The sequence below is a fragment of the Camarhynchus parvulus genome, chromosome 14 (assembly GCF_901933205.1).
Source record: "Camarhynchus parvulus chromosome 14, STF_HiC, whole genome shotgun sequence".
NCBI classification, from domain to species: Eukaryota; Metazoa; Chordata; class Aves; order Passeriformes; family Thraupidae; genus Camarhynchus; species Camarhynchus parvulus.
The window spans coordinates 4,665,205-4,730,559 of NC_044584.1; the positions used below are offsets into that span (position 1 = coordinate 4,665,205).

General features: G+C 61.1%; 7 protein-coding genes across 14 annotated transcripts in view; 5 read left to right on the forward strand and 2 right to left on the reverse strand.

Annotated features, from left to right (window-relative positions):
• Positions 1–376: 376 nt before the first annotated feature.
• On the forward strand, positions 377–9,362 carry ZDHHC4 (zinc finger DHHC-type containing 4). 2 transcript variants are annotated; one of them, XM_030958433.1, is made up of 7 exons: positions 377–594; positions 950–1,080; positions 3,874–3,947; positions 5,040–5,218; positions 5,305–5,430; positions 7,042–7,286; positions 8,470–9,362. In XM_030958433.1, exons 2-7 carry the CDS (start codon positions 958–960, stop codon positions 8,752–8,754), a joined length of 1,032 nt encoding a protein of 343 aa, XP_030814293.1. In that variant the 5' UTR covers positions 377–594; positions 950–957; the 3' UTR covers positions 8,755–9,362. The 2 variants fall into 2 exon arrangements, with proteins under 2 accessions (XP_030814293.1, XP_030814294.1); XM_030958434.1 differs by having other exon boundaries at positions 8,493–8,770.
• On the reverse strand, positions 9,282–18,312 carry E4F1 (E4F transcription factor 1). Of its 2 annotated transcripts, none has more exons than XM_030958432.1 (13): positions 17,932–18,312; positions 17,707–17,803; positions 16,906–17,072; positions 16,576–16,696; positions 16,150–16,302; positions 15,550–15,716; positions 15,016–15,231; positions 14,606–14,711; positions 13,850–14,067; positions 12,334–12,532; positions 11,329–11,489; positions 10,547–10,609; positions 9,282–10,408 (listed from the first exon to the last, which is right to left on the reverse strand). In XM_030958432.1, the coding sequence occupies exons 1-13, from the start codon at positions 18,211–18,213 to the stop codon at positions 10,064–10,066; spliced, it is 2,295 nt and encodes a 764-aa protein (XP_030814292.1). In that variant the 5' UTR covers positions 18,214–18,312; the 3' UTR covers positions 9,282–10,063. The 2 variants fall into 2 exon arrangements, with proteins under 2 accessions (XP_030814292.1, XP_030814290.1); XM_030958430.1 differs by having other exon boundaries at positions 14,606–14,714.
• A 701-nt stretch (positions 18,313–19,013) lies between these two features.
• On the forward strand, positions 19,014–22,435 carry PGP (phosphoglycolate phosphatase). Its single transcript, XM_030958062.1, has 2 exons — positions 19,014–19,689; positions 20,338–22,435. Exons 1-2 carry the CDS (start codon positions 19,062–19,064, stop codon positions 20,661–20,663), a joined length of 954 nt encoding a protein of 317 aa, XP_030813922.1. The 5' UTR covers positions 19,014–19,061; the 3' UTR covers positions 20,664–22,435.
• On the forward strand, positions 22,130–27,792 carry BRICD5 (BRICHOS domain containing 5). The gene is made up of 6 exons (XM_030958439.1): positions 22,130–22,165; positions 25,236–25,370; positions 25,725–25,877; positions 26,039–26,137; positions 26,984–27,137; positions 27,698–27,792. Exons 1-6 carry the CDS (start codon positions 22,130–22,132, stop codon positions 27,790–27,792), a joined length of 672 nt encoding a protein of 223 aa, XP_030814299.1.
• A 419-nt stretch (positions 27,793–28,211) lies between these two features.
• Positions 28,212–33,591, reverse strand: MLST8 (MTOR associated protein, LST8 homolog). Its single transcript, XM_030958065.1, has 8 exons — positions 33,319–33,591; positions 33,160–33,211; positions 32,923–33,085; positions 31,990–32,065; positions 29,960–30,112; positions 29,743–29,867; positions 29,141–29,304; positions 28,212–28,707 (listed from the first exon to the last, which is right to left on the reverse strand). Exons 1-8 carry the CDS (start codon positions 33,445–33,447, stop codon positions 28,589–28,591), a joined length of 981 nt encoding a protein of 326 aa, XP_030813925.1. The 5' UTR covers positions 33,448–33,591; the 3' UTR covers positions 28,212–28,588.
• A 902-nt stretch (positions 33,592–34,493) lies between these two features.
• Positions 34,494–41,023, forward strand: LOC115909234 (hexosaminidase D-like). Of its 6 annotated transcripts, none has more exons than XM_030958395.1 (15): positions 34,494–34,532; positions 37,164–37,479; positions 37,568–37,673; positions 37,795–38,026; positions 38,136–38,245; positions 38,525–38,612; positions 38,691–38,855; positions 38,948–39,131; positions 39,312–39,383; positions 39,475–39,679; positions 39,767–39,849; positions 40,058–40,136; positions 40,301–40,402; positions 40,531–40,620; positions 40,711–41,023. In XM_030958395.1, the coding sequence occupies exons 2-15, from the start codon at positions 37,395–37,397 to the stop codon at positions 40,892–40,894; spliced, it is 1,785 nt and encodes a 594-aa protein (XP_030814255.1). In that variant the 5' UTR covers positions 34,494–34,532; positions 37,164–37,394; the 3' UTR covers positions 40,895–41,023. The 6 variants fall into 6 exon arrangements, with proteins under 6 accessions (XP_030814255.1, XP_030814258.1, XP_030814261.1 ...); XM_030958398.1 differs by having other exon boundaries at positions 37,164–37,357; XM_030958401.1 differs by having other exon boundaries at positions 40,531–40,612; positions 40,711–40,879.
• A 2,449-nt stretch (positions 41,024–43,472) lies between these two features.
• Positions 43,473–65,355, forward strand: part of CASKIN1 (CASK interacting protein 1) — a 28,502-nt gene continuing 6,619 nt past the window's right edge. Inside the window, 13 exon segments of the mRNA XM_030958394.1 lie at positions 43,473–43,629; positions 57,373–57,424; positions 59,375–59,472; positions 59,574–59,719; positions 59,802–59,897; positions 60,201–60,331; positions 60,403–60,511; positions 60,836–60,944; positions 61,054–61,148; positions 61,229–61,346; positions 62,768–62,983; positions 64,850–64,957; positions 65,077–65,195. Coding sequence (XP_030814254.1) covers positions 43,536–43,629; positions 57,373–57,424; positions 59,375–59,472; positions 59,574–59,719; positions 59,802–59,897; positions 60,201–60,331; positions 60,403–60,511; positions 60,836–60,944; positions 61,054–61,148; positions 61,229–61,346; positions 62,768–62,983; positions 64,850–64,957; positions 65,077–65,195 — 1,491 coding nt within the window. The 5' untranslated portion in view covers positions 43,473–43,535.

A 65,355-nucleotide genomic window follows, 5' to 3' on the forward strand; every position in this document is an offset into this window, starting at 1 on the left:
GGGGCAGCGCAGCATCCGCGAGGGGCTCGCACGGTACCGATCTGCCGGGACCGCGGCAGCGCCGGCGTTCGCGGGCTGATTTCAGTGGTGGTTTTGCGGCTTTACCGCCGTGCCCCGTTCCCCGCCGGGCCGGAGGCGCTGCCGGGGCCGCCGGGGCGCCGGAGGGCGCTGGAAGCGCCGCGAACCCCGAGCGGCGCCGCTTCCGCCGGGCCGGCCCCGGTGACCCCCGGGGCTGCGGCACAGCCAGGGAAGGGAGCGGGGCCGGGGAGGGGCTGGAGAACTCCCGAGGGAGCTGGGAAGGGGCTGGAGAATCCCTGAGGGAGCTGGGAAGGGGCTCAGCCTGGAGCAAAGGGGGATCGGGGGAATTTCTGGCTCTGCACAGCTCCTGCCAGGAGGGCACAGCCGGCTCCAGGGAACGGGGACAGGAGCACAGGGAACGGCCTCAGGGAAGCCCAGGGTAGATATTTGGGAGAATTCCCCCATGGAAAGGGTGCTCAGGGATTGGAACCGCCCAGGGAGGGTTGGAGTCGCCGTCCCTGGAAGTGTCCCAGGAACTCCTGGAGGTGGCACTCAGAGCTCTGTGCTGGGGACAAGGTGGGCATCGGGCACAGCTGGGACTCCATGGGCTGGGAGGGCTTTTCCAGCCTTTGGGGATTTGGGGATTCTGTGTTTCTGCCCTCACAGGGATACATAAAGCACTGCCCTCAGTGCTGGCTGCTGCTGGAGGGGCTGCTCCATCCCTGGGCTCGGGGAATGCCAGGCTCTGCTGCAGGGCTGGCACCCAGGGGTCCAACAGCCTCTCCATCCCTGGGCTCAGGGAATGCCAGGCTCTGCTGCAGGGCTGGCACCCAGGGGTCCAACAGCCTCTCCATCCCTGGGCTCAGGGAATGCCAGGCTCTGCTGCAGGGCTGGCACCCAGGGGTCCAACAGCCTCTCCCCTCCATTCCAGGGCTCGGGATGGATTTCCTGACGCTGTTCCTGCTGTACCTGTGCTCCGTGCTGGCCGTCGCTGCCCTGCTGTGCCTCTGCTCGGGAAGGCAGGAGAGCTTCCTCGCCAGGAGTGTCGCCAGGGCCAGCCAGGTACAGCACTGCGCTGCCAGGCAGGGAATGAACTTCCAGGGGAACGAGCAGCTCCCCTGCTGGCACTCTGCCCTGCTTTGTTGCGCTGAAATTAGGGCAACTGCTCTATTTCTCAAAAAAAAAACCAACAAAAGCTGGTGTGTGTGGTCAGAGTGATAATGTATTTCGTCCTGCTTTAATGTCTGTTCTCAAGGAAGTGAGATAGGAAGTAGAAATACACTTCCTTTGAGATGGTTAAATCCTGCCCAAGCAGGCTGTAAAAGTCATTTGGGTCTCCCAGCTCCTGTCCCTGCCCGTGCCTGTCTGGGGTGAGGGTGGAGCTTCCCACCCTGCCAGAAGTGCCTTCCTCAGTAACACCACTACACAGCTCGGAAAAATTAAACAAGAATCGGGCCCCAGGAATTTGCAGTGTTGTGGTGTTGCTGCTGTCATCGAGAGGAAAAAGGTGGGGGAGGTTTGAGGATTAAAATAGGGAGAGAATTACAAGTGGTGGCAGATATTTGAGGGAAAGCTCTTTAATGTGGGTACTAATGCTGCAGGCTCTTGTTCACTAAGAAAGAAGCAGGAATGAAGAGCTTTAAAAGAGGATTAAGAATTGGCATTTTATTGTAAAAATGGGGAATTGGGAAAGCACCAGTTCATTTTTCTGTCTGTTGGGCTGTGTCTGAATGAAAAGGAAAAAAATGCTGTAATATTTCTGGAAGGTAAAGGATAGGAAAATTATCACTTAAATTGTAAATTATGTTTAATGCTGTTCACAGGAGTTCAGACAGACTGTTTTTATTACTGGTATTATACTTCCTTTTGGTTTATAGACACACTGTGCAGAGAAATTGATTTTTTTCCCCCATATCTTAATAGCTGCTGCTATGAGGTGTTTAAACAGCAGCAATTAAATTACTGCTGTGGTATGAAGCCACTGTCTGGAGGAATCCAATCAATACTTGTGCCTGGGAAATAAATACATGTGAATGTAATCAATATTCTACCTGGGATATAAATCCAGGCAATGCTAAATGTCAGGTCACAATAGAAGATAAATGATTATAAGATAAGGAGCAGTACAGTGCAAACCCCAGAGTGTCAGAAGGGCCTGAAGCTCTTAGAGAGCATCCAGGGGATGGACATGGGGGGGTGAAGGGCCTGGAGGGGCCATGGAGGAGCAGCTGAGGGCACTGGGCTGCAGAGTGCTGAGGTTTCCTGCAGGCTCTTTTCTACTGGATCGTGTTTCCTCTTACAGCACACTTGGAAAAAAAACCCTTCTTTTTGCAAACACTCATCCCTCAATCCGCCGAGCTGAGACGCACCACTTCACACCAAAATATTTAGCATCTTCTCAGCTCCACATATGCTTTTTGCCTCCTGGTCTTTCACATCTGAGGCAAGAAGCTCTCACTGCATATTTTCCCTCTGTGTCAGCTAGAAATAGGCGCAGCCTCTCTAATTGCTGCGTTGCTATAGAGATCTGACAGCTCAGAGCAGGCAATTCCTGCTACAGAGATCTGACAGCTCAGAGCAGGCAATTCCTGCTATGGAGATCAGTCAGCTCAGAGCAGGCAACTCCTGTTATAGATCTGACAGCTCAGAGCAGGCAATTCCTGCTACAGAGATCTGTCAGCTCAGAGCAGGCAACTCCTGTTATAGATCTGACAGCTCAGAGCAGGCAATTCCTGCTATAGAGATCTGTCAGAGCAGGCAATTCCTGCTATGGAGATCTGTCAGCTCAGAGCAGGCAACTCCTGCTACAGAGATCTGACAGCTCAGAGCAGGCAACTCCTGCTATGGAGATCTGACAGCTCAGAGCAGGCAACTCCTGTTATAGAGATCTGTCAGCTCAGAGCAGGCAACTCCTTCTATGGAGATCTGACAGCTCAGAGCAGGCAACTCCTGCTACAGAGATCTGTCAGCTCAGAGCAGGCAATTCCTGCTACAGAGATCTGACAGCTCAGAGCAGGCAATTCCTGCTATGGAGATCTGACAGCTCAGAGCAGGCAATTCCTGCTATGGAGATCTGTCAGAGCAGGCAACTCCTGCTACAGAGATCTGACAGCTCAGAGCAGGCAATTCTTGCTATAGAGACACAGAGCCACAGGCTGGAGCTGCACCAACTGCATTTTTGGGGGTTTGGCTAGCTCGTGGGGCTTTTTTCCCTCTCTTTTCTGGAGGCCACAAGCTTTATCCCTTTGCTTATCTCCCCCTGATCTGTCAGATGGGCTGATGGAGCATATTGTAGCTGGGGAATTGCTCAGTTCTATCCCCTGCTTAACCCAGCCCCACCCCACACCCGGCCTAAGCTCCTTAGAACTTTCACACATTAACCCAGATCTGTTTGTTTGGGCCTGGGGGGCTCCCAGGAGCACGGAACCTCAGCCCCCTGTGGAAAACCCCAGCAGCATTCCTGCCTCTCTTCCTCCTTCATGGAGAGGGGGCTCAGGCATGGGCACTGCCCAGGGGTGCCCATCCCTGGAGGTGTCCAAGGAACACCTGGAGGTGGCACTCAGAGCTCTGGGCTGGGACAAGGTGGGCATTTGGAGCAGGGTGGACTCCAGGAGCTTGAAGGGCTTGTGCAGCCTTCTGTGATTCTGTGTGCTATGGCTGGACTTCATGGTCTTGAAGGTGTCTCCCACCTTTGATTCTGTGGTGAGACGCTCCTGAAAAGGAGCCTCCTCCCCAGTGCTGGGGCTGTGCAGGTCCAGAGCTGAGGGACGAGGGACTTGGACTTCAATCTGAGCTTGCCCCGAGGCAGCAGGGATGGCCAGGTAGCATTTCCTGCCATTTCCTTCCTTTCCTCAGGTGCTGTCACTGGTGATCCCCAGCCAGCTGCAGAGGGTGGCACAGCGGGCACTGCACAGGCTCTTCCACACAAGGTACTGCACTTTTGTGCCTTTGGCACTCTTTTACTCTGATTTCTGGCTACTGTTGGGATCTCCTGCCGCCATCAGAGCTCTCAGTATTATCCTTGGGTATTCTGTCTCCATTTGGGATGCCTGTCAGCATTGCAGATTCCCTTTGAGGTTTGCCACGCTGCTGGCTCTGCCTTCCTTGCTCGTTGTTTGGAGGCTGGTGCCCTGAAATGCTGGAACATACTGACAAACGGAGATAATGTGGCTCAGTAACAGATGTTGGCCACGCTGCTGGGATCCTGCATCCCACAGGAATTACCACAGCTGCAGATGGAGCCAGACAGACTCTGTCTCCATCCTCCCCCTCAAATCCCATTAGTGTCAGCCCAGCAGCGCCGGGTGTCCAGGTGGCTGGGGGGGAAGCTGCACAGCAGCCTGCTGGACTCAGGTGCATTTTGTGTGTCTGTGAACTCTGGTGCCTCAGGAAGGATTCCAATACCTTTTCTCTGGGGACAGCAGCTCGCTGTGACAGTGACTTCAGGGCTGTAATCTGCAGCTGTGTTGGGAGTGCTGGGGTGGGTCTGTGCCTGTTCTGCTGATGCCCTGCTCCAGCACAGCCTGAGACAGAGAGGTGGCACTGCCAGAGGTGCAGGGGGCACTGGGAATCTCCACATCCTCTGGAACTGGTGCTCAGTGCCCACCTCCTGCCACTCTTGTTTCCTAACAGCTGGTTATATCACTGCAGAGTTTTAAAGGTTATTTTCTTTGCTTTCAGAGCAGCAAATGCCTTCTGGCAGAATGTTTTGTGGCCTATTGCTGTGGCATGTTTTGTCAGCAGCAAGTGATTATAGGACTTTGTACTGACAGGGAAAAAATCCAAAGTACACGTGAATAAAGCAGGGAATTTAGCTGACATATTTAAAGGAGCATATGTGGGAAGAAGAGAAGGAGAAGCCAGTGGATGGAGAAAACACTATTAATATGCAATCCAAGCTGGCCTGAAAACCTAAAAGAGGTGTCTCCTTGCATTTGGAAAGTCTTTGATCACCTCTGAGTGTACTTGACCTGTTAATCAGGATGCTGAGTATTAACCAGACTGTCCCCTTTGCTCGGCAGGAGCTGTTTGTTTGTGGTCCTGCACGTAGCCCTGCAGGCTGCAGTGTTTGGGGAGTACACCTGGGAGGTGTTTGTGTACTGCTGGGAGCTGCAGTTCCCCCTGCTCCTGCTGCTGCTGCCCTACCTGCTGCTGGCTGCCAACCTGGGCTGCTTCCTGCTCTGCTCCCGGGCCGACCCTGGTGAGATCACACCCCTGCTCTTTGAAAACAGAAACAAAAATGCTACAAATCCCATGGCTGAGTTCTTTTTCCCGTCTCTTTGGCAGGTACAGTGACGAAATCCAACGCTGCATCCCTGGCTAAGGTTTATGCCTATGATGGGGTGTTGTTCCAGAGAGGCCTTGTGTGTCCCACGTGCACCCTGGAGAAACCAGCCAGGTCCAAGCACTGCAGTAAGGATCTGAGATTCCTTGATTACCATGGCAGTAAGAGCTTCCCAGAGGAGCTCTCCCCCAGGAGCTGCAGTTCCCACTAGAGCTGTTCTGTTACCAGCTCAGTGCTCACAGGGCTGGGATTGTTCTCCTGGGCTCCCAGGTCACAGCTGCCTTTGCCCATCCCTGGAGCTGGTTGGGTGCTGTTTCTTCTCACAGAAATTACCAGTTCTGAGGGATAATTCAGGGTCGGGAACAGCTGCTAACAGAAATTGTCACCTGTCAGGACCTCAGATCAGGATTTTCTGTTTCACAGTCACAGAACCCTGCACTGGTTTGGGCTGGAGGGATCTTTAGAGCCCATTTTATGTCACCCCCTGCCAGGGCAGGGACACCTTCCGCTAGCCCAGGCTGCTCCAAGCCCTGCCAGCCTGACCTGGGACGCTGCCTGGGATGAGAAGTCCACAACCTCTGTTTATTATCTAAAATAAAGGTGGGAGCTCCAATCTCTGCCTTTCAGGTGCTTTGCCAGGCAGTACTGTCAGAGAAACCAAAGCCTTGGAGCTGCAGTCATGGTGAATATAAAGGGAAATGGAATATGTTGTTTTCCTTAGGATCCACAATTGAATTTATTTGCTTCAAAAGCTGCCAGCTAAACCCTGACTGCAACTCCCACATATTTCCAGCTTAAAAAACACCTAAAGATCCAACTGCTTACTTAAAAACCAAGTGCCAGGATCTCAGAATCTCTGCTGGTCACAGTGCCTCTGAGATATGTACAAGCCTCTTTGTCCCAGCCCAGCAGTTGAAGAAGGAGTGAGGATTCTTCTGTTCTCATTCTCGAGGTTGTTTATTATTTCTTATCTATAACATTCTTTCTCCAACCTGCCATAGGTCTGTCTGGCAGGTCGGGTTGAGGCACACTGGTGTTATCTTTTATCCTAAAAACTACGTGTTTGGGGCGGACTGCAGGGTTTGGGAACAGACTGCAGGGTTTGGGGACAGACTGCAGGGTTTGGGGACAGACTGCAGGGTTTGGGACAGACTGCAGGGTTTGGGACAGACTGCAGGGTTTGGGACAGACTGCAGGGTTTGGGAACAGACTGCAGGGTTTGGGGCGGACTGCAGGGTTTTGGAACAGACTGCAGGGTTTGGGGTGGACTGCAGGGTTTTAGCTGTTTTGTACATATAACTAGATGTAGAAAAACTATGTGTACATTATTTACCATAACCTCCCAATACCTATCACCTAGGTTAGACAGTGAGTTTCTACCTTAAACCAATCCAAAATCCAGCATCACCCAGAACACAGAGGCTAGGATGAAAAAAGAAGGACAGGGTACACCCAAATTCCTCCATCTTGGGACCCTGAGCCCCCATTCTAAAAACCCCAAAAATCTGTTTTTCACCCCATGACAAACTAACTATTTTTCTACTTAAACTCTCTTGACTTGTAATTCTTCATGTAAAGGTGGTAATTTGCTCCATGGGTCAAAATCAAAGTCACAGGAGTCCTGGGCCCTGTGCCAGGGTCTGTGAGCCCCCCAGGCAGGGGCTCGAGTCCTCCAGGGCAGCCAGAGGGATTTCTGGCTTCTGACACCAAGGCTCTTGTTTTGGCCCTGCCTCCTGGAGGCGTGTGCAGGACGTGTGTGCATCGCTTCGACCACCACTGCGTGTGGGTGAACAACTGCATCGGGGCGGGCAACGCGGGCGCGTTCCTGCTCTACCTGCTGTCCCTGACGGCCACCGCCGGCGCCGTGGCTGCTGTCACTGCTGCCCTCCTCATCCACGTGCTGCTGCTCTCCAACGCCGTGCACGGCACCTACCTGGATGCCCAGGGCCAGGAGCAGCCCGTGGGGATCCCCCTGCTCGTCCAGGTCAGTGCTGTACAACGTCCTGGTGGCACTGTGCTGTCAGGAACCACGTCCTGTTCCCCCAGCACGGGGACAGGCTGCAGGGTGTTGGGACAGGCTGCAGGGTGTTGGGACAGGCTGCAGGGTGTTGGGGACAGGCTGCAGGGTGTTGGGGACAGGCTGCAGGGTGTTGGGACAGACTGCAGGGTTTGGGACAGACTGCAGGGTTTGGGACAGACTGCAGGGTGTTGGGACAGGCTGCAGGGTGTTGGGACAGGCTGCAGGGTTTGGGACAGGCTGCAGGGTTTGGGACAGGCTGCAGGGTGTTGGGACAGACTGCAGGGTGTTGGGACAGACTGCAGGGTTTGGGACAGACTGCAGGGTGTTGGGACAGACTGCAGGGTGTTGGGGACAGGCTGCAGGGTTCTGGGGACAGGCTGCAGGGTGTTGGGGACAGGCTGCAGGGTGTTGGGGACAGGCTGCAGGGTTTGGGACAGACTGCAGGGTGTTGGGACAGACTGCAGGGTGCTGGGGACAGACTGCAGGGTTTGGGACAGGCTGCAGGGTGTTGGGGACAGGCTGCAGGGTGTTGGGGACAGGCTGCAGGGTGTTGGGGACAGGCTGCAGGGTGTTGGGACAGGCTGCAGGGTTTGGGACAGACTGCAGGGTTTGGGACAGACTGCAGGGTTTGGGGCGGACTGCAGGGTTTGGGACAGACTGCAGGGTGTTGGGACAGACTGCAGGGTTTGGGACAGACTGCAGGGTGTTGGGACAGGCTGCAGGGTTTGGGACAGACTGCAGGGTTTGGGACAGGCTGCAGGGTGTTGGGACAGACTGCAGGGTTTTAGCTGTTTTATACATCTATAACTAGATGTAGAAAACTGCCACTGCTGAATACTTTAGAAATGGGGGTTTTTCTCACAGCACTTCCCATCCTACAGGTTCCTGTCTCCAGGAGCTGTCACTCAGTTCATATCTGGTTCATAGAGAAGGAATTTCCATTCCAGTGACTAGCTGATGTAGTGGAGTTCAGGAAACAGCTGAGAGTCCCTGAGGTAGCTTTGTGGAGGTGTTAAAGCAGGACACACCACCCTGGAGTGCAGATGCAGTGCCACCTGCACATGGGTGTGCATTCCAGCTGGGGCTGTGCAGTGCCCGTGGGATTCAACCCTCCCACATTTTAACTTACTTTTCTCTTTCTCTGCAGCACCTTTTCTTGACTTTCCCCAGGATTGTCTTCATGCTGGGCTTTGTCATCCTGCTCACCCTGATCCTGGGGGGATATTGCTCCTTCAGTCTGTATTTGGCCCTCACCAACCAGACCACCAACGAATGGTGCAAATCCCGAAGATTTGGGAGCTCCCCCCATCTCCCCTCGCAGCCTCATGACAGACCCCTCGTCTACAAAAACATCTATTCCAAAGGGATCTGGAGGAATTTAAAGGAAATCTTTAACCCTCCTACCGTGCTGGAAAGGAAGAAGAAAACATGAAGATATTCTTGTTTCTCTGGGCGTTTTTAAATGTTTTCTAAGACTTCAGTTCAGCAGTGGGCTTGGCTGCCCCAGGCAGATTGTGGAACAAGATTACTGCAGAATTCACATCTTGGTGCCCCAGCAGAGCATCACTGGAGCTCCCTCCCTCAGTGAGACTCAGGGCCAGCTCAGGCCTGGCCCCTGAGCGCAGGGATTTGGTCCATCTTCCCAAAGTGAACCTTTCTCTCTGGGAAGGGCTAACACAGAGCTCCTGTGAGTTTTGAGGAAGCAGCACCTTTTTGTCTCTTTCTTTGGGAAACAATTAACCCATGACTATTAACAATGACCACAACAGGTTGTGTGTATTTAGCTGAAAGAATGATTTCTGGCAGGATCTTACCTGCAGAAACCATATCCTACTGCAGCTTTGGAGCACTAACTTCAGGAAGGAAATTAAAGTGTCCCTGTTTACCTCTCAGAAGTTCTTCTGTTTGAGTACAATAGAAGAGAAATTGGAAAAAAAATGTAGTAAGAACTTTAAATAATTTTATTTTTAAAAATGTATTTATTTACATGCCAAAACTGTACAATATGCAATCAAAAATCAACATATGGTTTAAAAAAAACCAAATTCCTGTACAATATGGCTTTCCAGCCCCCAGGCTGGAGCATTGCAGGGTACAATGATGCATTCACAGACCAGTACATAAGGCTACTTGTCCAGGATACCAAAGAAAAGAGAAATACTGCAGTACCGTGCCTTGGGAGGCCTGAAGGAGTGAGGTTAAAGGCATGAGAGTGTTTCAGTGGTGCTCAACACACACCACAACTCCTTAGGTTTGGTTTTCTCAACTTGTTTTAAATGCATATATTTAAATAATCCCTTGTGAGACCCCACACACTTGCTACACTTTCTGAATCCTTTTAAAAACCAGACCCCTGCTGTCCCAGTGGCAGGCAGAGGGGGCTGATTCCCAAAGGATCTTCCTTAATTCGAGGCTGCTGTACAGAATACTGAGTGCCACTTGTGACCTGTCAGTCTCCTCAGGGCGACCAGGCCAAGGGTTTAACTCCTGGAATTGGTTTTAGACTGAGAACACCTTGGACCTGCCCTGTCCTATCCTGTTTTAGACCTGCACTATCCCGTTTCAGACCTGTCCTATCCCATTTCAGGCCTATCCCATTTTAGACCTGCGCTATCCTGTTTCAGACCTGTCCTATCCCGTTTTAGACCTGCCCTCTCCCCTTTTGGGGGCCTGCACTGTCCCATGAGTGTTCCCCTGGCTCTGTGAGCAGCCCCAGTGGCCAGGTGTGCAGCTCCCACCCCTCACACGATCACAGTCTGCACCTCCACGTCTCCCTCCTGCGCGGCGATGACGAACTCCCCGGCGTGCTCCATGATCTCGATGTCCTCGGAGGCCACCATGGTGACGGTGGCCTCCTGCGCGGCCAGGCCGCCGTCGGTGGCCAGCACGGCGCCGTCGCCGATGGCCGAGGCCAGGGTCATGGCCACCTGCTCGGTGAGGCTCTCGGGGGTGGCGATGGTGATGGTGTCGGCGGCGTCGGCGGCCGCGCCGCCCTCGGCCACGGTGACGTTCTGCACGATGATCTGGTGGCCCGGGTTGGCCTGGTTCACGATCTGCTGCACCACCTTCATGATGTGGCTGTCCATCTGCCAGGGGACAGGGGCTGCGCTGATGCTGCTGCATTTGCTGGCAGAGGGGCCTGCCACCAGGAGCAGCTCAGCTGTTCACCCCAGGAACAGACTCTGCAATGTTTCACCCCTCCTGTCACCCAAGGACTGCCTTACCTCATGTCTTGTTCCCTCTATTATTTCAGTAGCTTCACTGGTCTCCATGTCTTCGGTAGAAGTCTGGAAGACAAAATAAGATTATTCTCTTTTTAGGTTCTTATCAAAAGAATTCTATCACCAATATATAATTCACTTTTACACAAGCCTTTCTGTTCCCCTCACATGCAGTAGCTGCTCCAAAGACAACCCCTTGACATTCCCTCCCAATCCCATTATCAGGAACTACTTAAAATGAATGCACAACGTTCACAAATAACTGAAAGAGAACGTCCTCCCTCAGCAGGATTTGGCCATGCAGCAGATTTTTCTCCTACTGGAGAAGAACTACGGCAGCACTCAATAACTGAGCTGTGTCACCCTGCTGGGATGAGAACTGGCTCTGTGTGACAGAGGGGACAAAGTGAAACGCAGAATTCATTGCTTTTGGCAGCCTCTGTTAGAAACAACAGAGATTATCTGGGACAAAGTAAGATAAATAGAAATGGGAGAAAACAGGAGGTAAAGCTGAAGCAAGCTTGTGAGGATGTAAAATCTGGTGTGGTCACAAGTTCTCAGGCTCGGCCTCCTGGCACACACAGCACTTTGGGAGGGTGGGGAAGCTCCAAGTGCTTTCCTTCCAAACAAGGCTGATCCCACTGACTCCTGGGGCCTGCAGGCAGGGCAGAGCCTGTTTTACCTTCTCCCAAAAGCCTGGAGCAGGAACATGAACAACTGCAGAGTTTTCCCTGACCAAAGCCTGTGCTCAGTTCCCAGTGAGCAGGCTGGCTGCCCCTTCTCACCTCGATGATGTACTCCTGGGTGTCTGCCACCACTGAGGAGAACTCCACCAGAACCGTGTGCGGATCCTCCGAAAGGACTGTGGCTGCCAAGTTGTCAGCAGACTGACTCTCCTCTGACACTATCACTTCTTCCACCTCCTTCATAGCAAGGAGGCAGCCACCTGCAGGGAAGTCCAGAAAAAGATCATTTTTTGCGTCCATCTCCAGTAGCAGCTGGAAGGTGCTATGCAGCACCAACAAGGGGATGCCATGGAGGAGTGACCAGCGCCACTTGAGGGGCTCTTGGCCCACCAGGACAAGCCAAGGAACAGCCCACGAGAGTCCCTGTGACACCAGGAGCAGAGCAGCTCTCCAGTGCAACTCCAAACACCACATGGGTAAATTCAGGTGGTAAAACCACTCAGGGTTTCCAAGCCTTGTGTGAAGAACATACAGGAAGAATTTGGGTATATTTTAAATCATTGATCTTTTCTGCTGATATATCTCAGTATCTCCTACAAAAGTCCATTTTTTCCTCCAGTAAACTTGCATTATTCCTTTGGAATAACACCGTCAGCACTACCTGAAGAAGTCTGGAAATCCCTGCTTAGGAGCTAAAGGAGCAGCAAGCTCAGTGCAACTAATCCCACCAAACCAGATTATTGGTGAGAACTTTACCCAGACATTTCCTTCCCAGAACATGCCCACTTCCATGTGGGTCATTAGATCCACGGAATAACCAGGTTGGAAGAGACCTTAAAGATCATGGAGTCCAACCCAGCATTAACAACTCAACTAAACCATGGCACTGAGTGCCACATCCAGGCTTGTTTTAAACACATCCAGGGATGGTGACTCCATCACCTCCCAGGCAGACCATTCCATTCCTTTCTGTAAAAATAATCTGATATCCAACCTGTATTTCCCTTGGTGCAGCTTGAGACTGTGTCCTGGGTTCTGTCAGTGGCTGAGATGCACCCTCAGCAGCATTCCCAGCCTGTCCAGCTGCAGCCCAGCCGTGCTCACCTTTGGTTCTGAGGTGCCTGTTGAGGGTGCCGTGCTCGGCGAAGCCGCGGCCGCACTTGTAGCACCTGAAGGGCTTCTCGCCGGTGTGGTGGCGGATGTGGCGCACCAGGGAGCCCTTCTCCCGGAACCCCCGGCTGCAGAACTGGCACACGTAGGGCTTGTCCTCCAGGTGGGTACGGAAATGCACCTGCTGGGCGTTCTGCACGCACAGGGAGGCAAGGCAAGGGCTCAGAAAGGACACGGCCAACTCACGGATGCAAGGTTTTAGCTCCCTGGGTGCAACTCAATGTCTTTTATAGGATGATTTTCTTGGGTGGTGGTTTAGCAATGGTACTTCCCAAGTCAGTGCTCACACTATGACTTTCCAAACCATGAGCCACTCACTTGTTCCCCCTCTCCCTCTCCCCTCACAGTGGGCTGGAAAGGAGAATTGGAGGCACAAAAGGTGAAGATCATGGACTGAGATAGGAACAACTTACCAGAAACAGAAATAAGATAAAAAACCACTACTGATAACAGAGGATACAAGAAAGAGGTGAGCAACTCACCTGCCCTGATAAGACAGAAGGAACCCCTTTCCCCCACACCAGAATATTCTGGCCATGCACCCTCCTGGCTACTGCAAAAATTAACCACGTCCTGGCCAGAATCAGGACACCGTTATTACATATTTGTTCCACACATGAAGGAACAGTTTCTTCAGAAATGTGATGGTTTTACAAAGACTGTCCTTCTTTTGCCCACTAAACCAAAACATCTTTCTGGAGTTTCAGCTCACAGAATCACTGAATGGTTTAGGTTGGAAAGAACCTTAAGGAACATCTTGTTCCACCCCCTTGCCATGGTCAGGGACACCTTCCACTGTTCCAGGTTGCTCCAAGCCCTGTCCAACCTGGTGTTGGACACTTGCAGGGATGGAGCAGCCACAGCTTCTCTGGGCTATAAGAGAAAGGTGAGCTCTTTGAAGAGCAAAGCCTCCTGCCCTACGCCAAAGCCTGGTGTCACAGACATATTTTATGGAAAATCCTTTCATTAGGATCTTTTCTCCCGATTAGCCTCAGAAATGAAATGTAAACAATAATTATCTGCTGCTCTGGAATGTAACAGGTGCATCTTTGATTGGTCTTATGTGGTTGTTTTTAATTAATGGCCAATCACAGTCCAGCTGTCTCAGACCCTCTGGTCAGTCACAAGATTTTATTATCACTCCTTTCTCTTCTATTCCTTGCTAGCCTTCTGATGAAATCCTTTCTTCTATTCTTTTAGTATAGTTTTAGTATATCATTTTCTTTTAATATAATATATATAATAAAATAAAAAATTAGCCTTCTGAACGTGGAGTCAAGATTCTCATCTATTCCCTCATCCTGGAACCCCTGCAAACCATCACAGAGGAGCAGCTACAGCTTCTCTGAGCTATAAGAGACGGGTGAGCTCTTTGAGGAGCAAAGCCTCCTGCCCCCTGCCACAGCCTGGCTGTGGGGAGGCCAGTGAGGAGGCTGGTGAGGGGGCTCACCTTTGTCTTGTAGCGCTTGCCACACTTGGGGCAGGCGTAGGGCCGCTCGTCCGAGTGCACGCGCCGGTGCCCCTTGACGTGGGCGATGGTCTTGTAGAGCTTGCCACACTCCCCGCAGCGGAACCGCCGCTCGTTCACGTGCACCTCCTGGTGCTTCTTCAGCAGGTAGCCCTTGGTGAACTCCTTGCCACACTCCTCACACTTGAAAGGTTTGTACTCTAGAGGGACAGAGAGAAAAACGTGTGGTTGATCCAGGGCATCCTGCAGCACAAGGATGTGGTACAGGTGTAACTGAATTGTCACAAAAAGCGACCTGGAGAAGGGGAGGAATTGTACTGTCAACCACGTGGGTGGGCTTTCACAGAACCCCAAAATGGCTGGGGTGCGAAGGGACCTCTGGGGATCATCTAGTGCAGTCCCCTGGCCAGGCAGGGTCACCTGGAGCAGGTGACACAGGAACGTGTCCAGGGCTCTGCCACCCTCATTGCAAAGAGGTTCTTCCTCATGTCAACATGGATTTTGTTGTGTTTTAATTTCTGGGCACTGCTCCTCATCCTGTCACTGAACAGAGTCTGGCACCATCCTCTGACACCTCTGGGAGGGATTTGTATGGATTGATGGGATCCCCTCTCAGCCTTCCCTTCTCCAGACTGACCAGGCCCAGCTCCTGTACTCTCTCCTCATCAGAGGAGCTGAACCCAGCTGAGGTCACTGAGCCACAGCTCGTGTCACACAGCAGCCCCAGCAGCCCTTTACCTGTGTGACTCTTGCTGTGAGATTCCAGGGCAGCAGCTTCACTGAAGGCTTCATTACAGTGAGAGCAAATGTAACGTTTGTACCCGTTGGTTCCTTCTGCAGGTGTCTGCTGGAGAGAAAATGGGAAAACTGCTTTTCTATTTTTGTACTGGTGTGTCCAGTTAGGATTGCTACCCAAATTCCCAATTAAACACTCCAGTTTAGACAGGAAAGAGATCTCTGTTGTGGAAAGAGACAGCACATGTGTGAAAGAACATTTCACTTAAATCATACCTGCACAATGTAACTCTAAAACCTGACACAAAGCCACAGGCACAGGCAGACATACATGAAGACAACAGTGCTGCCCACAACCAAATACAGACAAAGAAAGTTAAAAAAATTAATGTGTTGATGGAATACAAACATACAGACTCCACTCCTTCCACTTTAACACACGGCTCCTCGTCTACTTCCATCCCTTTGTTCTCCAGCTCTTCTGGAGCAGCTGCCACAGGTTCATCCGGCTTCTGCACCTCCTCCAGAGCCACTCTCTCGATGACAATCCCCGAATTCCTCATGGCCTGCCTCAGCAGGTTCTCACTGTTCACTTCCCCCTCGCAGGGCAGCTCCTCGGGATGCGGCTGCTGCAGGAACAAAGAGAAGTTGGGCACAGCAAACGCACAATGTTTTACAGCAACACTGCTGCAAGGGCCATTCTGTCTGGGGTGTCCAGTGCTATGAGGCTGAAAGGTCAGCCAGGGAATACCTTGGGCTGAGCAGGAGGATGAGGTGGACCTGTACTCTGACAACCCAAGGGATGACAAGCCCAGAAGGAAACCAACCAAAGGAACCCCTTCATTCCACACTCAGATTTACTGTCAGTACCCCAGACACCTCTGCTCTGAGGTGAAACATTCTTTGTGTACAACACACAGAGGGTGTTTGAGACAAACAGCACTCACGTCTGGATCCAGGGGCTTTGCATCCACCATGGGCAGTCCCTGCATCTGGACATGGACCTCATGGAGCACGTTGCCTTTTGCATCTGTCACGAGGTGGATGACAGGGGAGGCCTCCATGGATTCGCTCGCTATGGAGGACACTGTGTCTGTGGTGGAGCTGCAGGGTCCTGCAAGGGATGAACCACGTGGGGAAATGCACCCCTCAGCAACTCCCTGTGCCCTAAAAATCTGCCTTAGAGTACCAGGTGTCTGTTAACACCACCTTTGTACCAGATTCTCAAACATTCTTGAGATCACACCCAGCTTCGAGGTAATAACTTTGCTCTATAAATTACTTTTTTCTGGTATAAAAAATATGAATTCAAAACCATGGGATTATTTCTTATCATGGAATGGTTTGGGTTGGAAGGGATCTTACAGGTCATCCAGTTCCACCTCCTGCCATGGGCAGGGACACCTACCAATCTGACCTTGGGCACTGCCAGGGATGGGGCAGCCACAGCTGCTCTGGGCAACCTGTGCCAGAAGGAATTTCTATTCCAAGTGCTGTGAGGGTTTGGCTTTATCAGACAGGAGGTGGGTGCTGGCAGCATCACTGACCTGGTGGCAGATCATCTTTGTTGACAACTATTTCTTTGGTCATGTTGAAGCGGATTTTTTCAGTGCAAGGTGTCAGAGATTTAAGGTGCCGAGTCAAAGCTCCTGATTCTCGGAAGCTTTTCCCACAATTCTTGCATTTGTAAGGTCTTTCATCTGGAAATGATAACAATCAAAACAACCATGTTAGAGCCAGCATTGCCAGGATCAGCTCTGTGTGACAGACTGAAGAACATGTTCAGCTTTCTACAGCACACGACTGTGCCTATCCCAGAACCTTCCACTGCTGCCCAGCACCCCAAATGTTGGGGAGCTCAATGGTCTCAGCTCAGCAAAACATGGGAAGCAGGAAGGAATTCCACTGGAAGGCAAATGGATAACCACAGACAGCTCCAGTGACAAGGAGCTCTTATTTGGGAGAACTCTTACCCGTGTGCCGCCGATGGTGTCGGATCAGAGACCCCTTTGTCCTAAAGGAAGTCCCACAGAGTTTACACTCATAGTCCTTCCTGCTGCTGTGAGTGATCATGTGAGCTTTGAGGATGCTGGCCTAGGGAAAGAATTTCCTTTAAGAAACGTTTCAAATAGTTTAAAGACTTTACATTTTAGCTGTAAAGGACAACAAGGCTCCTTGTGAAGGCAGAACTTCCCTCTGGGAAGGGCAGGCAGTAAAGCACGCTGCTACTGAGTCTTGGGAGCTCTTAGTTCACAGCCAGCCTAAAAGACTCCCTAACCCACAGCAGCAGAGGGGATACTCACAGTTTTAAATGTCTTCTGGCACAGCTCACACACGTACCGCCCCTCCTTGTTCACCTGCAGCTTGACCTTGATGTCCTGCTCCTCACTGACCTCCCCATCCACGTGGCCATTCGGGTTCTCAAACACATGGTCTCCTGCTACAATGACCTCTTTGATGTGCCCACTGCCTGGGAAAAGGTGGGGACACAGTTGGCTTCTTTACAGGACAACAAACCACCTACTGTCTCAGCATGTCATACAGGAAGGAGAAAAGATATTTTAAACCTGCCACTCGAGTCTTTGCAACCTTCTCATTATGGCAGCATAAAATGGGCACTTCTGGAACGGAGTTTAACATCTAATTTGTATTAATTAGTTGTATTAATTAAGCTGAAGGAGGGTAGGTTTAGAATAGATATTGCAAAGGAATTGGTCCCTGTGAGGGTGGGCAGGCCCTGGCACAGGGTGCCCAGAGCAGCTGGGGCTGCCCCTGGATCCCTGGCAGTGCCCCAGGCCAGGCTGGACAGGGCTTGGAGCACCTGGGACAGTGGAAGGTGTCCCTGCCATGGCGGGGGTGGCACTGGATGGGCTTTGAGGTCCCTCCTAACCCAACCCATCCCATGACTGTTCCATGGCCCTGATGGGGGAGGATTGCAGAGCAGGCACAGGGCTGCCTCCCAGAGCTCTGTGGGAGCAGCCCCAAATCCCAGTGACACAGAGGTGTCACTCACCCAACCACAACCCAAAGCCATCAGAAGAGGTCACAGATGAGGGAACAGGTACCAGACGCCCCTGGGGGTGCCAAGGCACCCCAGAGCTCACCTACGATGGCCGAGGCATTGCTGATCTCCTCTGCTATGGAAGATGCTTCAACAACAATGTGAGCAACAGTGATGGACTCCTCGACAGCAGGAACCACCTGCTGGCACAGAGCACCTTTCAGCAGGCAGGTCCTGCTTGCCTGAGCACGCTGCTCCCTCCCCTCCAACCCAACAGACCGTTGCATCCTAACTATTTCCAGCCCCGGCTGGGAGAGGCCGCTGTCACCTTTTGTCCTTCGTGGCCGAGGAGCCCGGCGAGCGGGTCGGGAGGGCGCTGGCAGCCCTTCTGCAGCTTGTGCTGCACGAACTCCTGCAGGGAGCTGAACTCCGACTGGCAGCGCCCGCACTTGTGCACGTCATCCTCGTCTGCGGGGAAAGCGCGGTCAGCGGGGCCGGGACAGGGCACATGGCCGGGGACAGGGCCGAGGGACCGGGCGGTCGGTGTATCCCCGCTCCCTGCCCCGGGATCCCGTCCCAGCAGCTCCCCAGCCCCTCCCGGCACCGGCATACACCCGGCCCCGCCGCTCCGCCCGGGGGATGCTGGAGGGGAGCGGGCCGATCCCTGCCGAGGCACACCGAGACCCCGCCGCCTCCCGCCCCGCTGGCGGCACCGGCCCGGCCCCCTCACCCAGCGGGCCGCGCCGCACCCAGGCCCGGCAGTGCCGGCCGGGGCGCGGTGAGGGCGGTACCTTGCTCGCCGAAGGGCGGCGGGAGGCCGATGAGGGCGGCGGGGGGCGCGAAGGGCGCGGGGGCCCGGAGCCCGCGGCGGCCGCGCCCCGGCCCGGCCCGGCCGCTCCTGCCGTAAGCGCCGCCGGCCCCGCGCCCGTTGCCATCGCGGCCCCCGTGTCGCAACGCGCCGCAAGATGGCGGCTTTACGGCCGTGTCGTCATAACAACGGGACGGGGCTCGGCGGGGAACGCGCCCGCCGCGCGGGGGTTCCGGGCGCCAGCGGGCGGTGCCGGAGCACGGTCTGTCCGCTGCCCCCGGTGACCGCCGGGCCCCGAGCCTCGGCGGAGCGGAGCCCGGGCAGTTCCCGACGAGTTACCGCGGAGTTGCCCAACGCGTTACCGAACGAGCGCCGGGGCGCCCTGGCCAATAGCAGCGCGCGGGGGGCGGGCCATCGGGCCGGGCGGCCAATGAGAACGCGGCGCGCCGGGCGCCATCGGCGGCGACGCGCGGGAGGACGGGGGGGATCCCGGGCTCCGGCTCCCGGCGGGGCGGGCGTGGCCGCCGGCAGCGCCGCCCAATGGGGACGCGGTCCGTGCGGAGCGCGGCCAATGGTGAGGCGCGGGCGGCGGGCGCGGGGGCGGCGCGGCCATTGGGGCGCGCGGGCCGCTCGGGCGCGGCGGCGCGGCCATGGCGGACGCGATGGCGGCGGGCGGCCCGCGGCGCTGCCGGCGGCTGGAGGGCGAGGCGGCGCGGGCCGCGCTCGCCAACGCCGACACGCTGCTCTTCGACTGCGACGGCGTCCTGTGGCGGGGCGAGGCGGCCGTGAGCGGCGCGGCGGAGGCGCTGGAGCGGCTGGCGGCGGCGGGCAAGCGGCTGTGCTACGTGACCAACAACAGCGGGCGGACGCGCGCGGCCTACACCGAGAAGCTGCGGCGCCTGGGCTTCCCGCCCGCCGAGCCCCGGCACATCTTCAGCTCGGCCTTCTGCGCCGCCCGCTACCTGCGGCAGGCGCTGCCGCCCGGCGCCGCCGCCTACGTGCTGGGCAGCGCCGCGCTGGCCGCCGAGCTGGAGGCCGTGGGCATCCCGCACCTCGGCACCGGGCCCGCCGCCCTGCCCGGGCCCGCGCCCGCCGACTGGGTGCAGGCGCCGCTGGAGCCGGCCGTGCGCGCCGTGCTCGTGGGCTTCGACGAGCACTTCAGCTACGCCAAGCTGTGCCAGGCGCTGCGGTACCTCCTGCGCGGCGGCCCCGAGTGCCTCCTGGTCGGCACCAACCGCGACCACCGGCTGCCGCTCGAGGGCGGCGCCGGCATCCCCGGTGCGCGGGGCCGGCGGGTGGAGCGGGTGGTCCCGGGAATGGGCGGTCTCCGTGCCTCGGTGTTGTGTTGATAAAACACAAAAAGTTCCACCTCAGCCTCAGGAAGGACCTTTTCCTCTGGGGAGTGGCAGAGCCCTGGAGCAGCTGCCCAGGGAGGTCATGGAGTCTCTGTCTCTGGAGATGTTCCAGACTCGCCTTGGCACATTCCTGTGTCACCTAATCCAGGTGGCCCTGCCTTGCCGGGGGGTTAGACTGGATGGTCTCCAGAGGTCCTCTCTACTGCCAGCTATCCTGGGATTCTTTGAGGCAGCCTGGGTGTCCCAGAGCCTTTACTACACAGCACCCCTGAAAGAGAGGGAATCCTTATTGACCCTTTAATTTTGAATAGGAGTTCTAGCTGTGGGACAGAATTCCCACCTCCTGGCAGGCTTTAAGCACCACCTCTCCTGTGACCCACCCGTCCTTCTCTACCTGTAAAGCTGAGGCATCCATTCCTGGTGTCCTGAGCGGATTTGTCCTGGCTCGTGTGGGCACTGAGAGCCTTCTGCCCTTAATCCCTCTGCCTGTTTCCCCAGGGACAGGGTGCCTGGTGAAGGCCGTGGAGATGCTCTCTGTCTGTCCCTAACCCCTGTCTCTGTGTTTCCCCAGGGACAGGGTGCCTGGTGAAGGCCGTGGAGACAGCAGCACAGCGCGAGGCGTTCATCGTGGGCAAGCCCAACCGCTTCATGTTCGACTGCGTGGCCCAAGAGTTCCCGGTGGACCCCGCTCGCACCATCATGGTGGGGGACCGGCTGGACACGGACATCCTGATGGGCAACAGCTGCGGGCTGACCACGCTGCTCACCCTGACCGGGGTGACGGCGCTGGACGAGGTGCGGGGCCACCAGGACAGCGGCTGTCCCGCCAGGCACAGCCTGGTCCCCGATTTCTACGTGGACAGCATCGCCGACCTGCTCCCGGCCCTGGGGCAGTGAGGGGCCCCGGCAGCCCCGGCAGCAACCCCTGACAGTAACCCACACACTAGGTACTCCCCGGGGTTAGAACCCTTCGCTTGTCTCCTCGCTGTCCTCTCGGTATGATTCTGTTTACATCTCAGTCTGAAATGCACTTTGAACAAAGGGGGCGTTACAGGGGCTGGGCTTGGGGCTGGGTTCGGTTGTAATGCATCGATCCAGTGCTGGTGGGGCTCCACAGCACAGCTCCTCTGGGCTGGGGACGTGGAGCTGGTTGATCTGAGGGGCAGGATCATGTCCTGGCCAGGCTGGGCCATGGCTCAGCCCGGTCCGTTCAGGGAAACGACTCTTGGCATGTGCAGTAACTCTGGTTGTGCTTGGAAACACTTGTGGAGTTGGTGTTTGCCCTTGGGGTGACTCTTTTTCCCAGCTGGAGCCCTGTTGAGAGCACAGCCCCACGTCAGGTCACACAAATTCATCTCCTTCATTTGACCACTGCACGTTGCACTTGTGATGCAGACTGGGATGATCCCACATAATTCCAGACCCTGTCTGCTGCACAGTGTCTGTCCAAGGTCGAGAGTGTGTAAAGCACATGTACACACTGGCACTCCCTGAGCATAAAATTAGAATATATTTAAATTATAAATAGAGTCTATGATAATATATCTTGTTTCCCAGGAGGGAGGATGAGAGGAATGTACTTAGCACTGATTTAATTCTCCTAAACGGTTGCATTTGGTAATGCAGAGAGTCTGTAGCCACACAGGACTGTCCCTCACTCCTGCTGCTTCCCAGGAATCCCTGGATTGATGTGTACCGAGCTCTGCACTTCCCTCAGCATCAACGAGCCACCTGCCTTGGCTTTAGCTGCACAATCCCAGTTCCTGCTGAGTCTGTGGGTGGATGTAGTGCCCAGGACAGCTGTCCCCAGGGAGCCCTGTGGCTCTGCCTGGCTGTGTGTGACAGTAGCTCGTGCTTCCTTCCCGTCCCTGAGGTTCAGATCTTCCGTGTGTGCCGGCTGGGGCCGGGCACGCTGGGTGGTGAGGAGTGCTGGCTTGCTCAGGGATGATTCTGTTTGATCTCCAGGTGGGATTGGGCGATGAGAGGCTCACCACAGGGTGGTTTTTGTGCTGCCTGAATCCCACAGTGAAAGCTTTTGCATTAGAGAATTAATTGAAAATTATATATGCAAATAACTCGCTTTAATTGCATAGATTCCAGTATCTACAGTTCAATTTAAGCACTGGTTTTCCTTCCTGTCCAGCTGAGGAGCTCGGGCAGTGCTGATGCCATTTCCTGCCTGGTAACTTGTCACCTTTGCACAGCAATAACCCTGCAGTCCAGAGGGTCTCGGTGTTCCCGAGCACTGGCTGAACCTCTGCAAGGCTGTTTGTTTGTAATGTGGAGTTGTGGAAGGAAGTGTGGATAATCTCTTCTGCAAAGTCCCAGAGGCAGAACTTACCCCTGGTCTGGGTAACGTGGAGATGGACATTGCGGACTCACTGCAGGTCGTGTCTGATGTAACAGTGTGGGTTTGCATTCACTCTCTGTTTCTGGTGCTTTTTGTGTCAGGATGTGTCAGGAAAAGGCCAGGAGAGAGTCCAGCATCCCTCAGGCAGCTCTGTCCCTGCTGAGGGCTCTCGCTGGCAAGGGAGCCATTGCCTGGGCTCAGGGGTGCTGGAATGTGCTGGTGGCGCTGTCAGTCGTGCTTCAAATCTCTGTTCTGACTTCCAAACTGTTCTTAATCCTCTACTTGAATTCCCATTAAACTCTCAAACCTGCTCTCCCCAGCGTTGTCTCACCGTGTGTTCTGGTCTGCTGAGCCGTGGTGCAGCTGTGCCTTGGGAATCCTGGGGTCAGGGATGGTTTGGGTTGGAAGGGACCTCAAAGCCCATCCAGTGTCACCCTGTCATGTTTAGGGACACCTCCTGCTGTCCCAGGCTGCTCCAAGCCCTGTCCAGCCTGGCCTGGGGCACTGCCAGGGTTCCAGGGGCAGCCCCAGCTTCTCTGGGCACCTGTGCCAGGCCCTGCCCACCCTGCCAGGGAAGAGTTTCTTTCCAACACCTAATCTCACCCTTTGGCATTCCCCTTTGCCCTGCCCATGCCCTTGGCCAAAGTCCCTCTGCTTTCTTGTGCGCTCCCTTCACCCAGTTTATTCAACCCTGGGCTGTGCATGACAGGAAAATGTCCAAAACCTGACTTTTTCCTGGGTAGACATCACATGAAGGAATTCTTGGCTTTTCCTTGCCTCCACACCTTGGTTATGTCTGGCTGGCAGGTCTGGAACATTCTGGGGGCTCCTGGACTGCTCAGGATCTGGGTGCTCAGGGAATGCTGCTCCCACAGGGAGGTTCTCAGGACACGGGTGACAGTGTGAGAGCAGTGGCTTTGTGGCACAGCCCTTTTCCCTTTTCCTCCAGGGTGGCACAGGTGTGTCTGTGTGTCTGTGCAGCCCCGGGACAGCAGGATCAGCACCTGGCTCCAGCCCACGGAGCTCCCGTTGAAATGTGGGAATTGCCGCTGCCACAAGGGCAGGCTGCCCCTGTCCTCTGGGCATTTGATCTCTCAAAGAGCCTCACCTGGGCCCGTGCTGGGCCGTGCCAGCCCCGGGGCACACAAAGGCCCCGATTGTGGCTCCTGCCCGCCCCGGGGCTGAGCAGGAAGAGCCGCGCCCGGCACTGACAGCAGCGCTCAGCTCCCGCTCCCGCATCGGGTTTCCTCTCCCGCGGAGCCCCTGGGCTGCCAGGGACAGGTATTTATGGGGACAGGTATTTATGGCCCACGGACACACGCCCAGGTTCCCCAGGTGTGCCTGGAGCCGGGACCATGCCCAGCCTGAGCGCGGGCAGGAGGCAGAGCCGCAGCAGCCAGGTCTTTGTCTGAAGGGAGGATGGAAGGAGGGGACGGTGCCGGCCCTGCTGCCCCTGCAGTGAGTATTCCTGAGCATTCCCTGTCCTGCAGTGAGTATTCCTGAGTATTCCCTGTTCCATCAGTGAGTATTCCCTGTCCTGCAGTGAGGATTCCTGAGCATTCCCTGTTCCATCAGTGAGTAGTCCTGAGCATTCCCTGTCCTGCAGTGAGTATTCCTGAGTATTCCCTGTTCCATCAGTGAGTATTCCCTGTCCTGCAGTGAGTATTCCTGAGCATTCCCTGTCCTGCAGTGAGTATTCCTGAGCATTCCCTGTTCCATCAGTGAGTATTCCTGAGCATTCCCTGTTCCATCAGTGGGTATTCCTGAGTATTCCCTGTCCTGCAGTGAGTATTCCTGAGCATTCCCTGTTCCATCAGTGGGTATTCCTGAGCATTCCCTGTCCTGCAGTGAGTATTCCTGAGCATTCCCTGTTCCATCAGTGAGTATTCCTGAGCATTCCCTGTTCCATCAGTGGGTATTCCTGAGTATTCCCTGTCCTGCAGTGAGTATTCCTGAGCATTCCCTGTTCCATCAGCGAGTATTCCCTGCCCCTGCAGTGCTCTGTGCTTGCCTGATCCCCATCCAAGGGGGCAGAGCTCCTGCCGTTCCCACAGATGCTGGGAGGGCCCTGTTGATCCCCAGCACCCCCAGCCCAGCTCCTGCCAGGAGCTGCTGTCACTTGGGCTGAGGTGCCTTGGAGGTGCCTGGGTTTACCTGGGATGAACTGGTCAGGTTCCAGGGCACAGGAGCCCCGGCCAGGCTGCTCGGGATGGGGGTGAGCTGTGCCCTGCTAGGAGCTGCTGGAGTTCTTTATCTGCACCTTTCCCACCAGAGGGAATTCCATATTCCAGTGGTTATTGAAAATCTGCCAGCCGCTGCAGGGCTGGGGCTCTGCTCTGCTGGAATTGATAGGATTTCAGATAGGTGCAGTTTTAACTCACTGCTTTTCTCAGGGAATAATCTGGGAGTTCCCTGTTTCCAATAAAGATCCATAACTGTCCCAAGGCTGGATGAGCCCATCCTCCTGCAGCTGGAGCACATGTAATCGTGGGCATGGACTGAATTTCTCTGTTCTTCAGAGGATTGAGAAACAGCTTATTTTTTAAATGTAGGCTGTGTTTGAGATTATGGAAAGCACATTTTCTGCTTTGTAAAAATCCCGTTATGTGCCATGAAGTTAAATTTAATTGCTTCAATATAAGAATTAAAGTAAATTAATAGAGCCAATAGAAATGTCACAGCACTGCCAAGCTCTTTTCCTTGGTCTCCTGGAGAATAATTTAGCAAGAAAATCCAGCAGAGCCCAGCACAGGGAGAGGGACAGAAGCAGGATCACTCCACACGGGGTCTGATTCCAATGCTGACTGTCCCGCTGGGGATTTCTGCTGTAAACCACAATAATTTAATTTGTTGTTCCCTGTGTCTGGAAAGCTGCTGCTCCAGCCCTGCCCTGGGGCTTTGCAGCTTTCCTGGCTGTGCCAGTGCTGGGTACCAGAATGCTGGATCTGGAATTCCAGCACTGTGGGGTTACTCCAGATGCTGCAATGGTTTGGCAGCTCTGCACTCCAGCCAGTCTGCACAGGGGTTTGTGGCATGAGCTGGAAACTTGTTTGATGAGGAAGAATTGGCAGAAGGGTCAATTTTAACTCCTGTTCTTCCTTCTTTTGTCTGGCTCCCAGGACAGGAGGGCCACAGCACAGTTTCCAGCTCCCTCCAGGACCTTCTGGATCATCTTGTCCATTGCCTTGTTGTTTTTTGCAGTTGTTGGTGTCAGTGTCGTGGGGGTTCTCAGCTTCTCCCCCAGCTCTGCCCAGGTAAGGGATCCTGATGTGGGCAGGCAGCCCTGGGCTGTGTGGGAAGCAGTTCCCAGGAGGGATGGGCTGAGCTCCGGGCTGGATCAGTCCCTGGCCAGTGCAGGAAGGTGCAGGAGGGGCAGGGAGTCCTGGCCCTTTCCTCCAGCCCCTGCTGCCTTTGGCACGAGGGGCACTGGGGGTGAGGATGGAGTGGTGGATCATCCTTCCCCTGGGTCAGAGCCTGCTCCTCCCCACTGCTGAACCAGCCAGGGACAGGGCCCAGCACGGGGCCAGCTGGGGCTCTTGGTGGGAGATGCTGCACACAGGCACGGGGCAGCTGCTGCTGGGCGCTGCCCTCCCACTCCTCATGCCCAGGCTGGCTCCCAGCTCCTCCGAGTGACACTGCAGGGCCAGCAGGACCCGCTGAGGAACCAGACAGCCGTGGTGGACAAGGCCAGGAGCACTGTCACCTACTACATCACCTCACAGAGCAACCTGAGCGCCGTGGTGCTGTACGACAGCAGGAACGTGAGTGCTGGGGCAGCCCTGCCTCCTCAGCTCCTGTTTGCTGCCTCCCTCCGCACCTTTAGTCACCAACTCAGAGCAGGGCAAAGGGAATGGCCACTTCAGGGCTTTCCTGGGACAGGGTGGGCGTGTGCTGCCTACTCCAAGGGCACATCTGTCCACAGGGCTACGTGTGCTACAAGCCGCTGGAGCAGCGAGCCTGCTACCTGAGGAGGATGGAGCCCTGGGACCTGCAGATGGCTCTCAACACCTCCGAGCACAGCGTGAGCAGCTGCTGCAGCATTCCCGGGACAGCTGGGGGGTGGGCTGGGCTTTGCACCGGGTCACTGAGTGTTCTCCCTGTGTGGATTTGCAGGGGGGACTCTCCACCCCCAAGGAGCCAGGGCAGGGCTCTCCCAGCCAGAGGAGCAGTGACAGCCGCTGTTCTGGGGCATTCACTGCTCACACGAGCAGAGCTGTGCCCCAGGCTGGGCTCTCAGCCAGCTCTGAGCAGCAGCTCCTGGCTTTATCCATGCCCTGACTGCTGTGGGAAGCAGCCTGGGGCAGGGGGATGTGTCCCATGGAGGTGAATGGCAGGGCTCCTGCAGGACCTGCTCCCACCGGATTCTGTTACCTGCTCAAAAATCTGGGGGAGGAAAAACAAAGGGAGTTTGTTACCAACTGCCAGGGAAGGACAAGGTTGGAGGCAATCATGTACAAGGACCCTCAGAACAAAGTGGATGCCTGGGCAGGGGCAGATTCCATTCCCAGAAGACAGAAAACCCTTTTTGTGCCCCTGCCATCTGCTATCCATTTCCTCAGTGGCTCCTGGGGGCTCCTAAGTCCTCACCTTACTCCTAGAGAAGTGTAGGAACACAGGCTCCCAAAAGGGATGCAGGGAGAGGAAAGCACCTGCCCAGCCCCAAGGCTCCTAAAGTAAAACCTGGTGGTGCTGGGGTTACCAGCAGCCCAGACAGGAGATGGGAGCTGGCAGCCTCAGCTGGACTGGGCGGCTGGCAGGAGAAACCTGCTGGGGCACAGACCACTCCTGGGTGCCCTGGGAGCCCGAGCAGGGCTCTGGGGGACACAGTGCCTGCCTTGGCAGGAACCAACGGGGCCCTTTCTTTCAGGCTGAGCAGCTGCTCCAGCCCAACAACCAGACCAAGTTCTACCGGGAGTTCCTGGGCATTGTGGCAGGGCAGCAGCTGGAGCCCGGGGCCCTGGGGGAGGCTGTGCAGAGCCTGTGTGAGCACTCCTCCATCTTCTGGGTGCGCAGAGGCCACGGTAAGTGGGGCACTCCCCTGGCAGGGCAAGCAAGAGCTTTTCCAGCACCTCTAAGAGGATCAGGCTGTGCTGCACAGCAGCTGATGCATCCCAGGACAGGCTGCCAAGGCCCAGGACAGGCACAGGTGACCTCTAGTGCAAAATCAGACCATTGTTCACCACCCCTGAGTGCTGGCTCATACCCACCCCCTGTCCTGAGCCGTGGCACTGGGATGTGCTCAGAGCTGCCCCAGCAGCACAGCACAGCACAGCCAGGACACAGAGCTGTCCCCCTGAGACATCACTGCTTAATCCCTGTCACCTTCATCCTCGGTCAAAGCAGCCTGCTGAGCTGTCAGCCTGCTCCATCTGACTCCAGCTTGAGTAAGAAAGGTCATTCCCTGAGGCTTTCCCTTTGCTCAGCTCCCCAGGGACTCTGCAGGAGTCCAAAGCATCAGGGGGACTCAGCAGGACCAAAGCATCCCTGGGGGCTGTGCAGCTGCAGGACCACAGCATCCCTGGGGGCTGTGCAGCTGCAGGACCACAGCACTGCTCTCACTGCTGTCCTCGCTCCTTGGCAGGGCCGGGGAGGCAGCGCCTCATCTACCTGTGCATTGACATCTGCTTCCCCAGCAACATCTGTGTCTCCATCTGCTTCTATTACCTGCCCGAGTGAGTGCTGCAGCCACAGCCCTCTCTGCCCTCACACTTGGACTGGATTCCTCAACAGCCTCTGACTTCCACGAGGAAGAGAACACCTACAACATCCCCAGAGCTTCCTGCTGATTCCGTGCTGCAGGTCAGGAGTTTAGAGAAGCAGCACCAGGAGAGTTTAGAGAAGCAGGAGGCCTCTGCTCAGCACTGTCAGCACAGACACTGCAGCTCTGCTCCAGGGCTGTGCCTTGGCCATAGGAATTAGGAGACCCAGGCCCAGAGGAATCCCAGGAAGCAGCTGGAGTTTTGGGGCTCCAGGCTCTGCTCAACACAAGGTGGCTGTTGTTACATCTGGGGCTGGTTGGCTTTAGGAGAGCAGCTCTCCAAGGCACTCTGTGAAACACTTTGAATAAAGGGATTGCAAACCAAGACAAGAGCTGCTTCTCCTCTTTGCTCAGCCTCTCCCATCACTGGCAAAGGCTGACATTTATTTTTTTCCCACTCTGGGGTACAGGAACACCCAGAGCTGTCAGCAGCTGATGCCCCAGGGATTCCTGGAGCTGAGCTGTACCCGTGTCCCTGCAGTGGGACCGGTGCCTCCCTCTCCCATTCCCTCCCTCAGGGCCACACACATTGCAGCAATGTCCTGCCTGGAGCTGAAGCCTGGTCTCAGCCCAGGCAGCTGCAGCTGCCCCTGTCAGAGTCCCAGCCCTCTCCACACGGGAGGGGATGGGTACAGAGCGTGTCCCAGGCTCTGGAGAGGGTCTGGCAAGGCAAGGGGAAACAAGCAGAGGTGCTGTCCTTGCCACACGTGCCCGTTATCCCAGGACGCTGTCATTGAAGGCCAGGCAGACCACGGCTTTCTGGTGGCCACTGTACTCCCTCTTGATCTCCCCTGTCTCCACACACCACAGTCTGGCCAGGTTATCAGAGGAGGCTGGAACACAGAGTGAAAAGAAGACTAGGATGTAATTACCTTTTAAGTTTCCCTTTTACTATTATTCTAAGAAATACTTTGCTCTTGCTTCATGCAGCCATCTTTAGGGCTGGCCATGACCAGCAAGGCAGAGCAGCTCAATGCACTTTGCTGTATTTGGGGTTTAGCTCTTTGGGAGAGCAGTGAGTGTGGAAATTACCACAGGTGTGTTCAAGGGACTAACAGGCTGTGAGCTATGAGATGAACAGCACACTGGAGATCTCCTCTCCAGTTCCAGCAGCTGCCCCACTGCAGCAGCACAGAATGCTCCAGCCAGCAGAACTGGCTGCTCCCCCCTCACAGCCCCTGTGCCCCAGGCTCTGCCATGTCCCAGCCAGGGTCCCTGGTCAGGCCTGGCTGCTCAGGCCCTGGCCCAGCCCAGGGGGAGCCTGACCTGTGACAATGTACTGGGAGTCCCCAGAGAAGGCGCAGTCCCACATCCAGCCCCGTGACGTCTCCCCGGGGTTGTTGCTCTTAATGCTCAGCTCTGTCATCAGAGAGAAGTTTGAAGTCCTCCAGATCTTGCACGTCTGATCTGCAGAACAGGTGGCCAAGAGCCTGCAAGAAGGAGACATCTGAGGGCAATCTCATCAGTCACTGTCCCCCTGTGGGCCTCTGATTACATAGACCTGGGCCAGGGCCAGTGACGGCCTGGAGATCTGTCCCCACTGCCATCAGATCTCCTTACAGCTGCACTGTCTGATTGAGCAGATTCCAGCTGAACAGGCCCCGTGAAGGAGCTAACACTGCAGCAGCTGGATCCCAGCTGTAGAACAGCTCATGGCTGCAAACCTTGTTGAGCTCAGGGAGCACGAGTGGGACACCCCTGACAGCAAGCCCATAGTGCCACATGCCCTGCCTCCTGTCCCGCTCCTCCCTGGGGACCTGCAGTGTGCAGCCAGCAGCAGCCACAGCTGGGAGCACAGCTGGGGGCACAGCTGGGGGCACAGCTGGCCCCTGCCTGCCCTGGGAGGGAGCTGAGGGCTCCACACTCACGTGGAGTCGGGGCTGAACTTGCACTGCAGGGCGTAGCGGTTGTGAGCCGGGATCTTGGTCTTGGGGATGAGCTGCGTCACCTCCTCGCCGATGCCGCCCGTCAGGTTCCACACGTAGCAGTTTCCCTGCAGCAGAGGCACAGAGGGATCTGTGCCCAGGCTGTGCCCAGGCTGGGGCATGCCCACCCCAGCCCAGCTGCCACCCCAGCAGGGCTCACCGAGCTGTTCACGGCTGCCATGTAACTGGCGTCGGGGTCGATGTGCACCGAGTTCACCGACACCTCGGGCTCGGGGATCAGCTGCTCGTTGTGGTCAGTCTTCAGGTCCCAGATGTGGATGGCCCCGCTCTGGTCGCCCACGATCAGCTCTGCCTGCAGGGCACATGGCTCTGTGGGCACCGTGAGCTGCAGCCTGCAGCTGGCACCCACCCTGTGCCCCTGGAGCTGGCACCCACCCTGTGCCCCTGGAGCTGGCACCCACGCTGTGCCCCTGGAGCCTGCAGCTGGCACCCACCCTGTGCCCCTGGAGCTGGCACCCACACTGTGCCCCTGCAGCTGGCACCCACGCTGTGCCCCTGCAGCCCCACTGCAGCCCTGCTCTGGGGTTGAACAGCACAGTCCTGTCCTGCCTCCTCTCCCCCCAGCTCAGGGCTGTCCCAGCTGGGTACTGACTCCATGACACTCTGCAAAAGGCAGTTTCCCTCCCCAGAAGGGTTTGCTGATATTCTAAACCCCAGAGCAAAGAGAGCTGTCCCACTTCCAGGGCTGTGGCACAGCCACGGCTCCAAATGACATCCACAGCAGCCAAGTGGTTTTCAGCACGTCTGAGAGGCAGCATTAAGGGGCAGGTTGGCCACTGAACAACTGAAGCACTCAAGGGTGCAGATACCAGAAAACACAACGTGAAGTGGGTGGGTTTTTCTCTGTCTCTCCCCTTCTCAGGGGAAGGACAAGAGCCAAGGGCAGGAGTCCTGGCTCTGATCCCATGCTCAGAGCAGAAGACAATGCTGGCATGTCTCCACTCAAACCAGGCCTTTATCGACAGCCCTGCGCTGTCCATAATTTTAGCAGAATCCCTAGAGGAGATCAGGTCATCAGGCACAGCTAATCCTGTCCCTGGGACAGAGGCTGCTTCTGAGCAGACAAACACCACTCAATGCATTTATCTGGCTGCACAAAAGTCTCTTCTGGGCTCCTCAGCCCCCTCTCAGCAGGTGTAAATGCTGAGTCCAAAGTTTTCATGGCTTTACTCAGACCGTGAGGAATCCCTGAATAACTGGATCAGCATCTCTGCAGAGGGAACTGCAGAGCCACGGAACTGCCCAAACAAATGCTGCCACCTTTGGTCTAATTAACCACCTTCTGCTCACAAACCAGCACTCTGCACCTCGGCAGCACCGTGGTCAGGGATTATTCCACATCTAAGGCCTATGTTCAGCAATATTCATTTAACATAACACACTCTCACAGCACCGACACTACAAGAGCACTTGGACAGTCTGGTCCAAATAACTGATCTCAAATTTAGCCTGAAATTCCCGATTTGCAAAATTAAACCTTTGCCAAATGAAATGCAAGGGAACATTTCCATTACTCAGGACTTTATAGAGTTTTGCACAGCCCTGTCTGCAGGCAAAACCACAGCCCTGCCATTAGCACTGATTGATCCCTATTGATTTCCCTGCTCCTGCTCCCTTCAGCCTCTTCAAGTGCCCCCACTCTCCCTCTGCTCAGCAACAGGTGCTGAACCCACTGGGGAACTTCAACCAAACCCCACCTGAAGGGAACCACAGTCAAAGGCCCCAGGATGCCCTTCCTTGGCAGTGCTGTCACCCTCAAGCTCCCCAGCTGCCCCCACTCTCCCAGCTTTGCTCCCATGCCATTCCCAGAGATGCTCCAAGGGCGTGTTTGCTGCCATGGGATGAGCTCAGTGCAGCCCCTGTGCTGTCCCTTTGTACAGCCACCAGGTCATCAGCACTAACACACCATGTGAAACCCCCAGGCCATCTCTGTGATACCCCATCTTCTGCTGGGATACATCTCTGCAGCCCCTCAGAGAGGAGCCACAGGAACACGGTGCCCAGGGTGCCCCTGCATCCCTGGCAGTGTCCAAAGCCAGGCTGGACAGGGTGAGGAACACCCTGGGACAGTGGAAGGTGTCCCTGCCATAGCAGGGGTGGAATGGGATGGGCATTAAGCTGTTCCTCAGGATTGTGAGCTGGGAACCCCAGAGGAGGCAGCTTCCTCACCTGGTTGGGGTGCAGGCAGACACAGTTGATGGGAGCGTTCACCTGGAAAATGCGCTGGCACTGCAGGTTCCGGGACCTGTGACAGTGAGGGACGGGTTATGGCACCTGTGACAGTGAGGGAGGGATGCTCAGGGCTTGTGGCACCTGTGACAGCGAGGGAAGGAGGGTGCTCAGGAGTTGTGGCACCTGTGACAGTGAGGGAGGGGTGCTCAGGGTTATGGATCTGTGACAGTGACGGAGGGGTGCTCAGGGTTATGGATCTGTGACAGTGAGGGAAGGGTGCTCAGGGTTATGGATCTGTGACAGTGATGGAGGGGTGCTCAGGGTTATGGCAGCTGTGACAGCGAGGGAAGGAGGGTGCTCAGGGGTTGTGGCACCTGTGACAGCGAGGGAAGGGTGCTCAGGGTTATGGCACCTGTGACAGTGAGGGAGGGGTGCTCAGGGTTATGGATCTGTGACAGTGATGGAGGGGTGCTCAGGGTTATGGATCTGTGACAGTGAGGGAAGGGTGCTCAGGGTTATGGCACCTGTGACAGTGAGGGAGGGGTGCTCAGGGTTATGGCACCTGTGACAGTGAGGGAAGGGTGCTCAGGGTTATGGCATCTGTGACAGTGAGGGAGGGGTGCTCAGGGTTATGGCACCTGTGACAGTGAGGGAGGGGTGCTCAGGGTTATGGCACCTGTGACAGTGAGGGAAGGGTGCTCAGGGTTATGGCAGCTGTGACAGTGACGGAGGGGTGCTCAGGGTTATCATGTGACAGTGAGGGGTGCTCAGGGTTATGGATCTGTGACAGTGAGGGAGGGGTGCTCAGGGTTATGGCACCTGTGACAGTGAGGGAGGGATGCTCAGGGCTTGTGGCACCTGTGACAGCGAGGGAGGGGTGCTCAGGGCTGTGAGCTCGGCCCTGCAGCCCGGGGAAGGCCCGGTGCCCACCTGAGGTCCCAGATGCGGGCCATGCAGTCCTCCCCGCCCGTGTACATCCAGCGCCCGTCCTCGTGGAACCCCACCGAGGTGATGTTCTTGCTCACGCCGTCGTAGTTGATGACGGGGTTGGGGTTGTTGGAATTCAGGTCGTACATGCGGATGTGCTGGTACCCTGCGGGCACCGGGCACCGGCTCAGCACCGGCACCGGCTCAGGACCGGGCAGAGGCTCAGCACCTCAGGCTCACCTGCGGCTGCGATCATGCTCCGGTCCGGCGTGATCTCCAGGGCGTTCACCTGCTGCGGCCGCCGTTAAGGTCGGTACGGAGCATCAGCGGGCCCGAGGCGGGGCCCGGTGGCGGGGCGGCCCCGAGCCGCGGGGGCGGCGGGGCAGGAAGGAAGGATACGGAGTCCTGGTGCTGCACCGTGCGGGTGCAGATGCCGCTGTGCGCCTGCCAGAACCGCACCGTGTGGTCGTAGCCGGCCGTGGCCAGAATCACCGGGTCGCTGCCCACCGTGCCCTGCGCCGCGTTCATGGTGCCGCCGCTCCCGGAGCCGCCGCGCTCGGGACACTCCCTAAAGCCTGCGGGGTCTGTGTCACCCCGCGGGTCCGTGTCACCCTGCGGGTCTGTGTCACCCCGCGGGGTGTCGGCCCGGCCCGCGGGTCCCCCTCACCCCGGGTTCCCCCAACCCCAGCCCCGCTCCCGCTCCCGCTCCCTGTTCCCGGCTCTGCGCATGCGCGCAGCCGGCCCGGGCCGCGTCCGGCGGGAGCGCGCATGCGCGGGAGCGGAGGGAACGGACCATGGCCGGGACGCGGGGGGAGCAACGGGCGAGACCACGGAGCGCGGCGGGGGGAGAGCGCGTGCGTAGCGTGCCGCCAGGGGGCGCCGTGCTGGAAATGGGACACGGGATTGGGATTGGGACATTATGGGATGTGGGACATGGGATTGGGACATTATGGGATGTGGGATATGGGATTGGGATATGGGATATGGGACATTATGGGATACCGGATTGGGATATGGGGTATGGGATTTGGGATATGGGGCATTATGGGATATGGGACACGGGATATGGGATATGGGGCATGGGACTTGGGACACACACTGAGCACAGGGCACTGGGCGCCAAGTATGGGACACAAAACACAAGTATGGGACACGGGACACAGTACATGGGACACACACCGGGCACACACTGGGTACAGGACCTGGGGCACGGGACACGGGACATGGGACACGGGACACAGTACATGGGACACACACGGGGCATCGCTGGGCGGGGGCGGGCACTGGGCACACACCGAGCCCGAACGGGCACTGGGAACCGACACCGGGCACACACCGGGCACGGCGGAGCCGCCCCGGGGCCGCCCCTCGTGCCGGGGTCAGCGCGGCCGGCGGCTCCGCGCGGTGCCGGTGCTCCCCGTCGTGCGCGTGTGCCACGGGGCGCTGGACACGGTGCCCGCTGTGCGCGGCGGGTGGAGGCTCCCGGTGCATCCCTGCTCACTTGCCGCACCGGCGGGTACCGGGCCCTTTAAGAGCGGCGGCGGCGGCGGCCGTGCCCGTGCCCGTGCCCGCGCCCGCTCCTGGCGGTGCCCGCGGCCGCCCCGCACCTGCCGGTAAGGGCCGGGGGAGCAGGCCGTGCTCGGGGCCGGGGGATGCCCGCGCCGCGGCGGGGACCGGTACCGGGAGGATGCGGGGATGCTTGGGGGGATGTAGGGCCCCGGTGCCGCATGCAGAGGATGCAGAGAAGGCCGGGGAGGATGCAGGGATGCTCGGGGGATGCAGACATGCTCGGGGGATGCAGACATGCTCGGGGGAATGCAGGGATGCTCAGGGGGATGCAGGGATGCACGGGGAGGATGCAGGGATGCTCGGGAGGATGCAGAGATGCTCGGGGGGATGCAGGGATACTCGGGGGGATGCAGAGATGCTCCGGAGGATGCAGGGATGCTCAGGGAGGATGCAGAGATGCTCGGGGGGATGCAGGGATGCCAAGCAGAGCCCCGAAGGTGCCGTGGAGAGCGGGAGTGCCCAAGGGATGTCCTTGGTGTGGGGCGTTGTGGGGTGTGCCGGGTTTGGGGGTGTGGGTGGTGCCCCACAGCACAGAGGGGTGTGTGGGCTGTGGAAAGGGTCCCTTGTGCCCAGCAGCTGCTCCAGGTGTGCTCCAGCACCCCGGGAGGGAAGGGGATGGGACAGGAACCAGTTCTGCTGGTCCTGGGGGGTGGCACGGGCTGGCAGCACGGGCTGGTGGCGCCCAGGCGGGCCGTGGAATGCTCTGGAAGCACGTGAGCGTGCGCACGTGTGTGTGAGCGTGCCCTCGAGGTGTGCAGGGAGCAGCACGGCCCCCCCCGGGCTGCACTGCCGGGGCGCGGGGCTCGGCGTGGGAATAGCGGGAGCCCCGGAGCGGGGCTGGGGGCAGCCGGGTGGCACCCGAAACCGCGCTGCCAGCCCCGGGACACTCGGCTCCCTCCCCCGCTCAGGGTTTGTGCGCTTCCATCCTCCTCCTCGAGGCTCTGGGAGGTAAGCGGGGGGCCGGGCTGGATGCAGGGCGATGGCAGCAAAGCCCAGGTGGGGACAGGGAGGGGGCCGGGGCCGGTGAAGCGTTTTCAGCCCGGCCGGTTGTGCGGAGCCTCCCGGGAGCCGGGGCAGCGCCGTTCCCCAGCGCTGGCAGCAGCCGATGTGACATTTATAAATATAGCGGGTGCTCAGGGCGGGGTGCCGGGCTGGAGGGGCGGCATCCGTGGGCTGAGCCCTCCTTGCTGCCCAGGGATGTCCCCGTGGTACAGGGACACGGCCCCCGACTGTCCCCGTGGTACAGGGACACGGCCCCCGGGTGTCCCCGTGGTACAGGGACACGGCCCCCGACTGTCCCCGTGGTACAGGGACACGGCCCCCGACTGTCCCCGTGGTACAGGGACACGGCCCCCGGGTGTCCCCGTGGTACAGGGACACGGCCCCGGGTGTCCCCGTGGCACAGGGACACGGCCCCCGGGTGTCCCCGTGGTACAGGGACACAGCCCCCGACTGTCCCCACACCCCTCGGGACTCCCCCCCCAACCATTGCCCACCCCTCGCCCTGGCTGTGCCAGGGAGCTCCAGCCCTGGGAACCTGCCCTATTTAAATAAGATAACGTGCATTAAAAACACGGAATCCTGGCGAGCTGACAGCGTCTGTCTAAATATTTATCCCCGCTCCGATCCGGCGCTGTGTTCCCATGACAGCGCCATTAGCACTTGGCATATTTATGGCCTTCCTGGGTGCTGGGCTCCCCACGCTGCGTGCCCAGGGGCCACTGACCCCCCTCCTGCGTGCCCTCTGCGCCCTCCCGTGCGCCCAGTGTGACCCTGGGCTGGCAGCCATCCCCGGCCTGGCACGTCCCTGCTGGGCTGCGCTGGAGCTGCCGGGAACATCCGAGCTGGGCACGGCAGGGAGCGGGGGCCAGGTTTGTCCCCCGCAGCACGGGAGCTGCGCTGCCACCAGGGAAGGAGCACAGGGAGCAGCCTGCTCCCCAAAACCGGCTCCTGCTCCTCCTCTTGCCCCACCGAGGGCCTGGCTACCCACGGGCACCGGGCCGTGGGGATGGAGCAGGGATGCTCCTGCGTGTCACTGTCCTGCCCTGTGACCTGGCCTTGCCGGGGCCTCGTGCTCTGGGGACAGACAGCATGTCCCGCTGTCCGGAGGCTCCTGGCGCTCAGCCCCTGCACCCCCGGCAGGTTTCGGGGGGGATCAGGGCTGTGTCTGGGCAGGGGCTCCCTCGGGGCCGGGGGGGCTCAGCGCGGCTCTCCCCGGTGCCACCGCTCTGGCAGCACAAACAATCAGCTGAGCCGCTCGGGCACCCGCAGCTGCCAAAATCTGCTTTTCACTTCCCCAGTGCGCCGAATTTAACCCTGAGCTCGGTGTGTTTGGGTTATAGCTCACCGGGAGCTCACCGGGAGCGCCGGCGGCAGCAGCGGCGGGGCCGGGGGGGCTGCCCTGTTATCACCGAGCAGCCCAGAACCGGAGAAACAGGAGAAAGAACGGGCAGAAGTGCCTGAGCGTGGCTCCCAGGAGGATCCGTGCTGCCTCTCGCACGGCCCCTGCGGGTGCCAAGGCGGTCCGGGCTGCCACCCTCACCCCGCCGTGCCGGTGCCATCCCCGGTGCTGGCATGTGCCCGAGGGGCTCCCAGTCACCTCCTCCCTTCCCGGTGCCATCCCCGGTGCTGGCATGTGCCCGAGGGGCTCCCAGTGACCTCCTCCCTTCCCTCAGGGATGCACCGTGCCCGCCCCGTGATGCCACCCCATCCAGCCGCCCTGTGACCCGGCCCTGGTGACCCGGCACCGGTCGGGATCCCCGGTGGGGACCGGCTCTGCAGCCACCGCCCTGTTTGCTCGGCCACCGGCCTCACCCTGCGGGCAGAGGGAGGCGGAGCCGGCCGCTGGCCCCACGCTGGGGCACACGAGGTAGGAGGGACGCGGGGCACTGCCGAGCACGTCCCCGATGGGCACCAGGCTGGCCAGAGGGGCTGCCCCCATGTCGCCTTCCTTTGGCTCTCGTGCTGCCCCGGGCAGGGCAGCGGGGCACGGTACGTGGGGCTGGGTGGGCTCGCCTGTGCTTGGGGTCCCTCTGGCCACTGCTGGTCACAGGGTACCAGAGGCTGTGTGTGTCCCCAGAGATCCCAGAGATGGCCTTCCAGAGGAGCCACCGGCTGAACCTGCTGCGCCTCATCGTGCTGCTCCTCGTGGCCTTGGCTGGCATCAAGTTCCTCTTCCGTGACAGGTGAGGTGACAGCAGGACCCCCAGGGGGCCGGGGTCTGTGGCACCCCCTGGGCTCTGCTTGTGTGGTGCTGGTGCCCCCACAACCCCACGGACACCCCCATCCCTGTCCCACTCCCTGCAGCTTCACCCTGGATCTGCACAAGCACGTCAGCAAGGACAGCGGGTTCTGGGGGGACACAGGTGACATCGTCCAGGATGTCATCCCCCAGAGCCGGGTTCTGGAGGTCCCTGCAGCAAAGATAATGACTCTGAAGCAAAAGCAGCAGGTCCCCAGGGATGCCAGTGCCACCGAGATGAGGCTGGTCCACCTGGACCTCAAGGGAGCTGCACCCAGAGTCTCCTACCTGGAACAGGTGAGGATGCCCAGGGACAGGGAGGAGGGGATGCACTGATGGGCTCAGCCCCTGCTGACACCTGGGCTGTGCCACCCCCACTGCTGAGCCCGCCCTGCCCACCCTGCAGGTGTTCCCCCTCCTGTCCCAGCTGGGAGCCAACGGTGTCCTCATCGAGTACGAGGACATGTTCCCCTTCAAGGGGGACCTGGAAATCCTCAGGTCCCCGTACGCCTACAGGTGAGCAGGGCTGTGTGCCGAGCTGGCTCTGGGGCCTGTGGCCTCTGCAGGTCGAGGTGGGTGTGACCCACCTGGCCCTGTGTCCATGCTAACCACGGTCAGAGTGCCAGGCTGGGCTGCTGGGCAGACCAGCAGGTCCTCCTGCCCTGACAGGTCAATGTTTGTGCCCCACACATTTGTGGGCCAACTGGGGCCATGTGGGCAGGGTGGCAGAGGGGGGGAGGAGGGGGAAGTGCCCCCACGCCCTGGCAGAGGCTGAGCCTGTCCCTGCCCTCCCAGCGAGGAGGACATCGAGCGGATCCAGCAGCTGGCCGAGCAACACAAGCTGGAGGTGGTTCCCCTGGTGCAGACCTTTGGCCATGTGGAGGTAGAGGGTGCCAGCCCTGCTCCCCATCCCAGATCACAGGGGTTCCCCTGGACGCGCCCTGATGGCTCCTCCCCGCAGTTCATCCTCAAGCACGAGAAGTACCAGCACCTGCGGGAGGTCGAGCGCTTCCCCAACAGCTTCAACCCCCACGTGCCCGACACGCTGGCCCTGCTCAAGAGCATCCTGTCCCAGGTGATCGAGAAGCACCGGCGCTCCTCCTGGATCCACATCGGAGCAGACGAGGTGGGCAGGGGCTCTGCAGGGACCCCAGCCCTCTGCCCAGGCACTGGGGGTGCTCCCAGGGCTGCTGAGCATCTCCCTTCCCCCAAATCCAGGTTTTCCACCTCGGGGAGGGGATGGACTCCAAGAACTGGATGAGCCACCACAAGGGCGACGTGGGCACCATGTACCTGAAGCACATCAAGGAGGTTCTGGGCTTCCTGACGGCGCAGTACTGGGGGCTGCGGGTGCTCATGTGGGACGACATGCTGAGGAAGATCAGCGTGGGAGCCCTGCGGGGTGAGGGCACAGGGTGGCACCTGTGCCAGGCTCCTCAGCTGCACCCGCTCTGTGCCCACCCTGGCAGGCATCACACCCAGTGCCAGCAGGAGCCCATGCCCTGCCCTGAGGCTCTCGGGGAAGTGTGAGGAGCCCCAGGCTCCCTCCTGCTGCCGGCACCAACGTCCCCTCTCCCTGCAGAGTCCGGGATAGCCAAGCACGTCTCACCCGTGCTGTGGTTCTACGCACCCGACTTCGAGGCTGAGCAGATCGGTAAGGGGATGTGCCAGGATCCCCCTGGATGCCCCCGAGCCCCCCGCAGTCCCCTGGGGACGGTGGCACTGGTGCTCCTGTCCCGCTGCAGTGCAGTTCCTCACCAAGTACGTGGAGAGCGGCTTCGAGGCCGTGTGGTTCGCCAGCGCCTTCAAGGGCACCACGGGGCCAGCCCAGGCCTGGACCCCGCTGAGCTACCACCTGAAAAACCACCTGAGCTGGCTGAAGGTGATGCAGGCCGTGCCACGGCTGGCCCCCCTGCGCTTGCAGGGCGTTGTGCTCACTGGCTGGCAGAGGTAAGGGGAGGTGGGACCCCTGTGCCCTCCTGGAGCCCACAGAGCCGTGCTGGCACAGTGCTGGCTGTCCCTGTCCCTGTCCTGCAGGTACGATCACTACTCGGTGCTCTGTGAGCTGCTGCCTGTCAGCATCCCCTCGCTGGCCATCTGCCTGCAGACCCTGGTGAATGGTGAGCCCCCAGCCCTGGCAGCATGGCCGGGCTCACCCCCAGCTCCCACTGCCTGCCAGACCCCGTCCTGCTGGGCAGGGCACTGGGGGAGGTGGGAGGAAGAGGAGGAAGAGCTTCAGCTCACTCAGTCTTGGGGGTGTGGTGAAGCTGGAGTGAGCCTCATGGTGAGGTGTCCCTGGCTCTTCTGTCCCTTTCCTCACCCTCCCAGGGGGCTTCACAGAAGAGGCAAAGAGGAAGGTGCTGGATGTGCTGGGTTTGGAGAGCGTGCAGCTGGAGCAGAGCACCTGGTGTGTGCCACGTGGTCGGGGCAGCTGTATCACAAGGGATGCACTGGAGGGAGGCAGGGGCTTGGTCACCCAAATGCCCTGGTCCCAGACCTGCCAGGGTGCTGGGGTTCACCCAGCCAGGGCACCCCACGTGCTGAGCCCTCACCTTCCCCCCCTTTCCCCAGCGAGGGCAGGGGAGCGTTCCCTGGTGTGGAGATCTACCACATGGTGGAGCAGGTCAATGGCCACCTGAAGGACAGCGTCCTCAAGGCACTGGAGGAGGAGAGGTAACAGGCAGGGAGAGCAGCGGCATTGGTGCCTCTGGCCATGTATTTCCGTGGCAGGGGACCTGCCTGATGTGCAGCTCCCCATCCCCGGTGGCCCCTGTGCCCCCAAGTCCCTCGTGCCTCTCCAGCGCCATCAAGGGCTGGTTCAGCCCCTACCACAGGAAACGGCACTTTGGGAACCCCCGCAACATGGAGAGCTTCGGCAGCAAGGTGCTGAAGTAGGTGGTGCCGGGGGCTGGGGGAGCCTGCACGGGGCTGGGAGGGCTCCCTCGCAGGAGGGAGCTGCACCCCTGCTCTCGCCCCTCCAGGCTCCACGAGGACTGGGAGAGCTTTGTCCGTGACCTGCGTGCGCAGCTGGAGAGGATCTACTTCCCTGACACGGTGGAGGAGTGGCTGGAGGAGAACGTCAACCCCTACCTGGACCAGCTGCGGGACCTGGTGCGGGACTACCGCGCCATCATCCGCCTCAAGGGCCGGCCCAAGGCCGCGTAGGGGCTGCAGCCCCGGCTCCTGCTGCCCCGGCTCTGGGGCACCATCGTGTGTGTGTGTGTGTGTGTGTGTGTGTGTTTGCTGGTGACAGCTCTGCTGCTGGCTGCACTGTACAGAGCCCCTGCACTGCCCCTCCACAATAAAGTATTTTCGTAGATACTGCTGCTTGCTGGGGGGCACAGGTCTGCCCCCCGTGCAGGGAGAGGGGCTCGGGCTGCTGTGGAGGGCTGGGCTCCACCCTGGGACAGCCCCCGGGCCCCTGCTCAGGCTCTGATGGAGCCGGAGGGGTTGGCAGCCACAGGGCAGAGTGTGACAGAGCCCGTGGGGACAGCCGATTGCCTCGTGCTGGCCTCGAGGGTGGCCGTGCCCTCCCTGCACAGGATCCAGCATGTGGCTGCTGCATCCCAGGGCAGGGCTGGCACCCCAGCTGCATGTCCCAGGCCAGGGCTGGCACCTGGGACAGAGCAGGGGCAGAGGGACGGCCAGGGGCCCTGCCAGGCTCCCAGCAGCACCCACTGCCCAGCGCTGGGTCTGCTTTCACTTCTGAGAACCCCTGATCGCTGGGAGGACTGTGAGCACAGTGGTGCCTTCTTCAGCCTCCAAACTCTGCCTTCATCTCTTCTTCTGCTCTGTAATTCCAGCACAGGGCCCCGCGTGCTCCCAGACCCCCCTGCCTCCCGAGCCCGGGCAGAGGCCCTGCTGTGCTGCTTTCCCATCGGAAAGGCGGCTGTGCTGGGGGGATGCGTGGGGATCTCTGCGTGGGATGAGCCCTCCTGCTGCTGCCGCTGTCTCCGGTTCCCACAGTCGGATTTCCATGTGCCTGTTGCCCACGGTGCCCACCCTAAACCCGCCGTGGCCCAGGCTCTGCCCGTTCCGGGCGCTGCTTTCTCTCGGCGAGTGCAGGGCAGGAACGGGGACATTTCACTGCACATTCTTCTGCTCTGCAAAGACCAACCCGACTTGGCAAGAGCCCGAGGGAGCCGCAGGAACGCCAGGCTGGAGCTCCTCCCGCAAAGCCCGGCTCAGGAGGGGAGGAGGGACAGCGTTGGTGCGCCCCACCGGCCCCACACCGGCTGCCCCGTGTGTGCCCCGGTCACCGAGGTCCCGGGGCCCGGCGGGGCCGCGGGGGCAGGAGCTGCCCCGTGCCGGGTCGGTGCGGGGTGACGGGGTGTGGGGGCCCAGCAGGAGGGAGCCGTGGGGCACAAAGGGACCTTTGTTGAGGCGCTCCGGTTGTTATCAGGTGCTGGCAGATGTGAGGGAAGCCCCCGAGCAGAGCGGAGCCCCAGCCCCAGCCCCCAGCCCCGGAGCCCGGCCGCGGCTCAGGGCCCCGTGCGGCGCCCGGCTGCGGGATTAGAGGGCAGATTAGACGGCGTTCCGTGCTGGCAACCCAAATGTCCTGGATTGGAAAGTGGGGGTGGGGAGAGGAGACGGACCCCGCCGTCCCCGAGGGGGGGTCAGCCCGGAGATGGGGCCTGGGCGGGAGCTGGGGGCTCTCCAGGGACCCTTGGGCTCCAGCTCGGGGGGCACGGGGCAGCCCGGGGCGGGCAGGGGGCACCGCGGGACAGCTGGGGTCCCTCCTCCGTCTCCCCGTCTGCTCACACGGGGCTGAACTCCCGGTGCCCGTTCCCTGCAGCCCCTGTGACCGCACCCTCATGCCCAGCGCTGGTGCCCGGCAGCCCTCTGGCCCCGTGTGCCCCAGGGGGGTTTGCTGGAGCCGGGACTGCACGAGGCTTTGAGCTGGGAACTTGTCCGCGAGGACAGAAATTTGGGCTGATTCCGCGCGAATGATGTCGGTGCTCTGCCCTGATGGCACCGCGGGGACGTTAGCGCCTTGTCCATCACTGGCCCCATTTCCTATCGGGCTCCTCAGCTTCCTCAGCCCTCGGCACAGCCGGGAACCCTCCGCAACTGTAATGTCTCGGTCATTTCAGCCTTAAAAGTGAAAGGGACGAATGTCACCGGCCATTGTGTCAACAAAAGTGGAAAATGACGCGGTAATGAGCGCTTTATTTACAGAAATAAAGAAGGCTGCTCTTGCCCGGTCTCCGTTATCGGCGCCCCAGGCTGCTGCGATGGCCAGGCGGGACGGGGAGCGGCGAAGGGCACGCCGGAGCCGGGCTGGGAGCAGGGGGTGCCCCGGCAGGGGGTCTGCTGGACCCGCCCGGGACCCTCCCCGAGGGGGTGGAGGCCCCGAGCAGCCGCGTTGCCCCCTCCGGCCGCTGAGACCCGCCAGCTCGTTACACGCCACGGCTGCGCGGCGGCTCCCACCGGGGCGTCCCCCGGGCCCGGCACCGGGGAGGGGATCCCCGCGCTCCGCCCGCAGCACCGGGCGGCCCCCGCCCTCTCCTCCTCCTCCTCCCGCTGCTCGTCCTCCTCCTCCTCTTCCTCCTCTCCCGCGCTGCCCCCCGCGCTCCCGGTGCGGCCCCCCCGCCCCGCCGCGCCCCGCCCCCGGCGCCCGCCGCCGCCGCCGCCCCCGCCCCCCGCCTCCGGAGCGGGCGGGCTGGGCGGGGGGCTGCACCGTGCCGAGCCGAGCCGTGCCGAGCCGCGCCGAGCCGCCCCCGCCGCCCCCGCCCCTCGCCGCGCCGCGCCGCGGAGGATGCTCGGGCCGTGAGCCCGCAGCCGGCAGCCCCGGCGCGGCGCAGCCATGGGCAAGGACCAGGAGCTGGTGCAGGCGGTGAAGGCGGAGGACATCGCGGCCGTGCAGAAGCTGCTGCAGAGGCCCAAGCCCGGCAAAGCCAGTGAGTGCGGCGGCGGCGGGGCCGGGCGGGGGCGCCGCTGCGGGGGGACACACGGAGGGGGCGCGCACGGGCACCGGCGTCGCAGCGGCGGGCGCGGCGCCTCGGGGCCGCATCCCAGCGCTGCTCCCGGGGCCCGGCCGCGATGCCGCCCTGCCAGCCCCGGAGCATCCCCCGGCCCCTTCCCCGGCTGCGGCTCCGAGCGGGCGGGCGGGGACCGTAGACGTGCCGAGGACCCCCGGCGGCGCCCCGGGAGGGGCGGGGGCGCTGCCCGGCGCGGCTCGGAGCATCCCCGGGCGCTGCGCGGGTGCGGAGTGCTGCGAAGGGTCCCCTCGCCGGTCCCGGGGCACCCTCGGCGCGGTCGGGCTCCGGCCGGGCTGCCCTTGCCCCGTGCCCCGGAGCAACTCCGGACCCCCCGGGAGCCGGGCCCGGTGCTCCGCCGGTGCTCCCGGGGGTTTGGGCAGGGTTTGCGGCCGGGCGCGTCTGCGTGTGCGTGCAGCGAGTGTGGCCGGCCCGCGCGGGAGAGCGCCGGGGCTCGCTGCCCGCACACCCTGCGTGTGTCCGCGCCGCCGCGGGCGCGTGTGCGGCTGTGTTTGGGTGCGTGGGGTGTTTGCGTGGCGGTGTGTACCCTGGCATCTGTGTGTTTGGCTGGGCTGTTGGTGTTCTCGGTGAGGGGGTGTTTGGATGTCGCTCCGCGGGTATCTCCCGGAGCATCCCTGCGGCTGGCTGTGCTCGGCTCCGCGGGTGCGCCGCGGGTGCGTGGCCAGGTGTGAGGCTGCGGGGGCGTGCGTGTGGCTCTGCGTGTGCGTCTCCGGGCGTACGTGTGTGTAGCTCCGTGAGTATCTACTCGCTGTAGGATGTAAGTGCTCCGTCGAGGCGTTCCGCCCGGGACTGAATAATTCATGGTGCTGATGCAGCCGCAGGTTTCAGGCCTGGTGCCGGGGACGAGCTGGGCGGCCGGGGACGGTCCCTGGGTACGGACAGGGACCACGGGGAGCGCTCGGGTGTCTCTGGGTCACTGGACACACGGTCCCTGCATTGCTGTGCCCAGTGTCCCTCTCCTGGAGCTGTGCAGGACTGGCGAGCTGTCCCCTGTCCCTGGGCATGCAGGGCTGTTTCTGGCCAAGCAGGACCAGCGTGGTGCCCCATGTCCTGGTGCTGAGCAGGGTTGGTGTGGCATTCCCCATGTCCCTGCTCTGGTGTTGCATCCACCGTGTCCACGGTGCCACATGAGGCCAACATGTGTTTCCTCATGCCAGGCAGAGCTGTGTGGTGTCCCCCTTGTCCCCAGTGCCATCGTTGCTGTCACTACTGAGGGACTGTGCAGGGCAAGAAGAGCCTCCATCTCAGAGCCCTCTTCATCCCAGCCCACCCCAGACACTGCTGCTGCCGTGGCCTCTTGGGGCAGTGTGTGGGTATGGGGACAACGCCTGGCCTGTGCCCAGCAGTGTCCCCACACACCCTTCTCCAGTCCCTGCTGGCCTGGGCACACAGCTGGCGTTGCTGTGGCAACAACCAGAGGTGCTTGAGTGCCACCACCTTCTCCTGCATCCCTGCCCTTCCCAGGGCTCTGCTGCATCTCCCACAGCTGTGCCCCTGCACACCAGGCAGGATGGCCACGGGGGCCAGCAGTGCTCCCTGTGCCAGGGTCACAGGTTGGGGACAAGGGACACCCCGTGGGGCTGAGCCTGCTGTTGGGGTGGATGTCACCCCATTCCCTTGCTGGACTGCCCATCTCCAGCTCTGCTGGACCCACAGTGCCAGTGCCAGGCTCCTCTGGGGCCATTTCCCCACCGGACCCTGCTCTCCCCTGTGCCAGCAGGTGCTACGTGTGCGGTGGGTGCCCTGCTCCCAGCCTGGGGTGCTCAGGTACCTCTGGCCGTGGCAGTGGGGCTGGAGTGGTGCATGGAGCGGGAGAGCAGCGGGCAGGGCTGTCCCCACGCCGTGGTGTCCCCACGTCCCCTCCGAGTTCCGGTCCCATGCACGCCTGCGGCGCTCCCCGCGCGGCACCGGCAAGGTTTGTAACTTAGCTCTGTTATCTGGGTAATATCCTATTCATGTGGGGTTTAATACACGAGATTTTAAAAATCCTTGCGTGAATTAGCACGGGTTGCCATGGTGACAGGGGCCCCGTTTGGTGTGAGTGTGGGTTCGGGCCGGGCCGGCCGCAGCGCACACCGCGCCTGCTTCCCGGCCATCCATAATTGATGAGGTTGTCTGAAAGTTGCGCAAATCAGATGCAGGGATTTGGCAGCAAACTGTTTCCCTCCCTGTCCCCTCCTTCTCGGTGCTACCTCGAAGAAATGTGGTGACTTGGCGTTTTCCCCTCGGCTCCAGCGCCGTGGGATGCGATGGGATGGGATGGGACCATGGGGTGTCTCCAGGAGCACCGTGCCCACTGTGCCATCCCTGTCCTGGGCACCTGGGGCTTTGGGCAGTGGGAGATGAGCCGTGCCGTGCTGTGCCATGCAGAGGATCCACAGTTCCGTGGCTGTGGAGGGTTGGAGTGACCTGGCTCCTTCCCTGTGAGCCCTGCGAGGGCTCATCCACGTTGGGAATGGCTCCTGTGCGGTGCTGCCGGTGCCAAGTGTGGGACCTCCAGCCAAGGGTTGGATCCTCTGCTCCAGTTTCTCCTCCAGCCAGGCTGGGGGGCTCTGTAAAGCACTTCCACACATGGCAGCTTCGTGTGGCCAAGGAGATGTCCCAGCACGTGGCCCTGCAGTGCCAGGACAAGCACTTGGCATGGCAGGAACTGGCCGTGTGGGTGGATTCCAGGGCTGTGTCCTGTGGGACTGTGCTGCCCTCCCCATGCCTGCTCCTCAGTGCCACCCCTGTCCCACAGGTTGCCATCAGGACTGTGGATCCTGGTGTGCTGTTGGAGCTCTGGGGCCACCCAGGGCTGGGTTAGCCAGGGCTGGGCACAGAGCTCTGCATCCCCTGTGTCCTGCCATGTCAGGGTAGCCCTGGGAAACCCAGCCCAGCCTGGCCCCACTGTCTGGGGTGCTGGTGCTGAGGCCTGGGCAGCTCTCAGTGTGTCCCCACTCTGGGCAGGAGAGCCCTGTTCCTGCTCTGCCACCTGGGCAGGGCTCTGCATCCTGCCCTGCGTGTCACTGGCAGCAGCTCTGGCATCTCAGGGCCTGTCCCACCAGTCCTGGCCCTGCTGCCATGTGTGTACTGCCTTTATTACTCTGGCATCTCAGGGCCTGTCCCACCAGTCCTGGCCCTGCTGCCATGTGTGTCACTGCCCTGCGTGTCACTGGCAGCCGCTCTGGCATCTCAGGGCCTGTCCCATCAGTCCTGGCCCTGCTGCCATGTGCAGGGAGCAGGTCCTGCCCTGCCTAGGAAGGAACCTCAGAGCTCAGCGAGAGCCCCCAGGGTCCTGCTGTCCCTGGGCAGCCGTCCTGGGATGTGAGTGGAGCTGCACTGCCTGGGTGGGGATGTTCCTCCACCGGTGCTCCAGGATTTGGGGACAGTGGGAAGCAGAGCCAGAGCACCTGGGGACATGGGCTCTGGGCAGGGCCTCGCCAGCTGCCTCCTGCCCTCCGGTGTGTCCTCCTGCACAGTGGCCAGTTAATTCTGGGTTTTCTTGCCTGCAGTTGATTGCATTCATAATCTGCTCTGATAACAGTATTTAATAAAACCAGGCTAATATGGCGCAGTTAGGAAATGTCTTTGACATTTTACAATTCAATTTCCATGCAGTAAAAGGCAGGGCAGATGCAAATCCAATTGTGGTGCAGTGCCCAGGGCACACGTGGCCGGCAGCCGCCGGAGCTGCCCGGTTCCCCCGGCCCTGTGGGAGAGCAGGAGCCTTCCCTGGGAGGCAGCCACCCCCGATGGCCCCTGCTGCTGCTCCCTGGGCACTGGGCAGAACCTCCCTGCCCACGGAGGAACCCAGAGATGAGCAGATGATGCTCACTGGAGTGCTGGAGCCCCTGGATGCTGCTGCCTCTGGAGCCATCAGTGCTGGGCAGCACATCTGGACTGGGGGAAGGGGCTGCGGGGCCAGATCCTGTGGCCAAAGAGGTGCTGGGCCCGTGCATCCCCCATGGCATGGCCAGGCACTGCTCCCACGCCTCCCCCGTGCCCTTGGCAGGGATGGAGGGGCAGAATGCCAAGGGGATGGGCTGGGGCACAGGGGAGATGATGGTGATTCCCAGGTGTGGCCCAGGCACGGGCTGTGCTCTGAGCCCTGCTGGCAGGCAGGTTCCTCCAGCTGCTGTCCGACTCCTGGACGTGTCAGCGGGTCCCTCATCAGCCTCTCGGGGTTCCCAGCCCGCGTGGGAAGCCTCGCTCCCAGCAGGGCTTGGCAGGGAAGTGTGAGCTGGAGTGTGCCAAGTTTCCTTCCAGAGGGGCACGATTGCTCAGCCTGGGGTGGCTTCTCATTATTTTACATTCCTTTGCTTCTGTGGCTGGGCCGAGCTGTGCGTGCAAACCCTCTGTGCCCCCTGCCCCCAGCACAGCCCCGTGTCCGGGCTGGCTGCAGGGTCCCTGCCCAGCAGGACAGCCCTGGGGACCGGGGACATTTGGCCACTGCCATCGAGGGGCACTGAGCCACGGGCCGGCGGCTCCGTTCCCAGCTCCCTCCCTGGCCTGGATTTCCTCTCAGCAGTCCCAAATCCACCTGGCTGGACACCAAGCAGCCCTTTGGCAGCCCCTCTGCGGGGCTCTCCCCCGGCTGTGTGTGCACGAGGCCCTCGCTGCCCCCGTGCTGGGGGTGGCACTGAGGGGGACGTGGCAGGGCCAGCCTGCACCCAAGGGTGGCAGGGCTGGCTCTGAGCAGGTCTGAGTGCTGCCCGTGCCCTGAGCTCCTCCCCACAGCCGTCTCAGTGGCTGCCAGCCCATGGTGGTTTCCAGTAGCCAGGCTGGCGTCTGGCTCCTCTCGTCCTCTCTGCACTCCGTTTAACCCTTCCTTCCCCTTCCCAGCTGCTGGCAATGGCTGTGACCAGTCCCCCTGCCCATCTCGGTGTGCCCAGGTGCCCCCAGCCCCTTCCCCCTCCCCACGTGTCTGCAGAGGCTGCAGCAGCAGTGCCTGGGGATGGCAGCTCCGTGCTGCTGTGCCAGGGCCCGGGTGGGTCCCACAGCAGTGCTGGGTGCTCATGAACACCTTCCTGGCTCATGGCAGGTGGGAGCTGTGGCACTGCTGGCGGGGTGAGTGCTGGAGGGGAGGGCCCAGCTCTCGGGTGGTACCTGAGGTTGTTTCCCACAGTGCTGTCTGTCCCCGTGCTGGTGCTGTCTGCTGTGTGCTGGGAATGGTGCTCAGCACTGTTGGGAGAATGTTGGACAATAAATTTGCTGGTATTTAATGACTGGTGCTGGTCCTGCTGGGCCAAGCTTCCCTTCCAGTGAGGGAGAGGCACTGGGAAGCAAAACTCAGGAGTGCCTGCATGGACACTGTTGTTCTGTCACTGTTTTGTGTCCTGTTCTTGGCCAAGTGTGCTGCAAGGGTGGGCCATGCCCAGCAGGCCACCGAGCCAGCATGCAGCGCTGATGTCACCTCTGTCCTGGTTCACCATCCTGTCCCACATCTGGGGCACTGGGACTTCCCCTCCTGGTTCTTCTCTTCCCAGTGATGCCCCCCTGCCTGGCAGGATGAGGGCTGGCTCATCCTGCCGGGCTGAGAGGGATCTTTAAGCTCTAATGAAATGTTAATAGTATTTTCCAACTCAATACGGGAGTAGAAAATGAGGAGTTTAACGCTGGGCTCTGCAGCGACAGGAGCAATCAGCCTGAGCAATGGGAAGCTGGGATGCAGAGCTGGCCTGGCCTCTCCCGACAGCCCCGTGCTGCTGGGACTGCTCCGTGGCGATGGATGGGTGCTGGTGCTGGCACCAGCCACCCGGTGGGGCAGCACCGTGCTGGGGGGCGTGGGAGAGCGGCTGGCAGGGAGTGCCAGCTCTGCCCGCGTCTCCTTGGGCATCCCCACAAGGTCACTGCTGGCCCCTGGAGAGCGCCGAGCAGGTGGAGGTGGCTGTGGGGCTGGGGTGCAGCTGGGGTGAGGGGACCCCAGTGCCATGCCCTGCCACGGTCTGTGTCAGCCAGAGATGGACCAAGCTGGAGGTGGTGCCCAAGGAGCCGCCATAGGCTCTGCTCCTCAGCGCTCGGGTGGCTGGGGGCTCCTCCCGTGTGCCCACGTGTGCCCCTCTGCATCCCTGTGCATCCATGGCTGTGCCCCTGTGCGTGCCCGAGCCCCCGTGCGCGCCTGTGCGTGCCCCTGTGCATGCTGTGCGTGCCCCAGCCCCTGTGCATGCTGTGCGTGCCCCTGTGCATCCCTGTGAACGCGTGTGCATGGTGTGCCCATGTGCCCCGTGCCCGTGTGCCCGTGGCCTCTCCGCTGCCCACGCCGGCGCTGCCTCCTGCCCGGCCGTGGGGCTGTGGGGCCGGGCCCCGGGCACGGCCGGCTCGTGGCGGCGGCAGCAGCCGCTGATCCCTTCCAGATGTGGCTGCCGGAGCTCCTCGAGAGGCCCCGCGGGTTCCCGGCCGCGGCAGCCGCTGGAGCAGAGACAAAGCGGCGGCTGCCCGGCTCCTGCATTGCAGCTGGGCTGTTTACGGCAGCGCGCTCCTCGCAGCCCTGCAGCTCCGCAGCAGCACGGCCCCGCTCCCCGGGTGTGCTCAGGGCTGCCTGAGCATCGGTCCTGCCAGCCCCTGCCAGCCCCTGCCTGTGCCCCTGCCTGTGCCCGCTGTGCTGGGGGCACTGGGGACACTGGGGACACTGGGGATACTGGGGATACTGGGGATACTGGGGACACTGGGGGCACTGGGACGGGTCCTGCCAGCCCTGTGCCTCCCCTGCAGCACTGCCAGCCCCCCGGGAGCAGTGTGAGGCCTCCGGCCATGCTCCCTGTGCTCCTGGATGATGCAGGGCATGGCCTGGCTGCACATCCCCGCTGCCCACCCACCCCAGTGGTCACTGGCACACCCCTGAGCTGCCAGGCCACAGAGCTGCCCGTGCCTGTGCCCGTGCTGGGAATGCAGCCCTGAAGCAGAAGGTGGGCACAGTGCACCGGCTGTGGATGAGGACAAACGATGGCTCTGGAGGCATCAGGTTTAAATAGAACCCGGGGCCTGTTTAGCTGTGCATGGCTGGGAGCTCAGAGACGGCGCTGCAGCAGCCCCCAGAGCCTCTGATGGATGTGGGCCGCCTGCACACAGATGTGCACACGTGTGCACACTGAGAGCTGATCTGGGCTGCCTGCACACAGATGTGGAAATGTGTGCACGCCAGGAGCTGATCTGGGCTGCCTGCACACAGATGTGCACACGTGTGCACACTGAGAGCTGATCTGGGCTGCCTGCACACAGATGTGGAAATGTGCGGCGAGCTGATCTGGGCTGCCTGCACACAGATGTGCACACGTGTGCACACTGAGAGTTGATCTGGGCTGCCTGCACACAGATGTGCACACGTGTGCACGCCAGGAGCTGATCTGGGCTGCCTGCACACAGATGTGCACACGTGTGCACTCTGAGAGCTGATCTGGGCTGCCTGCACACAGATGTGCACAGGCCCGGGTCATGGGCTGCCTGCACACAGATGTGCACACGTGTGCACACTGAGAGCTGATCTGGGCTGCCTGCACACAGATGTGCACACGTGGCCACGCTCGAGGCACACCAGGAGCTCCCACCACATCCCAGTGCTGCTGCACGGTGCCGGGTTCATGGGAGGCCAGTGATCACCGCCTGCCTTGGTTAATGATGCTTTGAGATGCACAAAGCTCCAGGTCCCGCCCTGCAGCCAGCATGGACAGGGTCCCTCCTCCCGGGGATCCCTGGCCGCGCAGAGGGGGTGAGGAGGAGGAGGAGCCGGGGAGGATGAGGATGGGGATGGGGCAGGATGGTCTCTGCCCCAGGGTGGAGGTGAGCAGTGTGTATCCATCTCTGTCTGCTCCCGTGTCCCAAGGAGGTGCAGTGTCGGCCGTGCTGGGGTGGATGGATGGACGGGCAGACACAAGTGACAGTGGCCCTGAGCAGCCACGTCCCCGTCCCTGCCATGCCAGCCTCGCTGTGCCAGCAGCGGCTCCTTCCAGCCAGGGTGATTATTGAAAATTACCTGTTTGCCACAGGCTGGCAATTAGGGCTCCCTGTAAGCGACACCAACATTCATTTCCACAGAGACGAGTGTGGGCGGGTGGCTGGCACCAGGCACGGCAGGCTCTGGCACCAGGCACGGCAGGCACCGGGCACGGCAGGCACCGGGCACCGGGCACAGCGGGCGGCTGAGATGCTCAGTGCTGGTCCCACGGAGCTGGGCATGATCCCTCCTGTCCCACCCGTGTCCCCCTGTCACATCCCTGTCCACATCTCTGTCCTGCCCATCCCTGCTGCTGCTTCCCCACATTCCTGGGTGCCCTGGGCTGAGTCGCCAGGGAGCCCCGGCTCATCAGAGCCCCGTGTGGTACTCGGGGGGCTGGGGGGCGGGCACTGCCCAAAGGGGTCCAGCTGATGCAGCGTGGCTTGGCCTGGCTCCATGGCACCGCACAGCGAAGGTCAGGTGAGGCTATGGCTTGGGAGTACAGGGAGAGAGTGGGGATCTCCACAGGAGCTGCTGGAGGGTGCTGGGTCCCCTGGACAGCCCCAGCCCTGGTGGGTTGGCTCTGCCCTCGGTACACCCGTGTCCCCTGTCCCCGCCTGCCCTGGCAGCCCACAGGCTCAGCCCCGCGCCATCCCAAGGGACTGAAAAGTTTCCTTTTTGTAAAAATAAAAGCATCACAGTGGAGTCCCTGCTGCCTCTTGAAAGCTGCATTTAAGCTGCTTCCTGCAGCCCCAGGGGACAGCGCCGCCGGTGACTCAGGCTGCCAGAGCCCAGCCAGCCTCCAGTGCGGATTTCACTCCTCCCTGGAGAAGGGTCTGCCAGGGACGGGCATCCGGAGCACCTGTACCTGTGCTGGGCACATGGGCAGCATCCCCCAAAAGTACCTTGGGATTTGGGGAATGGCTGGGGATGGGCAGAGGGGCACACAGCTGTGGGTGTGCAGCTGTGATGGGCAGTTGTTATCCACCTGTGGTGGACACTGGGAGGTCCAGCTGTGGTGAGAGGTGTATGTCCAGCTGTGATGGGCAGTGGACATCCAGTTGTAATGGACACCAGCGTGTCCAGCTGTGATGGGCAGTTGTTATCCAGCTGTGATGGACACTGGGGTGTCCAGCTGTGATAGGCAGTGAACATCCAGCTGTGATGGACACCGAGGTGTCCAGCTGTGGTGAGAGACGTCTGTCCAGCTGTGATGGACACCGGGGTGTCCAGCTGTGGTGGGCAGCAGCTATGCAGCTGTGCCGAGTTCTGCTCTGCAATGGCTCCATCCCATCCCAGCCACCTCTTGGCCCCAGGCAATCCCTTTCCCTGCACAACGAGCCTCCCGGTGCATTATTTATACAGTCCCGATCGATCGGAAGATGATAACGGCTTCATTAGCATCTGAACATCGCGGGCCCCAGCGCCTGACACGACCTTGGCTGCAGGAGTACAAGCTTTTCCCTGTCAGGACCGGCTCCCCGGTGTCACCGTCATCACCAGCCGCAGCCAGGGCTGCTGTGGCTGCCTCAGCGGGTTCCCCCCCGTGGCACAGGCCGCCGTGGGGACCCCATCCTCGCAGTGAGGAATAAGAGCCCCCATGGCAGGGCTCCTCGTGCAGTGCCCGTTGTTTGCGTGGCGCTCGTTAGCAGGGATATAATTAAGAGCAGCTATTTTGGATGCTTCCTTTATCCGGCAGCTCCCAGCGATGCCGCTGCAGGATCCTCCCCCCTGTCTCTGAAACAGGCGCTTGCCTTGAATGTCTTCCCTGTGGATATCGGCTCCTTGTGGGGTCCTGTTGTGTTTCTGGGGGCACACGCAGGGCTCCGGCTGCTCACATGAGCTGGGGAGTGGGGAAGCAGCAGGGATGGGGCTGGAGGGGAGTGGGGTCACTGCAGAGGGGTGAGAGAAGGGATGGAGAGGAGGATTTGGGGGGTTCTCCTGGCTGATCCGCTGCCGCCATGCTGGGGAGGGGGCAGCAATGCTTTCCCCTCATTAAGAAGATGTTGATTTAGCGGAGGCTGGAGCCATCTGCTTGGAGGAGCCGCCTGCTGCCTGCCGGGGGAGCTGGGTGAGGATGTGCTTCGTCAGCGGGGGCTTGGCCGGGAGCCCCCACGCTCTGGCCGGGCATCGATCGCTGCTGGCGCTGTGCTGGCTGCAGAGCCTGGCGCAGGAGCACGTGAGGGGGTGCTGGGAAGGGACAGGAGCCCCCTGAGCAGCCCCACCATGTGGGGCCGTGGCCTTGGACACGTGTGCAGGGAAGGGATGGGACAGCCGGGCACGGGGGGTTCACTGCAACCTGCACTGGGGTGCCCAGAGCTGTGCTTGGCCACTGGGGTCCCAGCATGGCATACACCGGCCACCTGGGCACAGGCGTCTCCATACAGCGTGTTCTGGGATACCTGGAGCAGGGACTGGGCACTGTGGTCTCCCCGTGGCATGTACTGGGATTGCTGCTTGGGCACGGGGGTCTCCATGTGGCTGGGCATCACAGTGCCCAGAGCTGTCATTGGGCACGGGGGTCTCCTCATGGCATGTACTGGGATTCCTGCTTGGGCATGGGGGTCTCAACATGGCTAAGCTGGGCACGGGGGTCTCCTCATGGCCATGCACCGCAGTGCCCAGAGCTGTGTTTGGGCATGGGTGTCTCCTCATGTCATGTACTGGGATTCCTGCCTGGGCACGGGGATCTCCTCATGGCCATGCATCGCAGTGCCCAGAGCTGTGCTTGGGCACAGGGGCCTCCTCCTGGCGCGCTCCAGGACACCCAAAGCAGCTGCCAGGCGCAGTGCCAGGAGCCCCGGTGACCCTGGGGTGGGGCAGAGCGGGTGCCCGTGCACAGGCCCTGCACGTGCCAGCTGCCCGTGCGTCACCAGCGCCGCGGTGCCCGCCGGGGACGGGGCTGCCGCGGGGCCGGCGAGGAGCTCGCTGCACGCCGAGCACCGGGCTCAACCCGAGCGTGATGTAGCTCCTGCAGTGCCTGTGCTTGAGTGAAGGCGCTCCTGGGAGCAGCGCAGGCCGCTCCCGCCGCGGTGTTTACTCCGGCAGGCGCTGTTTATAGCTGGTGTGGATGGCAGACGCTGCGGCTCCCGCTGCACGCCACAGCCACGGGTCTGTGTGCCCCCTTTCCTGGCGCTGGCATCGTGCTCCTGCCCCAGGGTGTTTGTGGGGTGCAAACTGCTCTGAGAGCCGTGGAGAGCTGGGCCGTGAGACACCAGGGGAGCCCTGCGAGCCCAAACGGCACAACCTTCACCTGAGCAGCCCATGGGGAGCCAGAGGGGACACTGGGCTGTCCCAGGGATGGTGGTGGGGCTCAGGCTGTCTGAGCAAAGATGTGCCACCCCTGCAACAGCACCTTCCTGATGGCACCTGCACGGAGAGGGCAGGGCGGTGACTGCAGGTGCTCGGTGGTCCCTGCCACCCCTCCAGTGACCCCAGCAGAGAGGACAGCCAGGGACACACTGGGTGCTCGCTGGCAGTGTGGCCATGAAGGAGCTCTGCTCTCCTCCCCACCGTGCCCATCTCCTTTTGTAGCCGATATTTTTAATTGGAAGCACTCAGCTCCCTTCTCTCTGCCTTGTTAGTGGAGGAATGTTCCTTGTCATTAATTCCCAGCCATTAATGAGCTCTCCTGGCTCTTGTTGCCCCCAGACTGGCTGCAAATCTCAGTGTGGATCTGGTGACCAGGGCATCCATCCTTCTCTCCTGCTCTGGGAGCTGGGGTTATTCTGAGACCCCAGCTGGGCTCTGTGCTCCAGCTGCCTTTGGCATGCTGATGGCCACTTCCAGAGCTTTAAGGAAAGTCAAACCACTGCATGGCTGGAAGTCACTGACTAAGCACTTGGCACGGCCAGTGATGGAAGTGCTAAACAGATTTTGGCAGCCGCAGCCTCTCCTGCAGGTGCAGGGAGGAACGATTTGCCACCATGCTGCGTTGGGGCCATAATGGTTTGGTGATGCCGAGGGTGGCACGTGCCTGGGGATCACCAACGCCATCACCACTGCACCCTGATGCCCGGGCACTGCCCCGTGCCAGCCCCTGGCTGGGATCAACCCGTGGGAAAGGCCAGGCACTGCAGACCTGCTGACAGCGTCCGTCCGTCCATCCGTCCGTCCGTCTGTCCATCCGCAAGGCCCATCGGCCGGAGCGGGGCCCGTCTCGGGGCCGGAGGCTGGAGCCAGTGCCGGGCACGGTGCCGCTCCTGCGCCCACGGCTCCTTTTGTCCGCTGGCCCCGGCATCCCTGGGGCAGCTCGGGCCTCTCCTGGGAGCTGGCTCCTGGCGCGGGCCGCAGCGGAAGCGGCGCTGGGCTCCTCTCCACGGGGCTGAATGGCACCTTTGTTGGGGACGCTGGCGGCAGCACGGGGCTGCGGGGACTGGGGCAGTGCCGGTGTCACAGGGGCTCTGCCCACCACCAATGTGCAGCTCTTCCCAGGGGAGCACGGGGATGCCATGGCAGGGATGGCATCTGGGGGCTTCTGTGGCATTCCTGTCCCTCACCACACCCTGGGGACCCCATGGTGTCCCCGTCCCTCTCCAGGCACCCTGCAGTGCCACTTCTCATCCCACATGAGGCACCTCATCTGGGAGGAGAGCCTGGGCACCTGGCGGCTGGAGGGTGGTGCTGTGTCTGATAGAACCTGTCCTCTGCAGTTGTCACCTGTCACACGGGGCTGTGTCAGCATTAGCAAATGTCCTGCAGCTCGTGGGCAGCCCTGGAGCGCAGGGGGCAGGCAGCTCTGGGGCCAGAGCCTCTGTCCTGGGCCCATCCGTGCTGTGTGGCCTGGGCAGGGCTGGCTCAGCCCGGCACCACTGCCCAGGTTTGAGGTCAGGGCTGGACACAGCCGCCCCTCCTGCTGCTGGTGCCCTCTGAGCCCTGTTTGTCCAGGCAGAGGCTCCTGGGCTGCGGCACAGCCCTCGTGTCCAATAATTCAATAAACACGGGGACACCGACAAGGGGACACGGTAGAGGGGGAGAGAGTAAGGCCATGGCCAAGGAGCACAGGGAGTGTCTCTCTGGCCCCACATTCCCTTTCTCTGCCTGAAGCAGCCCCTTCCAGCCAGCTTCTCCCAGCAAGAGCTTGTCCCTGGCTTGGAGTGCCTTTGCCCATTCTCCCTGCCGGGCCATGCAGCCTTTGGGTCCTCTCCCATGGACACGGGGCTGGAGCTGTGCTCGCTGTGTGGGTCCCCCACTCGGGGCTCTGCCGTACTGCTCCCACCCTCCTCCTCCTTCTCCTGCTCCCGCTGTGGGAAGAGCAGCTCACTGGAAAGCCTGAGTGGCATTTTTCGGGTAAATCTTATGTAAATCTGGTTCCATCCTTCCTCGTGCTGCTAATTGGATTGCCCCGGCGCGGTTTGATTTCCCAGAAGGGTGGGGAGGGCAGTGTTGGGGGGCTGGGGGTACAGGGGAATGTGCTGAGCTCTGCCCAGGGGGGCTGCACGGGGCCATTCCAGAGCCTCAGCTGGGTGGAGGAGCCGGGGGGAACCCCAGGGGAGAATGGGCAGAACCTGGTGCCAGGAGGAGCCCCCGGGCTCTGCCACCTTCAGCAGGGACCCCCACCCTGGGCGTCCTGCCTGCAGGTTCAGCCACACACAGCGCCTGCGGAGCTGCAGGGAGCCCCAGCCTTGGCAGGCAGGAAACCTGGAGCTGCCAGCACATCACCTCCCTGGTGTGCCCTCTGTCCCTGCACCAGCCACCTCCTCTAAGCCCCTGTCCCCTTCCCTCCCTTCCAGAGCTCCTCGGATCAGCAAAGAGAGTCAATGTCAACTTCCAAGACACGGACGGGTGAGTGGGAGCCCAGGCCCGGGTGCGGGTGCTGTGGGGTGCTCTGGGGCGCTGTGAGCACGGCGTGCCCCTGCTGTGGGAGTGCCCAGTGCCTGTTTGGGAATGCCAGGCTCCCCGAGCTGCCAGCTCCAGGGCTCTGGCCCCATTAGTGCACGTGGCTGAGCCCTGCCTGCACCCGGCAGAGGCAGGGCTGTGCCCACATCTCACCACACTTTTCCCAGCCCTGGGGGGCTCCTCGGGAGCTCAGCCCTGTGGGGAGCCGGGTGGGAGAGCGGTGACCCCGCCAGGCACGGGTGGTGCTCCCCAGCCACATCCAAGGGGCAGGAGCAGCAGGAAGGGGCCGCAGACACCCTGCTAATCACACTAATGAGGCTGCAGGGAGGCAGCTGGGGCCCCGCACAGGGGGTGCTGCCCTGGGAGTGCTGCTTGTGGGGCTGGGCAGCAGCTGCCCCCGGCTGCCCCCATCCCGAAATCCTGCTTGAGCGGGGCAGCAGCACGATGTGATGCCACTTGTTCCCTTGGATGGCTCTGCCGTGCCAGGGCAATGCCAGGGAGAGCAGCAGAACGGGAGGCCATGCCCTGGGGATGTACGGCCACAGCAGCCCGGTTCCTCCTCATCCTCATCACCAGGGCGGTGGCAGTGGGCACCCCCTGGTACCTGCCAGCTCATCGCTGTGCCAGGAGCAAGGGGCACCACCCCAGGGGCCACCTCGGGCTCAGCAGAGCCAGGAGGCCACAGGAGGGCTGGGGAGGAGGGCTGAGCATCGTGGCAGGGCTGGGGAGCTGCAGTCCGGCTCCTGGAAGGTTCAGGGGGTGCTGAAGCACACGGGGAGCAGCCTCCAGCCTCAGGCACTGCTCCTGGAAAGGATCCCCTGGGATGCAGGCTGCAGCCTGGCTGTGCTCTGCTCTGTGTGAGCCCTGTGCCTCAGTTTCCCCATCCCGGCAGTGCTGGCTTATTCCAGGCTGGGAGTGCTGTGGGTGAGCACCGTGCTGGTGTCCCCGTGTGGGTGACACTGCGCTGGTGTCCCCACGTGAGTGAGCACACCGGTGTCCCCGTGCTGGCCCCGGTGCCCTGCTCCCCTGCTCGTGGCCGAGGTGGCCGGCTGGGCCATGAGGTGCCCGAGGGAAGCCCCCGAGGCAGCCCCGGGGCAGGCTGCGATTTGCACCATCTTGAGCGGATCCGAGCAGGGCGCTGGAGCGGAAAATGTTGACATTTCCCAGGCAGACGTTGGGGATCGGCCTCCTGTGCAGGCTGTCTGCTCACATCGCCGCTCCCCGCCGGGGATGGCAGCCACAGCTCCGTGGGCACTGGGGAACAGGGCCAGGGGATTGTCACCCACACCAGCCCCTCGGGCAGCGGACAGCCACAGGCCAGCGTGTCCTGGGGGCCCCCATGCTCCGGTGGTGACAGTGGGGTGGCCCTGGGGAGGGGATGGGGACGCTGCGCAGGGCCAGGGCCCCGAGCGGCGGCACGGTGGGTGCCAGCGCAGCCGCACGGAGGAGGATGCCACTGCTGGGAGCACAAGTAGGTCAGCTCCTGGCCTGCTTCCCAGGCGGGAGCCTCCGGGAGCTGCCAGAGCAGAGGGGTGCGGGGCCGGGGGCTTTCCCCACCCCACAGCCGGGCCCGGCACCGGGCACGGCAGCGCTGCCATCTGTGCTCATGGGGCCAGCCTGGGGAAGTGGGTCACTGGGGAGGGGGCTCCCTGGCATCCCCACCCTCCGTGCCTGCCCTGCCCAGCACCTCCAGCCCGGCGGGGTCTCAGCATTCCCAAGCCTGCAGCAGCTCTCACCCCAAAGCCCACACAGGGATGTGGGGGTGGCTTTCCCAGGGACATGAGCACATGGAGGGCAGAGCAGCCCCAGGTGCTGCACAGGTGCAGGTTGGTGCTGGGCAGGGGTTGGCAGGGCTGTGGAAGGGACAGTGGCCCCTGACACCAGCTCGGTGCCCAGGTTCTCGGCTCTGCACCATGCAGCACTTAACGGCAACACAGAGCTCATCTCGCTGCTGCTGGAGGCACAGGCTGCCGTGGACATCAAGGATAACAAAGGCGAGTCCCGGGTCCCCCGCCCCGTGCCCCCGCAGGCTCTGCTTGCTGCGCTGGCACATGGAAGGCTCACATGGAAGGCTCACGGCTTCTTGCCCCTGCAGGCATGAGGCCCCTGCACTACGCAGCCTGGCAGGGCAAGAAGGAGCCCATGAAAATGGTGCTGAAGGCAGGTTCCTCTGTGAACATCCCGTCGGACGAGGGCCAGATCCCCCTGCACCTGGCAGCACAGCACGGGCACTACGACGTGGTACGGAGGGCACGGGGCTGGCAGGGGGGGTGCCACCCCTCCAGCCCTGCCCTCACCGCGTCGGGGTCTGGCTTGTCCCCAGTCGGAGATGCTCCTGCAGCACCAGTCCAACCCCTGCATCATGGACAACTCGGGGAAGACGCCCCTGGACCTGGCATGCGAGTTTGGCCGGGTCGGGGTAAGTTCTTGTAGGGCCGGGTGACCCCAGAGTGGGACTGGGAGGGGACAGGGGCACTGTGAGGTTCCCAGGGGGGCACAGTGGCACTGTGAGGTTCCTGGGGCGGATCGGGGGCACTGTGAGGTCCCGAGGCTGCTGGAGGGGCACAGGGATGGCCGGCACTGGGGGTGTGTGGTGCCACCACCACAGGGGAGCTCTGGCTGCTGGCAGGGGGGAGGCAGGGGCCGGGGGCCGGGGGCTGCAGCCCCGGGGGGCGGCCGAGCCGCCCTTGCAGCCCTGCTCCGTCTGTGTTTGCTGAGCCAGGTGGTCCAACTGCTCCTGAACAGCAACATGTGCGCGGCGCTGCTGGAGCCCAAACCGGGGGACACCACCGACCCCAACGGCACCAGCCCCCTGCACCTCGCCGCCAAGAACGGCCACATCGACATCATCCGGTGCGTGCCGCGGGCAGGGGGGGCAGCACCGGCGCCCCCCGCGCCCCGCTGACCCCGCTGTGCCCCCGCAGGCTCCTGCTGCAGGCTGGCATCGACATCAACCGGCAGACCAAGGCGGGCACGGCGCTGCACGAGGCCGCGCTCTGCGGCAAAACGGACGTGGTGCGGCTGCTGCTGGATGTAAGGGCCCCCCTGGGCACCCCCTGATGCCCCCAGGCACCCCCAACCCAGCCAGGGGCTGTGGGAAGGGGGTGACCCCACAACTGGGGCTCAGAGCAGCCTGTGCAGCTCTCCCTGGGAGCAGAGCTGAGGGTCCTGGAGGGGATGCACCAAGGCTCCGAGGGTCCTGGGGGGAGCGCACCGAGGGGTGAGGGTCACAAGGGGGTACACACGAAGGTCTGAGAGCTGTGCCCTCCAGCTGCTGGTCTGCTGGTGGCCTAGGGAGTCCCAGGGGTGGCAGGATGGGGACCAGCCTCCTCCCAATCCCTCTCGGTGCCATTGCAGAGCGGGATCAACGCCCACGTCAGGAACACCTACAACCAGACGGCTCTGGACATCGTCAACCAGTTCACCACCAGCCAGGCCAGCAAGGAGATCAAGCAGATGCTGCGGGGTAGGGGGTTGGAGGGCACAGAGCGGCCGTGCTGGCACGAGGGACGCCGGGCTGGGGGTGCCAACCCCCGTGGGGTGAGCGGCCGCTGACGCTCCCGTTCCATCCACAGACGCCTCTGCAGCCCTGCAGGTCCGGGCCGTCAAGGACTACTGCAACAACTACGACCTGACCAGCCTCAACGTGAAAGCCGGGGACGTCATCACCGTGAGTGCGGCCGGGGGGGCCGGGGACAGCGCGGTGGCAGCGCCAGCCCCGGCCCGGCCTTGACCCGGGGCATCCCACAGGTGCTGGAGCAGCACGCGGACGGGCGATGGAAGGGCTGCATCCACGACAACCGCACCGGCAACGACCGCGTGGGATACTTCCCCTCCAGCCTCGTCGAGGCCATAAGCAAACGAACAGGCAAATAACCCCCCCCTACACCCCCGGCCCCGGGGAGCCCATCCTGGCTTGGTGGGGACCGGGGTGTGGGGCTGCAGCGGTGAAGGCAAAGCAGGGTGATGCCCCTCATGCATGTGGGGTCGGTGTCCCTGCCGCGGCATAGGGACGGTGCCTAAAAGTGTGTGGGGTCAGCGTCCTCATGGTGCCTGTGGGGCTGGTGCTCCCATCCAGTGTGCAGGGTCTGTGTTCCCGTTGTGTTTGTGGGGTCGGTGTCTTGGGGGTGGGCGCTGGCAGCCCTGGGGCGTTTGGGGGTCAGCCCTGGCTGCCCTTGGGCTGGGGGAGGCGTTTGAGGGAGGTTGGTGCATGAGGAGACCCAGGGTGCCACTGTGGCTTGGGGGGACGGGCACAGCAGTGGGGTGGCAGGAGCTGGTGCTCAGAGTCTGTGCAGGGGCTGGGCACTGGTGCCAGGGAGCTGATGCTGCCACACAGAGACCGTCTTTCCAGCCAGGGGCCATCTCAGGGATCGGCCCCTGCTCCCCTGCCCTGTGGCTGCCTGTTCCCATCCCCATTCCCATCGTCATCCCTTTAGGCTCCTGGGGGCAGCCCCCTGCGATGTCCCTGCGCTGTGCCCTCTGCCAGGAGAGTTCCAATGGGGCTGGTGCCTCTGCAGGCAGCACTGAAAGGCGCCACATCAACCATCTCACCCCAGCCCTGGGACTGGATCCTGGGGGCAGCCACACCATGGGGACATGGCAGGGAATGGTGGCACTCGAGCAGAGTTTCAGGAGAGTGGCAGCACAAGTGGCTGCCGGGCAACCCACAGCATCCCTGGAGGCACCTGGTGCTGGACAGGCAGGGACAGAGCCACCCTCCAGGTGTGGGTGTGTGCCAGTACCAGAGATGCCATCCATGTCTCCTGGGCTGTGCTCCGTGGCTCCCGGGCTGCAGCTGGCCCACGGCAGTGCTAGCCAGGCCGTGGGGTTCTGTAGCCATTCTGCTGGCTGCAGTGGGGCAGCAGCGTGGGGTGCAGGCACTGTGTCACAGCTCAGCCCTGGACACAGCGGTGCCGGTGCTGCAGCCCCAGCCCGGCCCTGCCTGCAGCTGCCCTGGGATGGCCCTGCAGGGAGCAGGACCCGCAGCCTGGCTGTGAGAGCCCGTGAGCTGGCCCTGGGGCTGTCCCAGGGATGTGTCTGTGCCCTGTGCTGGGCTGTGCCTGTGCTGAGCTCCCGCTGCTGACTCGGCTCCGCTCCGCATCACCTGGGTCTCGGTTCTGGCTTCTCCACGTCCCTTTGGTCGCATTTTTGATTTGCTGCCTTCTCCCCCTTTTCTTTTATTTTCTTTTACTTCCTTTCCTTTTCTTTTTTTCCTTTTTTGGTGGCACTGAGCGTGCCTCTATTATTTTGATTCTTTTCATTTTGTCTCTTGTTATGTTTTATTATCAGGTTCATGGGAGACTGTAACAATCCCCCAACACTTCCAAAAGATCCCGCTCCCGGCTTACGGGGCTGCTGTGCTAAACGGTGACGCCTCGTCCCATCCGTTCCATTCCCTGCCTCCACCTCCACCTCCACCACCACATTCCCATCCGACTCTTTTCAGTTCCTTTGGCTATCACAGGCTCTCCCCTAGCAGTGCCGACGAGCCGCGTTACGGACAAGGTAGTTCACCGCTCGCTTCGTGCTCTCCATGGATTTCCCTTTCTTTTCCTTTAAAGCGTGTGTCGAGTCCTTTCTCTCTGCTCGGCCTCTCCCCCTCACGGGGGGCTGCAGGGGGTGTGTGTGTGCATGCAGCGTGTGCATGCGCGTGCATGCGTGCAGTGGGGCAGCGGGGGCACTCGGGTGGCACGCGTGTGCCACTGTTCCCCCCCACACCTGCTCCAGGGCTGCTGGCACACCGAGTGCCCGAGGCACAGCCACCCTCCCCACCCCGGTGTCCCCTGTGCTCCTGCCTGGGTGCATGGGCACCCCCAAAGCACTCACGGCCCTGTGCCAGGCAGGGCTGGCAGCGCAGTGCCACAGCTCAGTGCCACAGCTCAGTGCCACGGGCTCAGGGACCCTCTGCTGGCCACAGCCTCCCTGCAGGGCCCAGCTCTGACCAGGTCCTGGCTGTGCACGTGGAGCTGGAAGGGGCTGTGGCTCCGGGGGCTTTCCCAGGGGATGCTCTCGGGGCTGGCGCAGTGCAGGCAGAGCCCAGGTGAGCCCTGGCGACCATCCCCAGGGCACAGGCAGGTGATGGAGGCTGCAGGGCTGCGTGTCAGGAGCGCCCAGGAGCAGGGATTTCAGGGGTGCAGTGCTCGATGGCTGGGGCCAGGGGTCTTTGCACATGCCCTGCTGGCAGTGCCCAAGGAGGTTGTGTTGGGGGTGCTGGGTGGCTCTGCTGGCACTGGGGACAAGGGAGCACTTCTTTTCCCTGGGGTTTTCTCGTCTGGTGGAGTCACACAGAGCTGCACAAGCCCAGGCTCCTTGGTGTGACCGTGGCATGTGCAGCTCAGGGATGTCCCAGCCTGACTTGGTGAGGCTGTTTGTCCCCTGCTGTGCTCCTTCAGTGACTTTATCACCTTGTACCACCTGTTCCCTGTCTACGGCTGGTGCTGCTGGAGTGAGCAGCTCCATGAACAGAACTGGCCTGGTTGGCAGTGGGGTGACAATGTGCCACAGCTGGTGGCGGGGTGGCAGTGCCCCATGGCTAGCAGTGATGTGGTAACACCCCGTGGCTGGTGGCGGGGTGGCAGTGCCCCATGGCTGGCAGGACAGTGGTGGAGCCATGGTGGGGCCGTGGCAGCACTGGCCTTGTAGGGCTGCTGTCTGTCTCACCTGATGCTGTTTTCCCCCTGCACTCGGAGCTGGGTGTCCCTGCTGCAAGTGGGACCTGGCAGAGGTGGCCAGCACAGTGAGCTGGTGAGGAGCTGTGCCCTGGGGTGACCCTCAAGCTGTGCCCCAGAGAAGGGCCAGATCCTCCCATCCACTGCTGGGTGCCCTGTGTGTCACCAGGGTTTCAGCACCCGGTGCCTGGCCCTGCACAGCCCCTGTGTCCCCCCAGATGGGTGCAGGCAGCTGCAGGGACATGGCCAGCACTGCCTGCGACAGGGGACAGTGGGGTGGGAGCCCTGGTCCCCACTGCTTGAGTTTGCCCAGCTCCCTTTTCTCCCTACACTGGGTCATGTCCCCATCCTGTCCTGTGAAGGGATGACACAGTCCCTGTCCCTTGTCCAGGCTCAGCCAGGGCACTGGAACACCCCACCATGGGTCTGTCCCTGGCTGGCAGTGAGGAGGGGATGCTCTGCACAATGGGACCCAGGGCTGGTCACTGTCCCCTCTGCCAGCTTGGGGTGGGGCAGGGCCCTAGGATGGCTCTGGCATCCCTGGGCACGGACACAGCCAGGGTCCCCACGCCTGCCCTGTGGGGCTGTTCCCACGTGCAGCAGTGCCAGTCCCGGGGCCGTGGTCACCTCTCCGTGCCACAGCCGTGCGAGGTGAGCACAGTGCCCCACACCTGACAGCTGCTCTCTCTGCTCTGCCACCAAGGGTCCCGCGGGGCCGACATGAGCCCGTCCCACCTGTCCCCGTCGCAGGGCGGATCGGCCACGGCAGCCCCCGCCGAGGAGATCTGGGTGCTGCGGAAACCCTTCGCAGGTACGGCACCGCCGGGACGCGCAGCGCGTGCCAGGACATGTGGCTGTGGGGCACGGCCACGCCGCGGTGTCCCCTAAGAGCGGGGCACAGAGCCCTGGCAGCCTCTCCTCTGTGTGCAGGTGGTGACCGCAGCAGCCTGGGCAGCACGGGCAGCGTGGCCTCGGCGCGCAGCTCGGGGAGCGGGCAGAGCGCGGGCAGCGGGGCGCACGCCCTGCACGCCGGCTCCGAGGGCGTCAAGGTAAGGAGAGCCCCGGGGCAGCCGTGCCAGCTGCTGCTGGCTGCACTCCTGCAGCGTCCGCTGCCTGCCCTGACCTCAGCCGGTGCTTCACTGGGTGCTGGGCAGTCTCATCGATACCCTGTGTGCCACCAGCTACGCTGTCACCAACAGCGGCCACCAG

Coding starts and splice junctions, on each gene's coding strand:
- ZDHHC4 (XM_030958433.1), top strand. CDS start 958: ATGGATTTCCTGACGCTGTTCCTGCTGTACCTGTGCTCCGTGCTGGCC. Junction 1,081..3,873: donor GTGTCGCCAGGGCCAGCCAG/GTACAGCACTGC, acceptor TCCTTTCCTCAG/GTGCTGTCACTGGTGATCCC. Junction 5,219..5,304: donor CTGCTCCCGGGCCGACCCTG/GTGAGATCACAC, acceptor TCTCTTTGGCAG/GTACAGTGACGAAATCCAAC.
- E4F1 (XM_030958430.1), bottom strand. CDS start 18,213: ATGCCGGTGCCGGGAGGGGCTGGGGAGCTGCTGGGACGGGATCCCGGG. Junction 15,232..15,549: donor CAAAGCCCCTGGATCCAGAC/GTGAGTGCTGTT, acceptor TTGTTCCTGCAG/CAGCCGCATCCCGAGGAGCT. Junction 14,068..14,605: donor TCACAGCAAGAGTCACACAG/GTAAAGGGCTGC, acceptor CTGTCCCTCTAG/AGTACAAACCTTTCAAGTGT.
- PGP (XM_030958062.1), top strand. CDS start 19,062: ATGGCGGACGCGATGGCGGCGGGCGGCCCGCGGCGCTGCCGGCGGCTG. Junction 19,690..20,337: donor GGGCGGCGCCGGCATCCCCG/GTGCGCGGGGCC, acceptor GTGTTTCCCCAG/GGACAGGGTGCCTGGTGAAG.
- BRICD5 (XM_030958439.1), top strand. CDS start 22,130: ATGGACATTGCGGACTCACTGCAGGTCGTGTCTGAT. Junction 25,371..25,724: donor TCTCCCCCAGCTCTGCCCAG/GTAAGGGATCCT, acceptor CCTCATGCCCAG/GCTGGCTCCCAGCTCCTCCG. Junction 27,138..27,697: donor CTGGGTGCGCAGAGGCCACG/GTAAGTGGGGCA, acceptor GCTCCTTGGCAG/GGCCGGGGAGGCAGCGCCTC.
- MLST8 (XM_030958065.1), bottom strand. CDS start 33,447: ATGAACGCGGCGCAGGGCACGGTGGGCAGCGACCCGGTGATTCTGGCC. Junction 33,086..33,159: donor GAGCATGATCGCAGCCGCAG/GTGAGCCTGAGG, acceptor CGGTGCCCGCAG/GGTACCAGCACATCCGCATG. Junction 30,113..31,989: donor TCTGCCTGCACCCCAACCAG/GTGAGGAAGCTG, acceptor TGTGCCCTGCAG/GCAGAGCTGATCGTGGGCGA.
- LOC115909234 (XM_030958395.1), top strand. CDS start 37,395: ATGGGCACCAGGCTGGCCAGAGGGGCTGCCCCCATGTCGCCTTCCTTT. Junction 39,384..39,474: donor CTTCGAGGCTGAGCAGATCG/GTAAGGGGATGT, acceptor GTCCCGCTGCAG/TGCAGTTCCTCACCAAGTAC. Junction 40,403..40,530: donor AAGGCACTGGAGGAGGAGAG/GTAACAGGCAGG, acceptor GTGCCTCTCCAG/CGCCATCAAGGGCTGGTTCA.